The sequence below is a fragment of the Rana temporaria genome, chromosome 6 (genome assembly GCF_905171775.1).
Source record: "Rana temporaria chromosome 6, aRanTem1.1, whole genome shotgun sequence".
Lineage (NCBI taxonomy): Eukaryota > Metazoa > Chordata > Amphibia > Anura > Ranidae > Rana > Rana temporaria.
In genome coordinates this window covers 27,114,142-27,186,230 of record NC_053494.1, presented here as the reverse complement: position 1 = coordinate 27,186,230, position 72,089 = coordinate 27,114,142, and the positions used below count along the sequence as shown (strand labels likewise).

Genomic DNA, 72,089 nt, shown 5'->3' with positions numbered 1-72,089 from the left:
ATACAATAGCGCAGCAGGGAGGATTCCATGCATCAATGGCCAACTTATGACAGGGTTGATGCTAGAGGACTGGGTCAGAGCAACATCAAAACTGCAGCTCTTGTGGGATGTTCCCAATCCAGTCTTCTGGGGCTGCTGACATCACATCCAAGATGGGGACACCTAACAGCAGTCTTCAGGCTTTTGGATGTCTACACAAGGGAGGCTTTACAGGTAAATAACTGCATACAATATTCTAAATGAACATACAATCTTATGGGACAATTGTGGTTTTAATGAATGGTTTGGCAACAGGGTCTCTTTAACCACTTGCTGACCATGCGATAGCTGAATGCCAGCTACAGCACAGCGTCATATGACGTCCTCCCATGATTGTGCCCGCCAATCAGCGGCTCTTTACCAAGTTATCAGCTGTGTCCAATCACAGCTGATCACGATGTAAACACAAGCGTGTATTGGCATTCCTTTTCTCACGCTGACAGCGTGAGGAGAGCCGATAACCGGCTTGTGTGAAAGGGACATCTACTGACATCTATTATCAGTGCAGTCCCAACAGTGCCCACCAGTGCTGTCTGCCAGTGATTCCTTTCAGTGCCCCAATTAATGCTTGTTAGTGCCCATCAGAGCCTCCTCATTCCCGTCCATCCATGCTGCCAATCAGTGCTCATCAGTGCCTCCTCATCAGTGTCACCCATCAGTGCCACCTATCATGCCCTTCAATGCTGCCTATTAGTGCTACCTATCAGTGCCACCTAACAGTACAGCCTCATCAGTGCCTCCTTTTCAATGCCTATCAGTGCGTCCTCATCATTGCCTATCAGTGCAGCCTATCAGTGCCCATCAGTCGCCTTCCTCTCTTAAAATAGCATTTTTTTTACTTTTTTAACCATCATTATTTATATTTTCCCCTCTTCTTAAAGTGGAGGTTCACCCAAAAAATCTATTTCTAACATTAGATTGAGGCTAATTACTGGAGGCAGAATCGGGTGTTTTGTTTAAAATCAATGCAGTACTTATCGTTTTAGAGATAGATGTTCTCCGCCGCTTCCGGGTATGGGCTGCGGGACTGGGCCTTCCTATTTGATTGACAGCCTTCCGACCGTCGCATACAGCGCGTCACCAGTTTCCGAAAGTAGCCGAACGTCGGTGCACAGGCGCCGTATAGAGCTGCACCGACGTTCGGCAACTCGTGACGCGCTGTATGCGACCGTCGGAAGGCTGTCAATCAAATAGGAACGCCCAGTCCCGAAGTCCATACCCGGAAGCGGCGGAAAACATCTATCTCTAAGGCCTTGTACAGACGAGCAGACATGTCCGATGAAAACGGTCCGCGGACTGTTTCCATCGGACATGTCTGCTGGGAGGTTTTGGTCTGATGTGTGTACACACCATCAGACCAAAATCCCCGCGGAGAGAGAACGCGGTGACGTAGACGACACCGACGTTCTCTGAAACGGAAGGTCAATGCTTCCAAGCATGCGTCGAATCAATTCGACGCATGCGCGGGGTTTCGGGCCGCTGGTTATACGTCATAACCAGCGGACATGTCCGATGAGTCATACTGACCATCGGACATGTCCGACGCACATGGTTCCAGCGGACAAGTTTCTTAGCATGCTAAGAAACTTTTGTCCGCTGGAAACCTGTCCGCTCGGCCAGGAATGCGGTCCGCTAGGCCCTACACACGGTTGGACATGTCCGCGGGAAACTGGCCCGCGGACCAGTTTCAGCAGACATGTTCGGTCGTGTGTACGAGGCCTAAAACGGTAAGTACTGCATTGATTTTAAACAAAACACCCGATTCTGCCTCCAGTAATTAGCCTCAATCTAATGTTAAAAAAAAAAATTCGGGTGAACTCCCGCTTTAAATCATGGCTTAGATCAGAATGCCTTTTCTATTGCCCGCGGCTTTCTGCTATACCCATGCCACTCATCCCAGAAAGCCACGCATGCCTGCCGACTGCAGGTACCAGCAAGAGACAGTAAGCCCCATGATGATGCGCACAGGTGTATGTGTAATCTACTGCTCATGGAACAGTGTGCCTCATCGTAGGGCTTGCTGTCTCTTACTGGTACCGACAGCTAGCACTCTGAGCATACATGGCATCAAGAAACTGACTGCAGGAACCTAGAAGAGACAGCCAACCTGCTGATGATATCACAGGTGAAGATGGCGGTGCAGGACCAAATATATGATTGAGAGGGTGGGAGTGAGTGAAGTTCATCTTTAGGGTCCTTTCACACTAGCGGACCGTTCGTCCGCTCATTACAAGTCCGTTAACGGACTTGTAATGAATCCCTATGGGATCGCGTCCGTTAGCGGATGGAGCATCCGCTAGCGTCCGCGTCAGTCGGGATCCGCTTTTCCGAACGGAAGAAACACTATGTTTCTTCCGTTCGGCGGAACGGATCGGATGCAGACTGACAGGCGGTCCGTCTGCAGCCGATCCCCCATAGGGGAGAGCAGAGCAGAGACAGGGCGGTCTCTGCACTGTGTGCGGGGACCGCCCTATCCGCCGACAGCTCAGCGGGGATCCCCGCTGAGCTTTGGCAGACACACGGAGCGGACCCAGAAACGGTCTGGAGGCCCTTAAGGTCCAATTCGAATCCAATCCCTGTGCAAATGGCTAAGTATTACATCAGAATAAAAACAGGTTCAGGTGTCAATCCCAAAGACCAGACAGAGGTGGTAGTAAAAAAAGCAATCTACAAGGATCAAAGGTCACAAACACAGCAACATTTAACAAATAGTACACCAAAAAGCAATGATAATATGCAAAGTGAAACAATCCATAGCTACCGGTTTGATTCCATCTAGAAAATACAGGGAGGATTAATTAATGTGTTTACCAGAACTAGATAAACATGCATCAAGGCTACATGTAAGCCTTGAGGATGGGCCTAATTTAACAGAAAGGAAGGAACTGCCAGTGATATCAGTATACATTGGCAGTTTATGATGTAAATGCAAAAAAATAGTAAAAAAATCCACCAATGAACTTGTATTCCTGAGGTCAATGTCCTTGTGTGACCTCCGCTATTAGCAACCTATCTGCAGAAGTTAGATTTGGAGAATCAAAGGCCATTTGTAATGGGTAATCAATACAAATACCACAGGGAGTCAATCATATTAGACCAGAAAATAGAGCAGATAAGGGCCTGTCCTTCAAATGTAATGTAGCACCCTGGTGTTTAGGCAGGGTTGCTAAGTAAAGTTAAGTCTCGTACACAGGATTGGATTTTCCCGACGGGAATTGTGTGATGACAGGCTGTTGTCGGAAAATCCGACCGGTTGTATGCTCCATCGGACAATTGTGATTTTCCAGGGACAAATGTTAGATAGCAGGCTTTCAAATTTTTCTCGAACATTTGTCTGTTTTTACATTTTCCGATTGTGTGTACACAAGTACACAAGTACAAACACGCATTCTCGGAAGCAATGCTCACCAAACACAACATTAGCAGAAGGTGCCCACAGGGTGGTGCTAAAGAGCTGAAAAACCATGTTGTTTTATATTTTTTTTGGCCGACAATTCTTTGCCATTTGTAGATAAGTTCCTGGTCAATGCCCTTCGGACAAAAGTCCTACGCTTTGTCTGTGGAAAATCAGATCGTGTGCACCAGCAGTAGGTGCCCTGGTAATTGTTAGTAGATCCACTGATTCCTCTCTAGTTCTGGACTTGCTGCACCTTCTTTCTTCTGTCACTAGGTGGCGTGATGCTGGTGACATTAGATAGACAAGGGCTTAGCAAGGGCAGGTTATGAATGGATAGGGTGTCCCAGCCAATTGGCAGGGGTTTCTTTAAGCCCCTTGGCCTGCTGGGAGAGCCTATTTATTTGGGTGGATTCAGGTGATCTGGGTCTGTGCCACCTGGAAGGCTGTCTGGGTGGACGTGTGTTATGCTTCCCTGGGCTGCTAAAACAACATACAATATCCAAGCTCAAACTTACCGACCAATCAGCAACCAACCAAATTCACCTGTCTAACAGTATGCGTTAAAAACAGAGGTTTATTAGCATGCATTTGCAAATGCATGTGTAAGCTGCAGGCCCCGTCAAGGCTCTCTGTTTACTGCAGTCCTAACTCTAAAATTTAAAGTCTCCTCAGTGGAAGCACATGCATGCTGATGGATAAATAAAGGGCAGGTGACTGGAGGTAGCCCAGCCCTCCTTAAAGGGGCAGGAGCACACTAAACACCCAGCACATAGAGGCAAAGGTGCCAGTCCGTTGTCTGACCACAATGACATCAATACAAAAAACAAATGTTACTGCCCCTACCTATGACTGGTCTATACAGTAAGGAGCACTGGAAAAGGCGCGTATACATACAAAAACAACATAGAATATCCAAGCTCAAACTTACCGACCAATCAGCAACCAACCAAATTCACCTGTCTAACAGTATGCGTTAAAAACAGAGGTTTAGTTGCACGCATTTGCAAATGCATGTGTAAGCTGCAGGCCCCGTCAAGGCTCTCTGTGTACTGCCTTTTTCCCTGGGCTGCTAGGCTGGAATCCTGAGGCCTATCCCAGGGACACCTGGCTGCTAGGCTGTCTGAGGCCTATCCCGAAGTAGGAGAAGCAGCGCAGGGTTGCTACTGCAGGATTGGAGTCTGAGAGTAATGGTTCTGCCGGACGGGGAACCAGTTGCAATCGGAGGTGGAGGGGAAGCTGTCGCCACTAAGGGACCATCCACCTTATTATTATTATTATTACTACCCGAGACCACTACAAGTAAGCTGGAGCTAGTACCAGAGCAGACTTCTCACCAGCCGGGGACGGTGAAGAAGTTGGAAAACTTCACCAAGTGCCAAGCCAGGGAGCCAGCGGGTCAGCAGGGGTGACGCATGAAGAGTATCTGTGTGTGCCAAGCCAGGGACCCAGCGGGTCAGCAGGGGTGACGCATGAAGAGTATCTGTGTTATGGAAGTGGAAGAGCTCAAGGGACCCAGTGGCGATTGGGTCTAAGATTCTAATGAGAGACTGGGATCTCAGTGAATGAAGGTCTACAGTGAGAGACTGTAGAGTGTGAAGAGAACTATTCCGTGTTTCTAATAGTTAAGTACAACTACTGTTAGTGACTGTTACAAGATTGTTGCCGAAAAAATTGAGAACCAGCTCTCAAATATTTGCTGTCGGAAATTCTGACAAGAAAAGTCAGATGGAGCGTATACACCAGGCATGTCCAAAGTCCGGCCCGGGGGCCGCAATTGGCCCCCGGGCCGGACTTTGGACATGCCTGGTGTATACGCTCCATCTGACTTTTCTTGTCAGAATTTCCGACAGCAAAAATTTGAGAGCTGGTTCTCAATTTTTTCGACAAGAAACGTTATTTTCGAAAATTACGATCGTCTGTATGCAATTTCGACGCACAAAAAAAATATGCATGCTCGGAATCAAGTCGACGACCGCTTGGAAGCATTGAACTTAATTTTTCTAGGGTCGTCGTAGTGTCGTACGTCACCGCGTTCTTGACGGTTGGAATTTTGTGTGACCGTGTGTATGCAACACAAGTTTGAGCCAACATTCCGTCGGAAAAAAATCCACGGTTTTCTTGTCGGAATTTCCGATTGTGTGTACACAGCTATTTTTTCTAAGGCAGGTTAGTAAATAGAAATCATGGACCAGATCGCACCCTACGAGCATTGATCATCTTTCCATCTCCTCAGTTATCACAGATTTCCATGGAATATACGGGGTTAAATCCGCTCGCTCACTACTAGTGCTAAATTTGTCTCCCTCCTTCTCGGAGAGTCATTGTCTCACTTTATGGTGCCGATACCGCCCAGATTTCTAAGTAATCAACTACTGGGACTCACAACATGCTAATTATTCTTTAAAAATAGATCCTGCTCTTTCTTCACACATTTTCGGAGGGGAGGAAGAAAGCTGGAGATGATCTGCATTCCGTAGACACGGCAGAAGGAAAGACAATTAACCCCATCTGGCTCCTTAGCCAGCACATTATCATGCATGAACAATACATTATTTTAAAGGGTCACTCCATATTCCGGAAGGCGAAAGAACACCGTTCTTCTTTGCAGTTTAGCGTAATGATATCTCAACTTCAAGCTGCCAACAAAAGTGATTTTTTTTTAACGGCCCCTAGAAAATATTTTTTTTTCAACTGTTCTGCTATCTGCCTCCTCATTATATTGTCTTGTGGCTTCCCCCAGATGTCTGCACAAAGCTTGACGCCAAATTATAAGCATCCCCTGCAGTAGGAGTTACACCGTGTGAGATGCATTCAGTTTCTGCACACCTAAATGGAATGCTAGGCCTGTAACTCTTCTTATTGTGGCTGATCATGTGATGATCGTACAGCATTCTCCTTATGCCGCGTACACATGATCATTTTTCAGGCTCTAGAAAAAACAACGGGCTAGATTCAGGTAGCAGTTACGGCGGCGTATCTCCAGATACGCCGCCGTAATTTAAAATCTGCGCCGGCGTATCTTTACGCCGATTCTCCAAGGCAGATATGTCGAAAAAATAGGCTTCCTCCGCCGACGTAACTTGAATGCGGCGGCGTATAATTGTGTGCATTTTTACGCTTCCGTTGTTTTCGGCGTAGAATATGCAAATGACCTAGATACGCCGATTCACAAATGTACGTACGCCCGGCGCAATTTTTTTTCGTCGTTTACGTTAGGCTTTTTCGGCGATTTTTCGCCGATGGCACTTCCCTTGGCTGAATGCCATAACGTGGATTATCATGCACAGACACTTTTTCTACGGCGGCGGCGGTGAAAAAAAAAACTCAGTAAATTTTTCGCACCGTGCTCAGGGCCGGCGCTGGCTCCGTAAGACAAGTGCCCATGTTGCCTTGCGCTAGCGCCGGCCCTGATTGTAGGCCTTTGCTGCCAGCACACCCCATAAGCAAAGACAACATCAAGGTGAGGACATGACATATTGTGCGTTCCGTAACCAGAAATCCATTTGTGATCTGGTGCCTCATCGAGTGCTTTGTATCTGATGTATATCCCGCATTCTCCGGGTCTCATCCTGCGCAGTCTCTGCGGTGCATCTTATCAGCACTTTGCTTGCCATTCACAAAACACATTAGCTGGATTGCTTTGCTTCTCAGATTTGGTGGAATTGAATTCTTTTATGAGAGTCTGTATTCAGAAGGCAGAGGCTGCCTGCGCTGCACTGAGGAGTAATATGCCGGCTGCTCTATGGAGCGGTGAGCGCAGCCAGAGGCGAGGAGGGCAGGCGGAGGCATGATAACCGCATGAACGAGGCTCTTTTCCTCTTTCTCTGTGTGAAGTCTAGTGTATTCACATAACCTTATCGAGAAGGCAGATGTTTATTGGAGTCCAGCAGAGGTATATATATATACAGTTGTGCTCATAAGTTTACATACCCTGGCAGAATTTATGATTTCTTGACCATTTTTTAGAGAATATGAATGATAACACAAAAACATTTCTTTCACTCGTGGTTAGTGTTTGGCTAAAGCCATTTATTATAAATCAACTGTGTTTACTCTTGTTAGATCATAATGGCAACAGAAACTACCCAAATGACCCTGATCAAAATTTACATACCCTGGGGATTTTGGCCTGATAACACAAGTTGACACAAAGGGGTTTGAATGGCTATTAAAGGTAACCATCCTCACCTGTGATCTGTTTGCTTGTAATTACTGTGTGTATATAAAAGGTCAATTAGTTTCTGGACTCCTGACAGACCCTTACATCTTTCATCCAGTGCTGCACTGACATTTCTGGATTCTGAGTCAATGGGAAAGCAAATGAATTGTCAAAGGATCTGCTTGAAAAGGTAGTTGAAATGTATAAAACAGGAAAGGGATATAAAAGATACCCAAGGAATTGAGAATGCCAATCAGCAGTGTTCAAACTCTAATCAAGAAGTGGAAAATGAGGGGTTCTGTTGAAACCAAACCACGGTCAGGTAGACCAACTAAAATTTCAGCCACAACTGCCAGGAAAATTGTTCGGGATGCAAAGAAAGAAAAACCCACAAATAACTACAGGTGAAATACAGGACTCTCTGAAATCACGTGGTGTTGCTGTTTCAAGATGCACAATAAGGAGGCACTTGAAGAAAGATGGGTTGGATGGTCGAGTCGCCAGAAGAAAGACATTACTACACAAATGCCACAAAGTATCCCACTTACAATACGCCAAACAGCACAGAGACAAACCTTCTGGCACAAAGTCATTTGGAGTGATGAGACCAACTATAAATGCTACATTTGGAGAGGAGTCAACAAGGCCTATGATGAAAGGTACACCATTCCTACTGTGAAACACGTAGGTGGATCGCTGATGTGCCTCTGGCCGAGATTTGTCAAAGGCCACATGGACTGTGGAACAGAGAACATTTCATCTCTCATTTCCAACCACCATAAATACATGTAACATTGATGTGCCCAATATTCTCAATAATAAACCCTCTACACCCCTGGTGCCCAATGTGAGGCCAAGAGCCACATAAGGTGCTTTGGTGTTTGAAGTGTGGCCCCCCAGGCCTCAGCAGTCAATCGAGGTAGCATTACCACTTGCCTACTGGGTACTTTTTCCCCCCTTCTTGCTCAGGCCAATTTTCATCTTTCCTAACTGTCACACTTTGAATGACAATTGCGCGGTCATGCAACACTCTACCCATATGAAATTGTTATCATTTTTTCACATAAATAGAGATTTATTTTGGTGGTATTTAATCGCCACTGTTTTTTTTGCTAAACAAACAAAAAAATACAGAAACTTTGAAAAAACAACATTTTCATAGTTTGTCATAAAATTTAGCAAGTAGGTCATTTTTCTCTGTCACTGATGTGTGCTGATGAGGCTGCACTGATGGGCACTAATAGGCACTGGTAGGCAGCACTGGTAGGTGACACTGATGATGAGGCACTAATAGTGACACTGATGATGAGGCACTGATAGGTGACACTGATAGGTGACACTGGTGATGAGGCACTGATGGGCCCTGATAGGTGACACTGGTGATGAGGCACTGATGGGCCCTGATAGGTGACACTGGTGATGAGACACTGATAGGCACTGATAGTTGACACTGGTGGGCACTGATTAGCAGCACTGGTGGACACTATTGGGACCAATGTCCCTTTAACAGAAGCCATTGCCTTTCTTTTCTCTCCTTACACAGTGCGTGAGCCGATAACCGGCTTGTGTTTACTTCCATTGATCCGCTGTCATTGGCTGACAGCTGATCACGTGGTAAAGGGGCACTGTAATTGGCCCTTTATCCCGATCACAGAGCGCGCCGCCCACGCACGTGTGGGCAGCGCAAACTCTAAGCTTGGGTACCGCCATAATGTTTGACTTTAAAATTAAAATGACACCGCCTGGTCCCGGCATTGATATGTGCATACATGAGAAAGGTCCCCCCCTCTCATGCAGGGCGAGTAGCCCCGCCCACAGGGACACATCCCTTGGTGGCACAAACAACACCCTTCTGCTAGGAGCTTATAATATACACACAATGTTATCTGGTCCTACCCTGGATTTGAATATTGTGACAACGAGTAAATCATTTTATATGAGATGGCCTTCATTTTTATGATGGAGGCTGGGCAGGACTGAATCGGCAAGAGATAATGCAGATTAGTGGGTAGCCGGGGGCCAAAACAAATAATAGAACACAGACACAAAACCGAATCACTGGAAATGGTCTGAGTACCATTAAACTTTTATTTTAGTTCTGGCGGGTTAGATCCTCTGTCAGATTTATACTGCTGTCTGTGTCCCTAGTGGAGAGATTCACCACTAAAGTGTTACTAAACCCAGGGCTCTGCATTCACTATATCTGGTCTCCCACAGAACATGGAGATGTAATTATTTTAGTAAATATAAACTGCTAAATACCTTTTTTCATCAGCAGTATATAGCAGTCTTGTGACTTCGATCAGTGTCTGGTTAAATCTTGTAAGAGGAGTTTTCATTCTCCATTGACTGTCCTATAAGGCTGTAGGACCCTTGACCCTCTGTCTGGTCAGTGCTGATTGGCCCTGTGCTGATCACATGCACTCTCCTAAGAAAAAACGCTCTAGCAATACACACCAAACTGAGCATGTGCAGAGTGCTCCCAAGGCTCTGTATTGTCAGGTGATGGATTGGGGACAGTGGATTATAGAAAACAGGATCAAACAGCCTTTTTACACAATGCAGAGGTTTAACCGCTTAGGTTCCACAGTAAGTATAACAAGCATTCTTTACTGCATATACTGTACAGACTGTTTTTACTATTGTGGGGTTAGTAACACTTTAAGAGCCATTTCACACTGCTGCAGCGTGGTTTGACACCAGCACATGTAGGCAGGTGCAGTCTACTTTCTCCACTGAAGGTGGCGCTCTTCCACAACAAGGTTCCTCTATGTTTTTCTGGGTCACTGGGAAAATTATCCTATTGGATGCTGACGCCCCATGTGACTCTAGCAGCCATCTTGGGTCAGGCACAGCCCATTTAAGACACTGGCTCCCAGGTTTGTTGTGCATTTTGCAAGTTGGTAGAGTAGGGACTGGTATGGTGCCTGTCAGGGACAATACTAGTGGTAAGGGACAAGGTTCCTGACGAGGAGGGAAAGCGTAGTTTCTAACTGCTTGGACATCATCCCGCTTGGGCACAAGACAGCCAGGCCACACTCTGATCTCTTTACAGAAGCCATCCATCGGGTGATGCCCGCTCTCTTCACTTTACTGGGAACCGTGAGTGCACTCGGTTGGGCAGCCTTCGCACTGAGTTTGTTGTGAACTGTTTCTGTGCTATTTCAATACACGTTTTCCATTGCATCTGACTTAGGGTGCCCACGTGTCCCGGATTGCCCGGGACTGTCCCGCAATTGACATGTCTGTCCCAGGTCCCGGGCACCTTCATTCTGGGACAATACAATGTCCCGGAATGAAATAGAGGACCCAGCCACCCCCTACTAACTAATAACTACATTTCCGGAACTTTTTGCTAGCGCTGCCTTTCATCTTGCATCCAATGACAATTTATTCTCAGACAGTGAGGCCGGGAGCGAGGCCTGCGCCTCATGCAGCACTGCTGTCCCCACCCACCTTGGCACCTCCTCCTTCTCCAGAACCCAGCGGCAAGCAGCAGGGACTGGTGAGACCTTCACTCTCCAGATAGTGGCGTCACTCCTTTCCTTCTACACACGTGGCTCATGCAGAGGGAGTGACAGCAGCACTGCATCTGGTGGTAGGCTATGGGTGGCAAGCAGCACTGCATCTGGTGGTAAGTGGCACATTCACCTGACAAATAACCCACCGCCAAATTCCCCACCAACCCCAAGACTACATTTCCCCCGCCCCCCTTTTTTGGGGGGGGGGGGTGAGAGAGGGGTGTGTCCCTGAATGGCAGTTTTGAAATGTGGTCACCCTAACCTGACTGTGTGAATTATTGTCGTAGCACCACGCTGCACCCCACCTACACACACTGTGCATGCAGTTTTCATGCAGTTAACTCGCAGTTTCCCATACACTTTCTATTAGATCCGTGTTTATGTACGTTTTCTGAAAGCACAACAAAAGTCCTGCACGCTGCGTCTTTGGTGCACTTTCAGAAAACGCACCAAAAATGCACAATCCAATGGAAAGTCTATGGGATACTGTGGGTTTGCTGCACAAAAATCTGCAGGTACACCTATGCTACGGCCAAACCGCAGGGTGGCAATGTGAAACACTCCTTATTTGTCTTGTTGACCAATATCATTGGGACAAGCAATCGAAATTGGATGAAGCAAGGAGTAGACACTCGTTCTAGCGAGCGTCTAAGAGGTGATTTCCTCCTATTTCCTGTTGTGTCTTTAGGACAGGAATAAAACAAAAATATAGCTAAAATAGTGGATATACAGTATACACTATATAGCACAGGTAAATGATGATGAGAAAAGTCCAGTGACTGCTGAGAGACACCTGCTGGTGGAAACAGGAATTACAGATAGAGAGCCACAGGAGCACAGTGCCACCAGCAGGTAAAATGAAGGAACAGCAAGCTAATAGTAAATGTCTGCCAAAGATACTCTACACTGTAGTCTCCAGCATTTTCAGTAGACCAAGTGCATAGAGTCTACAGCATTTTCAGTAGACACATATTTAGAATTATTGTTCCTTGAAATATATATATATTTTTTTATAAAGGAAACTTGATTTACCGTCTATTTGTATTAAATATACATATTAGAAGATTTTCCGCTAGAAGAAGTTCTGTGATTTACTGCAAACTTTAATATAATTAATCAACTTCTGAGTAAGACCTCAGCATGCACTAGTGAATGTTAATGTACAATCACTGAGAGGCAGACTCTACGGGCTAGATTCACATAGAGATACGACGGTGTATCTCCTGATACACCGTCGTATCTCTGACTTAGGCCGGTCGTATCTATGCGACTGATTTATAGAATCAGTTACGCATAGATATGCCAAAGATCCGACAGGTGTAACTGTGTTACACCGTCGGATCTTAACTGCAATTTAAAAATGGCCGCGGGGGGGCGTTCTCGCTGATTTACGCTGAGAAATATGTAAATTAGCGAGATACGCCAATTCACGAACGTACGCGGGTCCGACGCAGTGTTGTTACAACGTTTACGTAGCGGTTTTCCCGGCGTATACTTACCCCTGCTTCTATGAGGCGCAGCCAATGTTAAGTATAGCCGTCGTTCCCGCGTATTTTTTTTTTTTTACGTTGTTTGCGTACGCCGATTCTCAAACGCGCTTTACGCGAGTTAGGCTCACGCCTGGGAGCAATGCACGCCGGGAAAATTCGCGGATGGCGCATGCGCATTTAAATTGGCGCGGTGACGCGCCTGATTTAAATGCTACACTCCCCCTAGCTGCGGAATTTGAATTCCGCCTGGGGATTTACGATCCGCCGCCGCAAGTTTGGAGGTAAGTGTTTAGTGAATTACCCACTTGCCTCTCAAACTTGCGGCAGCGGATCTTAAATCACATAGGTCAAGCGGATCTAAAGATTCGCTGGTCTATGTGAATCTAGCCCTACAAGTGTAATGAGAAAAGATGGCTGCCTCATGTATATGTGATATATACGCTGGTAAGATTCTTTGTGTTGCATCATCCTGCATTACTCAAAATGCATTGCATCATGCTGTGTTGCTCAGAAACGGGCAGGAACTATTTTTGCATAGGTTGAGGTGCTCTAACAGCCCATTCATTTATAATGAGCTGGCAAACACAATGCGCCCCTCCCATGAAGGCAAATGCGCGGGTTGCAGATATGGTGTGAATAACTTTCAGTAATGGTGTGAATAGGAACTTACATTTCTGTAGAACTTTAGAGCGGGTATTTTTATACTTAGGCTTGATTTGTGTTCTGTGTGCATGCAGTACACATGGTAACACACACGTGTAGATGTAACTACCATAGAGTCCATAGACTTTCCATTTGTCGTTCACATTAAACTGCCATGCATAGAGGTAAACACATTGGAAGAAATGGGATTTCTTTTTTGATATGTATGGCAGGCAGGCAGGCTACCACTGAGCTATAGGCTCCGTGATGGAATTTCTATTTGTCGTGTATTTTTTTGCAGTAAAACGTTTTCTGCATCAAAGCAAGCAACTGTGAATAGGCCCTTAGATTATCACTTTAACCACTTCAGTCCCGGAAGAATTACCTGCCAAATGACGGGTCCACTTTTTGCGATTCGGCACTGCGTTAGTTTAACTGACAATTGCGCGGTCGTGCGGCGCGGTACCAAACAAAATCTGCATCCTTTTTTTCGCCACAAATAGAGCTTTCTTTTGGTGGTATTTGATCACCTCCGCGGTTTTTATTTTTTGCGCTATAAACAAAAAAGAGCAACAATAAAAAAAAAAGCAATATTTTTTACTTTTTTCTATAATAAATATTCCCCCAAAAATATATAACAAAGCAAATTTCTTTCTCAGTTTAGGCCGATATGTTTTCTTCTACATATTTCTGGTAAAAAAAAATCGCAATAAGCGGTTTGATTGGTTTGTGCAAAAGTTATAGTTTTATGGAATTTTTACTATTATTTTTTTTATCAGTAATGGCGGCGATCAGCGAATTTTTATCGTGACTGCGACATAATGGCGGACACATCGGACACTTTTGACACTATTTTTCGACCATTGTCATTTATACAGCGATCAGTGCTATAAAAATGCACTGATACTGTGTAAATGACACTGGCAGGGAAGGGGGTTAAACACTAGGGGGCGATGAAGGGGTTAAGTGTGTCCTAGGGAGTGATTCTAACTGTGGGGGGGGGGGGGCTGGGCTACAAGTGACACGACAGCGATCACTGATACCGATGACAGGGAGCAGTATATCACTATACTGTCACTAGGCAGAACAGGAAAATGCCTTGTTTACATAGGCATCTCCCCGTTCTGCAACTCCATGACACGATCGCAGGACAGCGGTGCACCGGGTCCTGGGTCACGGTCACGCTTGCCCGCATGGCGGGAAATTCAAAGCAACATACAGGTACGTTGCTTTGCCCAGCCATGCGATTCTGCCGACGTATATCGGCGTTGGGTGGTCGGCAAGTGGTAAACAGAATCCTCAAAAAAAAAGTGTTATTTCTTTTTTATTACAGTGTTCTGGTCCCCAGAGGCCAAATTCTATGTAGTATTTTCTCCCATTTACCTATATGTTGTACAAGGCTAGTTACATGGACAGATGGGGTCTTTTTTCTCCCTATGGCCATCCTACAATGCAGCTAGTAAGGAGACGGCTGCTTTGCCAGTAAGTGGCTGTATTTCTCTTGCTGGCGCCTCTTGGGAAAGTACTTGGAGCCAGAGACAAACACCAGCTATCAGTGCAGCAATCTCCTTCCTAGCTTCGTTGTCGGACATCTGCAAGGGAAGTGGACATCCTATCCGACCACATAGCTAGCCTTCCACCTGATGTAGACTGATGGGACAAATAACTACATGTCCCAACACTGTAATAAAAAAAGAAAGAGACTTAAAGATACACCAATCCAGTGAGGCTTTACCATCTCCACCCTTTATACTGTATTACTAGAAGGTCTCAAATGGATGAAAACTGGCATCACTTGATTCCCTAAGCACACAAATCTTCCTTTCAGCCACTAGATGGTGCTGTGCAGACAGCAAATCTGTAAAATAAAAAAAGGAACACTATGTTCTAGATATGGAGTGGTTGCTGACAATAACATAGCTCCCTTATTTCATCTCCCTAGGAAAGCCATGGCTATTAGGCACCTTCTCTTTTTAGCGTGTATGACAGGGTGCAAGCCAACAGATGTGTCACAGGAACACATTACCCAAGAATGCAGCTGACATCTATGTGCTGCATTGCACTGCATTTTAAAAAAATGAGTGCATTATCTAGTAGAATTTTTTTTATTGAGATATAAAGAGCGAACAGATGTAAAATTACCACACAGGGGATATGAACATTAGAAACAATGCAGGATTTCATGCAAAAACTGTGCCGTAGAGTGTAGACTATTAACTAATTATGACCCTCCAACCGAGACCAGGGGCAACGCTGTATCCTGGCCTAGGCCAACAAGGCCCAGGCCTATTGATACAAAAAAATCACTGGCGCTCAATGGGAAATAACTAATATCCCATGAAATACTTAAAACCCTCGTATGGGCTGAGAACAGTCCGTGCTGCAGAGATCCGGATACCCTGAAGTACCACAAATACACAAATACACCAAAAAGGAAAACTCTGCGCTCCTGAAAGTTCACAAATTATAAATCCACTTAATGTTTGTGAAGAAAAAAACATACATTAACACCTTTTTTAACCATATAAAGGACTGGATCTTCCGAAAATTAAAGTGTTAATGTATGTTTTTTTCTTCACAAACATTAAGTGGATTTATAATTTGTGAACTTTCAGGAGCGCAGAGTTTTCCTTTTTGGTGTATTAAGGCCCAGGCCTAGGGCAGCACTTTTCAGGGGGGCAGCACGGAAATGTCCCTGCCAGGTTCGCTGTACACTGTTAGTGTTGCACCAGTCTTATGGGGCGGACTGGGCTGAGAGGCAAATTAGTCTAGCTCCCCCATAAAGTGGCTGCACTGCTTCCGGTATGCGGGCGGCCAGCATTCTGCAACTGTGGGGGGGGGGGGGGCTGCTTCTAATTTTGACTGTCCTATCATCCTGGACCACAAACCTTCCTCACTGTGCTATATGTTTTCTGCTGCATCATTGGCGTGGTTACATCTTCTTAGTCCTCTCTATAAAATTATCAGAAATGCCCGGAGAGCGGGCAGACCTCTTCCCCCGAGGGGGCAGAGCGCGACTGATTTAAGCCTGCCCAGGCCCCTGACCCTGGTACGCGGGACGCAGCGTGATCCCTTGTAGGGGCGTACGGTGTGCCAGGGGCTACGGGAACTGGGCGGTACTAATGTATCAGGAGGCACCCTGAATTGACGCTCACACTACCTGAGTTAACAATGTGCGCTGCACGCTCTTGAAGAGTACATTGAATATGTTTTTGTTTAGGGATAGGGGAGATTATCTCCCGACATGTATATGTGAGATGGAACTGTCGATTCATAAACATGTACCAATGTTAACTGACATGTTGTGCTTTTGAAAAATCTCAATAAAAACATTTAAACATAAAATTATCAGAAATTATCAGAAATTTGTGCTTAAATCTGATTTCTAAATTGCTGCATTTGTAAATTCCAAAAGCCAACATAAAGAAATAGTAGCGGTAAAAAAAGCACTTGTGGGTTTAACCAATCTTATTTTTTTTGTACATTTCTCCTTTAAGGGGCGTGGCAAGGGGTGTGTCCTATGCCTGCATACTTTTGCTGATTGGTGTCCCTCATTCCCATCTCAGAAAGTTGGGAGGTATGAGACAGGGGCTACAACCCTCCCTTACTCTATGCAAAATGAAAAAAAAAAAGTGTTGCTTATAGTTCTACTTCCAGATATACCCCCCGCCAGCATGCCCAAAGAGGGAAAACTCCTCTGATTGGCTGCTAGGGAAAGGATGGTTCTGTCAGAACCCCTATAGCGCCGACTGTCGCCCAGGGGTGGCAACGCACCCCTGGACACACAGACTGAACCAGGAGGCAGTTCTGAACTGGCAATGGCACAAACTAACAATTAGTGAATGGGAGCAACTAAGATCTCCCATTCCCCACTAACTTTAGCGTAACGCCCCAACTATTTAAAAGAGGGGGAGCGCTACACAGACAAAGAAAAAAAACATTTAGAATTGAAATGGAAGGAAAAGGTAAGTGACCCAACAATGCACTAGCTTAAAGGAACCTATTTAGAAAATAAAAAACAAACCTTTACAACCCCTTTTATGTGTGTATTGAGGATTTGGCAGATATACTATATTTTATCTGCACATAGTAAAGCCATACTTTTATTCATGGTGGCAGCCGCGTGCCTCTCTCCCTTCCCTGTGCTTTCAGCTGCATGTTAGATTAGGTTAATTAGTTAATAATTTAGAACACTGGATTAGGTTTATTTGTAAATAATTTACTATTGAACTAATTAATCTTGTAGGGATTAGGAGAAGCACCGCGCCGCTACGAATGTACACATCCGGTGCCAAATTACTGCAATGAAAAGATGGAGATGGTACTTTGGAGTAAATATGTCAATAATACTGATCATTATAAAAAAAGATTTCCTGCAGAACAGCCAGAATTGCACATTTATTTTGTTAATCACTTTTAATCACTTTTTATTTTTATTTTAACACTCTTTATTTTAAGATTTTTTTTAGATAAGAATGCTGAAGGAACCTACTGTATACAGACTATAGAGGAAGGGAAAAGCGATACTATGGTGAGTTAAAGGCGCTGCACACCCCAAATAATCGTAGATTTGGAAGAATACCCCAGGGTTTTTTTTGCAGCAAGAAATAGTAAGGTTATGTTATATCAAAAAAAGTTTTTTTTATTGAAAAAAAATACAAAAGAGAACATCTGTTAAAGTCAAAACATGAGCTCCGGAATTTGAATTATAAACATTAATACATCGTGATATACAAATGACATGTTTTTGACATGTGATGTTTTTTTCCTTGCCTCTAAACGTCCCTCCATGTTGGCCTACTGTAACAGACGTTGGGTGCCCCATGGAGAGTAGTAATGCAGCGCTCTAAGTGCACTGCGGCAAACAGTGGGTGTGGCCAAACTGCTTTTGCTGACATCATCGCCCTTCTCCCCAGTGATGCCGAACCTGCACACCAGACAGCCACCTGCAACTCCCAGACGGGAGCAGATTTGTGTGTGACATGGGGAGCTACAGCCTGGTCTGAATGTGTCCTGTTTTCAGGCAGACTGAAACCTTGCGAGGGAGCTCGCATGAAGGTGGAAAGCTTTTGCGAGGAGGAGCAGAGACAGCCGCCGAGGGACCCCAGAAGCAGGGCCAGATTAACATAGGGGCTATTGGAGCTGCAGTTTCAGGCCCTTTCCTCAAGATAGGCCCATTTGCCCAAAAAAAAAAAAAAAAAAGATCGACTTTGAGGATTGTAGCTCGGCGACCAGGGGTCACAGAGACCCCACATTTGGGAAGTATGTAGCTGAAGACCCACCCCATCACTGGTCAAAATATGGGGCACCTTTCATATATGGTTCCGGAGATATGGGGCTGCTTGTGTAGCCTGTCAGAAACGGCCAGTTTAAATACAAGCTGACACTCTCTGCAGACTGAGAGGATGAGATCACAGGGCTTATAATAATTATTTGTATATTACTTATGGTAATTAACCCCTTGCCACCCAGGCAGGGCTGTTTGAATGAATTAGGGGCCCCCAAGCAAAATGGACATGGAGGCCCCCCCCCCCCCCCAGTGTGCCCATCAATTGTCGCTACTGTGCCCCATCAAATGCTGTCAGTGTGCCCATCAATTGTCGCTATTGTGCCCCATCAGATGCTGCAAGTGTGCCCATCAATTGTCGCTACTGTGCCCCATCAGATGCTGCCAGTGTGCCCATCAATTGTCGCTACTGTGCCCCATCAAATGCTGCCAGTGTGCCCATCAATTGTCGCTACTGTGCCCCATCAAATGCTGCCAGTGTGCCAATCAATTCTCGCTACTGTGCCCCATCAAATGCTGCCAGTGTGCCCATCAATTGTTGCTACTGTGCCCCATCAAATGCTGCCAGTGTGCCCATCAATTGTCGCTACTGTGCCCCATCAGATGCTGCCAGTGTGCCAATCAATTCCCGCTACTGTGCCCCATCAGATGCTGCCAGTGGGTCCATCAATTCCCGCTACTGTGCCCCATAAAATGCTGCCAGTGTGCCCATCAATTGCCGCTACTGTTTTTCATTTGCTTTGCTCACCTTTTTATCTGGACTCTCTGTCACTCAGTCTGGTCTGGTGGGGCAAACTTCAGCGCCGGTCTTCTCTTCCTGGTTCCCTGGTACAGGCAGGCAGTCGGCCGGGCCGCTCGGGCGGGAGGAGGAGGAGCCTGGAGGAGGTCGCGTCGGAGATTTGCGGCCCTGGGCTGCAGCGGAGGTCCTCGGGAAGGAAACAGCTGGCTGAGTCGAGCCGTGGATCTAAGGCACTGGTCTGGCATTTCAGAATGCCGCCGCCCGCCGCGCTGACTCCGCCAAAAGGTCACTGACTGGACTGGAGGTCGGAGGGAGGACTCAGAGTCAGCGGTGAGTGCTGCTCTCTCTGCTGCTGCTGCTGCACACTGAGTGAGCACTCAGTGTGCACTTCCTGTCAGTCCGGCCGGGAACAGGACACTGAATCTCCTGTACCGCGCGGTACTCGGACGGACTGACAGGAGGAAAGAAGAGGAGCTCAGCCACGCTACAGCCTGGAAAGGGGAAGTTGGGGGCCCCAAGCAATTGTTTGCTTTGCCTGTCCTGTAGCGACGGGCCTGCTGTCAGCAATAAGTATGGGCACCCCCCTTAAATCCAGGGGGCAGATCCAGGGACAGACGTGGTCTGGGGACAGTGTCCTCCATCTGGGGACTGTCCCCGGAAACCAGGGACGTCTGGTCACCCTAAAGTAAACCCCTAGGGGAGTGTGTTTCACGTGGTGTGGACTCTGGTGCATGGTATATGCCTATCAATCAGCACCTGTGACACTGCGCTTTCCTTCCTCAGAAACTTTTCCATAGCATTAGTACTGTCCCTCACAGGTGAGGTACCTGTCCCTACTCTACCAATTCACCATAAGCAGCATCCAATTAGAGCCCTTCCCAGTGACAAGAAATCATAGAGGAACCACATTCATCCTGACCTCCTCCCCAGATGCAGTGCTGATGCAGGCAGCGCCACCTGCAGTGGAGAAAGTAGACTGCACCTGCCTACAAGTGTACTTCTTAAAGCATATGCAGAGACCTTTTCTTTCTCTTTTTATATTTCGCCAATCACAATAAAGCGTCTTTTATTCTTTTTTTTCAAGATGTGAGTGACAGCAAGGGGTGCGAGGTGGGCGTGTTTGGGAACACCTCTCCAACATCACGTAAAAGTTCCCAGCTCCTCAGATGACCAACACATGGACTGGTACACTACAACAAAGTCTGGATAAAAATGAAATACTGAACAGGTAGGCCATGTTTGCTGCACACATTTCAACACTTAATATTCCTTTTTTATTGCCGTGAGGATTTCAACAACTTCAAAACTGTTCTCTTCAAAGAGCCCTCCGCAGTTTATGCCCGGGGCAAACTCTCTTCTTGCCTTTTGGCAATAACAAGTTTTTCTTCTGGCACAGTTTATACAATGTCAGTAGATTACAAAGGTAAGTCAGGGTGCAGAAATCAAACTCACGTGGATGCCAAAAGTGCGAAGATCGAGCTCAGGCTAGAAAATATAGGAAGCATCTGTTTGGCTAGTAAAAAGTATTTAAAAGTGAGAAGGATCATGGAAGCCCTTTCAAGACACATTAAGTGGTCGTATGACCAAAAATTAAGACATTGGTCATATGACCTCTGCTGAAAAGCAGGATCAGCCAGTCAGTGGCTCTGTCTAAACCCTGCACCTCTTCCTAGATTTAGTTTTAGGATCTCACAGCAGATTATACAGCCCTTGGCTTTTCTGATTTCTAACCACTTAAGGAACGGACCAATATGCTGCTAAATGACCCAAGGGGTTTTTACAATTCGGCACTGCGTCGCTTTAACTGACAATTGCGCGGTCGTGCGACGTGGCTCCCAAACAAAATTGACGTCCTTTTTCCCCACAAATAGAGCTTTCTTTTGGTGGTATTTGATCACCTCTGCGTTTTTTTTTTTTGTGCTATAAACAAAAATAGTGCGACAATTTTGAAAAAAATTCAATATTTTTTACTTTTTGCTATAATAAATATCCCCCAAAAATATATAAAAAAACAAATTTTTTCCTCAGTTTAGGCCAATACGTATTCTTCTACCTATTTTTGGTAAGAAAAATCGCAATAAGCATTTATCGGTTGGTTTGCGCAAAATTTATAGCGTTTACAAAATAGGGGATAGTTTTATTGCATTTTTAGAATTTTTTTTTTTTACTACTTATGGCGGCGATCAGCGTTTTAGTTTTTTTCGTGACTGCGACATTATGGTGGACACTTCGGACAATTTTGACACATTTTTGGGACCATTGTCATTTTCACAGCAAAAAATGCATTTAAATTGCATTGTTTATTGTGAAAATGACAGTTGCAGTTTGGGAGTTAACCACAGGGGGCGCTGTAGGAGTTAGGGTTCACCTAGTGTGTGTTTACAACTGTAGGGGGGTGTGGCTGTAGGTCTGACGTCATCGATCGAGTCTCCCTATAAAAGGGATCACTCGATCGATGCAGCCGCCACAGTGAAGCACGGGGAAGCCGTGTTTACATACGGCTCTCCCCGTTCTTCAGCTCCGGGGACCAATCCGCACGTCACTCGCTCCGAGTGACGTGCGGATGCAATCCCCCCCATTACTCCATACGAGTGGCTTTGTTGCTGGATACGTCCGGCCGGCGTTACAGGCCAAATGCTGTTTTTATCAACCCAAATGTGAGTTGTATACCTGTTACATTTTTGTTTTAAATAAATCACCCAGATTTTATGCTATGTGGAGCTCTGTTTTGTCTTTTATACCCATCGTTGAGCATGGCATGGTTCTAGCGCCAGTGGAGGATTTACTGCTGATCTAAAATCTATGGTTGAGAGATATGCTGATAGTGGTCCGGCAGGACCTTGATTTCTGGTAAGCAGCTGCATGATTGGTGGTGGATTCACGTCTGGTGCCTAACAACATAATTTCTGCAGTTTACACGGGTGTCTTCCCTGCTATTTGGACTTACCACTTATTTTTCATTTATTCATTTTGGACTTCACGGACTTCACTTACCACTTCTGTGGTTTAATTTTTATTAGTATTATTGTGGCCGCGGTGTTTTTTTGCACAGTAACTTGTGGCATTTACCACTGGGTTTTTTACATACTATTTCCTAGCAGGGCCAGGTGGCTTTGGGCCCCCTGACTCTACGCGATTTACATAATTGTTTATATCTTAGAGTGTTAATTTAGATGTTTAGCACATGCACTTGGGCAGATGCCTAAATTGTTTGTTTGATATAAATTTATGATTTGGTTTAGCGCAATTATCCTTCTTTACCCATTTTATTTATTTTGTTTCGAAAAAAAAAATACATTCGTCCGAAAATCAGAATTAATTAAGGTCCAATTTGTCATTGTCCGTCAAAAGGTTCTAAGAAGATTCGAAGAAGCAGCTAAACTGTATGACACTGCAATCGTACATTTCCGCCCACAAGCTATAGTAGAATTCTAATGTTGTATGACTAGTAATAATTATATTTAACCACTTCCTTACTGGGCACGTATACCCCTTCCTGACCAGGTGAAATTTCAGATTCTGGCACTGCGTCGCTTTAATTGACAATTGCGCGGTCGTGTGACGTGGCACCCAAACAAAATTGGCGTCCTTTTTTTCCCACAAATAGAGCTTTCTTTTGGTGGTATTTGATCACCTCTGCGGTTTTTATTTCTTGCGCAACAACTAAAAAAAGACCTGAAATTTTTGAAGAAAAATACGTTTTTATTTTTTTCAGTTAATTTTATTTGTAAATAAGTACGTTTTTTCAATATTTTTTACTTGTTACTATAATAAATAGCCCATTTAAAAAAAAAAAAAAAAACATTTTTTTCTCAGTTTAGGCCGATACGTATTATTCTACATATTTTTGGGGAAAAAAAATCGCAATAAGCGACTGGTTTGCGCAAAAGTTATAGCGCTTACAAAATAGGGGACAGAATTATTATAAATTTTTATTATTATTTTTTTTACTAGTAATGGCGGCGATCTGCGATTTTTATTGGGACTGCGACGTTATGGCGGACACATCGGACACTTTTGACACATTTTTGGCGCCATTCACATTTATACTGCGATCAGTGCTATAAAAATGCACCGATTACTGTATAAATGTGACTGGCAGTGAAGGGGTTAACACTAGGGGGGCATGGAAGGGGTTAAATGTATTCCCTGGGTGTGTTCTAACTGTGGGGGGAGGGGGGTGACTGGGGGAGGTGACCGATGCTGTGTCCCTATGTACAAGGGACACAGATCGGTCTCCTCTCTCCAATGACAGGATATGGATCTCTGTGTTTACACACAGAGATCCATGTCCTTGTCCCTGTAACCGCCGATTGCGAGTGCCTGGCGGACATCGCGGCCGCCAGGCACGCGCATCGGTATCTCAGGAATGCGGCGGGCACGCGCGCGCCGCCGGCGGTGCTTGCGCGCCCTCTAGTGGCCTGGAAGAGCGGAGGACGCATATATGCGCCCTGTCAGAGATTTAGAACCACCCTGCAGCCGCACATATTCGTACGGCCGTCGGGAAGTGGTTAATAATGATTATTACTTGTCAACCAACATTAGAATTGTTCTATAGCCTATGGGCGGAGCATTTGACCAGAAATGTCCATTTGTAGCGATCGTATGTTTTTAGCTACTTCGTCGAATCTTCATGTCTGTATAATGTCAAATCTTTTCTCTCTATCAAATCTTTTCTCTCTATGTCAAATCTTTTCTCTCTATGTCAAATCTTTTCTCTCTATGTCAAATCTTTTCTCTCTATGTCAAATCTTTTCTCTCTATGTCAAATCTTTTCTCTCTATCAAATCTTTTCTCTCTATGTCAAATCTTTTCTCTCTATGTCAAATCTTTTCTCTCTATGTCAAATCTTTTCTCTCTATGTCAAATCTTTTCTCTCTATCAAATCTTTTCTCTCTATGTCAAATCTTTTCTCTCTATCAAATCTTTTCTCTCTATGTCAAATCTTTTCTCTCTATGTCAAATCTTTTCTCTCTATCAAATCTTTTCTCTCTATGTCAAATCTTTTCTCTCTATCAAATCTTTTCTCTCTATGTCAAATCTTTTCTCTCTATGTCAAATCTTTTTCTCTCTATGTCAAATAATCTTGGACTAATAGAGTTAGGTTAGGCACATTCGACCGCAGGTTCGATAGACACAGAGCGCTATTGTCACCGTCACGTCGAATCTTCTATCTATATCGAACTGTTGTCACAACGAAATTAAAAATTAGTTTTTAATTGAATAGTGTTAAAAACATTATACATAGACATATATAAAAAACATTATATTGTTGAATGGCCACAAAGACTTGGATAACACCTCCAGGATGTACAAAGTATAGTGTAAACTCAATTATCATCCATAACGTAAAACAACAAAGATCATAAATGAATACAAAAGACACTCTGGTGAGGCACAACATCCACCCCCTATGACCACCACGGGACAAGAAGCAAAACACTAGACATGTGCATTAATTTTCGTCCGAATTTCTGGGATTTTTTTTAATGATGAAGTTGGAAAAATTTCATTTTTTTGGACATGTTGAAAATTTCATTTTTTTCATGCCGAAAAACGACTGTGTGTACGCGGCATTACTCGCAATGGAAACTGCTGAGGGAAACATCAGCTGCAGTGCCGACATTGCAGGATGGGTAAATGTCTTATTATTAAAAGTCAGCAGCTGCAGTATGTGCAGCTGCTGGCTTTTAATTTTTGCAGTGGCGGGCGGACCTCCGCTTTAAGAATACATACGGTATTTGAAAACAAATTCCTTTATCTTACGTAAACCAGAGTTTAGTGTCGCTTTAAGATGACCTGCCAGTTGGAAGCCGATCTCTATATGTTGTCACTACAAGGCAGTCTGGAGCGCTGAACGGTTTCGTGAATCCAAGAGGGGGATTTCACATTTAACTTCCTATCCAATTTTTCCATCAAGGTAATGAGCTGCAGAGATCAGAGAGGCAAAGCTAAGCGCTGATAGGATTATAAAGCCGCAGTGCTGCGTCGTACTCTTTGTTCTCTGAACGCGCGGCGTGCTAGTGAGATCCTTTGCTGGGTTCCTAAGCAAGAACAGATGACATATTATAATCAGAAAAGTTGTCAAGTTCCTAAAGATAATTGCTGCATTCTTTTATGTTGTTCTGCTCCATTTCTGCAGTGTACAGCAGATTGTTTTTTGCTGGATAATGTGATATCACAGTGAGGCAGACATCCCAACTGGCAAGGACTGTTCATGCCAACTCCAACATCTGTCGTTGGTGGCATTTTACACCCTCTAAAAGGGATAGGCTTATGGAAGAGAGGGCACAGGGTATGCTTGGCAAAAGTGTATTACATTTTCAGAGGAAGGGAGACTAACTTATCATACTAGTCTCTAGGTTACATGGGGCGTACTATATTAAAGGTCATAAACTGACATGTTCGCTTTGTGGCTACCATGTGAACTATGTTAATCTAATGACCCCTGCAACTGTCCCCCTAACCACTTTAATACCGCATACTTCCACCCCCTTACTGCCCAGGCAAAGATGGAAGCTGTCTCCAGCAATGACATTGCATTGTTTTGAGGTAAGTTTCACATAATGTGCTAGTATGGGATGCATACTAGCACATTATGCCTTTGCCTTTCAGGTAAGGAAAAAAAATGTGCAGCAGTTTAAAACCGGTTTAAAGTGGTTCTAAAGGCATTCTATGCATTAAAGGAGTTGTAAAGGAAAACATTTTTTTTCATAATAAGCATCCTTTACCTGCAGACATTCCTCTTTTCACTTCCTCATTGTTCGTTTTTGCTCAGAAGTTGCTCTATTTCTTCTCTGTTCTGTTCACTTCCTGCTTGTCTGATTGTTACTCACCACCGTGATAGGAGGCTTTACTGCGGTGGTCAGTGACGTGCTCACCCCCTCCTGGGAACTACATCTGTGCGGCAGGATGCTCTCTACGTGAAAGGCCCCTTTCAGACTGGGGCGGTAGCGGTATAACGGCGCTAAAAATAGCGGCGCTAAAAATAGCGGCGCTATACCGCCGGGATTGCCGCGGGAATCAGCCGCTATCGGTGCGGTATTAACCCCTGCTAGCGGCCGATAAAGGGTTAATACCGCCCGCAATGCGCCTCTATAGACGGCGCATTGTAGGTGGTATTGCCGCCGTTTCCCATTGTTTTCAATGGGAAGGAGCGGTGAAGGAGCGGTATACATGCCGCTCCTCTCACCGCTCCAAAGATGCTGCTGACAGGAGATTTTTTTGTCTCCCGCCAGCGCATCGCCTCAGTGTGAAAGCCCTCGGGCTTTCACATTGAGTCTGCAATGAAGGAGTTTTTCAGGCGGGATAGCAGCGCTATTTTTAGCGCTGTACCGCCTGAAAAACTCCTCAATGTGAAAGGGGTCTTAGAGACTTCAAGGAGGTGTGAATTACTGGGCGTGCCGCAATGCATACTGGGAAATGTTGTTCTTACATGAACGAGCGCCGCAAACCAGGAAGTGAATGAGAGAACAGAAACTAGAACGCCGGAGGTGATATAGATGAAGGAATTTAATAGGTATTTACTCGTTTTTTAACAGAATCATTACACTACTCTGTCTGTCTACCTTGCAGACATTAATTTTAGCCAAAAAATGTTTTTCCTTTACAACTCCTTTAAGGTAAAATAACCTTCTGTGTGCAGCGTCCCCCCCCTAATCCGAGATAGCAAGAAATTGTGCTGCAAGTTTGAAAATGACTTGCTAAGCTATTGCTAGACTTGCCAAGCTTCACAAGTTTGTCACACAATTGCAGCAAATCTGTATTGCATTACTCTAGTGATGGTGAACCTTGGCACCCCAGATGTTTAGGAACTACATTTCCCATGATGCTCATCTGCGCTGCAGAGCATCATGGTAAATGTAGTTACAAAACATCTGGGGTACCAAGGTTCACCATCACTGCTCCAGATCAACTTTCTTTGGAAACATTCTGCAAGTCTGCTGCAAGTTCAGGTTCAGTTATGTTGTGCAATAGTCATCCCACCACAGGGGTCACTGTGGCTGAATTTTTATGCTGTAGACCTGCAGAGCTCTTGCGACTTACCACTGCAACTTTGCTCTTGCTAGAGGCTTGCCAGGCAAATTTGCTACAAATTGGAAAAGTGTCAACTAGAATTTGTGCTTCAAGTGCTCTGCAAATGTACAACTTGCCAGTGAAAATGTTCTGCAAGTTAACAGACTAAAAATTCAACACTGCCACACATTTGTGACAAGTTATCCTTGCTATCTGGGATACTTATCTGAGCTCCCTCTCGATCCAACAATGTGTACAGAGCATCAGCTCTCTGGGGACTCCCCTTCCTCTTTGGCTGAGACACTGACTCCTGCTGCTGTCAATCACAGACAGTGAGCCAATGAGGAGAGAGAGAGAGGGGGCAGGGATGAGCAGAGGCTCCATATCTGAATCCCAGATAGCAAGGATAACTTGACACAAATTTGTGGCAGTGTTAAATTGTAAGTCTGTTAACTTGCTGCACATTTTCACTATCAAGTTGTACACTTGCAGAGCACTTGAAGCACAAGTTGACACTTTTCGAATTTGTAACAAATTTGTATAGCAAGTCTCTAGCAAGAGCAAAGTTGCAGTGGTGAGTCTACAGCAAGAGCTCTGCAAGTCTACAGCGTGAAAATTCAGCCACAGTGACCCCCTGTGGTGGGATGTCATTTTGGTGTCATCTATGAAAGTGTGCATGATGGATTATTATGATTGGCTGATGATGGCACTGTGCAGTCATAGCAGCGGTAACATCAACTGGAGCAAACCTGCAGCCAATCAGATGCTGGAATTTAAATTAATATTTTGTGTTTTTATGATCATGCCCATTAGTCTAGGCATACTCCGTCTCAGCGGTGATGGACAAGAACACAAATATAATTTTTTTTTTTTTTTTAAATGGGCATATATTCAAGTGTGTAAAATGTACAAAGGTACTGACACAACACATTGACAGTGATCTGAATTTGAATCTGACTTATTCCTATAGTTTTACCACGTCTCCCTCTGCTGGCAGCCGTTTGATATTCATCACCAGAAAAGGCCGGGAATATTTTCTCTACTTGCTCTGTAAAAATCACTAATCAGTCATGTGTAAAGAAATACAGAGCTGTATGGAGAGAAGCTGTTATCCTTATTCCTACTCATAATCCCTAAAGAGTAAGGAGTTTAAACTTCACTGGCTGCCTGCTTATTGCATGTCAGTCATTGATGATGAAGTTAAGGCAGCATTAAAGCGGAGGTCCACCTATTTTTTTTTTAATTAAAAGCCAGCAGCTACAAATACTGCAACTTACCTGTCCAGGCGCCCGCAATGTCGGCAGTTGAAGCCGATCAATTGCTCGTCTCTCGGCTGCCCACGCCGCCATCCTCGGTGATGGAATTAGGAAGTGAAGCCTTGCGGCATCACAGCCTGGTTCCCTACTGCACATGCGCGAGTCGTGCTGCATGTCCTTACTGGTCCCTTCGCTTTGGTATGCGAGTGCTTTGGATTACAAGCATTCTCCAAGAGCGGATTATGCTCGTAATCCAAGGTTCCACTGTACTAATGAAACATGCACCAACATTTTCTACAGAAGCCCCTTATGGCTGTTTTTGACCACCGTTCCGATCACTTATAAGTATCATTTTATGGATACACTTCCACTTTTGATACTGTTTGTCTTGGTTTCTGTCGCGGAACATACCACCTCAGCTGCCGGAGATGATCCCTCCAAGGGGGGCTCACTGTTTGCAGCATTATGTCACCCATATTATCAACACTTTGTAAGTTATATAGGGGAGACCCTTTACCATTTTTGTTCTTGATAATACATTTTTTACCATGTTAGATTATTTAGGAATCCATATGTTCTCTTGCAGATTACATGACATGCTTGCTCCTGAAAAGTGGCTCTTGATGATGATGCCATGCTCCATTTATACCATGCAGTTCCAGTATTTTATATGCAATCCTATGTATTATATGTTCCAGGAATTCTACATAAATTATTTTACAATTATGCCATTTTTATATTTTATAATTATGTATATACATCAGAGAAGAGAGGGATCACAGAAATTATAGCTTGCCTGGTATTATTTTGTAGTATGTGTATGAATTTTATTAAATGTGTATTATTATTATGTACTAATATTTTGTACTTTGATACAGTTAAATATAGAGACTATATATACAATTATATGCATCAATAAATATTACTTTATAACAATCATTTATCCAATTGCAACTGCATACTTTATATAAAGTTCAATTTTCTTTTCTCCTTTTTGTTCATAAAATAACGCAGTGCTGAATAGCAAAAATGCCCTGGTCATAAAGGGGGTAAAACCTTACAGTACTTAAGTAGTTAAAAACAAAATTTAACAACAAGTCAAAACCTCCAAGGGTAAAATCATATTCTCTTGAATATTGAATCTTTGATTCAGTGTCCCGTGTCCGAAAAAGGACAAACTAGGAAGTAGATCATGGAAATTTTCACATTTCTTTCAAATATTGACTCAACATGGGTAGAAGGTAAGAGAGGAGAGGAGGAACAGAAATAAAAGAAGGAGGGATGGGGTAAAGTATGGGGTCTACATAAGGTTGACAAGCCAAACCCGAACACTTTAGCAGCACAGGGCTAATTTTTTTTCGTAGTACAGTGGAACCTCGGATTACAAGCATAATCCGTTCCAGGAGAATGCTCGTAATTCAAAGTACTCGCATATCAAAGCGAGTTTCCCCATAGAAGTCAATGAATTGTTCCGCATTGACTTCAATGGCATGCACTACTGCATGTGGCCAGAGGTGGGGGGTGCTGGAGAGCCTCGGAAACACCTGGAAAGGCCCGAGGACAGCTCGGCTGAACTCGGAAAACCACGGAAAGGCTTCCGGAACAGAGTATTTCCAAGGTTTTCCAAGCATTTCCAATTGGCTTCCCCACACCTCAGGCCAAACGTGGTACTGCACACTGCTTTGGCTTGAATCCTGCTCGTTTTGTGAGACAACACTCACAAACCGAGTCAGGATTTTTAAAAATACAGTGCTTGTATTTCAAAATGCTCGATAACCGCGGTACTTGCAATCTGAGGTTCCACTGTATACACTATAGCATTATAAAAGAGACCCAGGACATCTTTGGGTGCCCCAAGGAGAGTAGTAACTATGCGCGCTGTGCTGAACAGTCTTTGAATGATGTCGTCGTCAAGTTGGTAACTCCCTGCGGTTACTATGCAGCAGGGCAGCCACTCATAGTAGTGGCAACTACTACAGTGAATATGCATCTTCCACGGGGATCCCACAGGTATGGCAAATGTACAGTATAAATATGCAGTGAAATACATCTCTGGAATTCAGCTTTATTGGTTTGGAATCTACTAGCTTACACAATATCTTATACTGATTCTTGAAACCAATCATTGGAGGTTATGTATTAATAGAAATATAGCTTACATGAAATAACTGACTTGGTGCAGTTTATCGTTTTAGCTTTTTGCTCATATCTTACCATCCCGGCTACCGTATCTAATAACATTCCACAATGGCTGAGGTGCTGAACTCTACCTACATTTGAAAAGTAGGAACTCTACCTGAACATCTGTCAGGTTTTATTTTTGTCCCCTAACACTCCACTCCTGTCCTGATGACCAGAACATCTGTACAGAAAGTGAGGAAACATTTTACATCTCTCACTAGAACAGGGTGTGAATCAGCTGCAGGCACTGCTTGGGTATTCTGACAGCCGACACCGGTGGTTGTCAGAATACGATAGCCGGGCCAGGGAGATTCCTCCATCTACACTGTTTGTGAAGATATTTATTTTTTATTATTATTTTGCTTCTGCATCCTTGCCTTGATATGCGAATCACAATATGTGCGCACATCGCTCACATGTGCAGACATGCCATTAGTCTATAGCAGTGGTCATCAACCCTGTCCTCAGGGCCCACTAACAGGTCAGGTTTGCAAGATAACTGAAATACATCACAGGTGATATAATTTGCTCCTCCTTGCAGTATTCTAGTCTGCATCTCCCCAAGGTAATACAAAAAACCTGGCCTGTTATTGGGCCCTGAGGACAGGGTTGATGACTATTAGTCTATAGGACTTGCCAGAGAAAAACCTTCCGGCACATGAGCAGAAAGCAGCAGATCTCACCCAGTATATGGAACCTTGAAGAGAAGCATGGCCAGAGCTTTTTTTCTCGAAAAATAGGTGCAGGAACTCAATCACGCCTCCCCCATCCCCGTCCATTACACCCCCCCCAAACCACATCAAATAGTGGGTGTGGTCAAATTTCACTAACAGTGGGAGGGTCTTAATAGGGTCATTAAATACCATGCGTGAATTATGTAAAGGGTGCAGAGTTCAGGGAGGGGGTTACACACAGACTGCAGAATTCAGGGTGTGCTATGTAAATAGTACAGAGTTCAGGAGTGTGCTACACACAGAGTGCAGAATTCAGCCTTCTTCCACAGCTGCTTACCTCTGAATCCCCCATCCACATCTCACGTTTACCCCTCTTCAGCTCTGACCTCTGCATGTCACCTGAAAGCATAGAAGCTGGACTTTTGTGTTTTCAAGTAATAGTGGTCAGCAGGGAGCAGAGGGCCTGAGCCAGAGGTGGTGGAACTGAGTTCCACCAAGTTCCAGCTGAAAAAAAGCCCTGAGCGTGGTGTGTCTTCACATGTGTCAGGGGTTTAACGTAAGTTTCCACATGTCCGGACATGCCATGAAACTCTGCCAGGTCTGTAGGGCCTGCATGGGATATACGTCTGAGATGGTGGCACCAGAACAGAGGAGGAATGAAGCTCTCTGGGCTGACAGAAAGCCAAGGCTGAACTCCATGGACTAGTACGTATTGTTCTTTTTTATTATTATTATTATTATTATTACTATTATTTACATACAGGAACAAGTTAAGAGACTAGAAAAGCAATTTTAGGTAGCTTGGTTGAAGTTTCTCTTTATGAAAAGAAAACCACACAGTGGTCAAGTGACACGGAGAAATTGTTGTTTGTGACTTCCAAGCCAAGTGTTCCACAATCAATTGTTTTGTAGTACCAGGCTTGGCTCAGTAGGTGTGGACATTTAGTAATCCCAGGTTTCCCTGGGACCACGATAGACTAAGGCATTGATCAGAGTACTCATACTGGGCAGTGCATGAAAGAGCCATCAGCAGTCCTCTTCGTAGCTGTGTGGTAAGAGAGCTGTTGCTTCTACGCTATCGCTGCTTAGGTTCTGGCATTGATTTGATGGTGAATAAGGTGGGTTCATGGAGCAATTTGCTGGGCCCTCCCTCCAGGTTTCTGTGGCCAGCTGGCAAAGTTCTTGAGTCTGATTCCAGGTCTGGAAATCTGTGGTGGCAATTGGTGGAACTGTGACATCTGCTTTAGGCCCAGCAAGAACACCACAGGCGGAAGGAAGGCTCTTCACATGACGTCATTTCAGGAAAAGGCGAATTTTTTGGTCTCCGAGCAGAAGCCTTCAGGAAAGAGAAAAGTGACAGTTGTATAGTTTGTTTTAATGTAAATAAAAACATTTAATGCATGACGAAAGGATTATCAGAGCACTATGGGTTATCTAAAGAGTAGTAGTCTGCTTTCAGGCTTTTTCTCTGATTGAAACCCTAAAAGGAGCTGTATGGATGGGGAGATCTCACTGATCTGACTCACTGACTTGTGTGGATGTCTTAGGCCTTGTACACACGACCGAACATGTCTGCTGAAACTGGTCCGCAGACCAGTTTCAGTGGACAGATCCGACCGTGTGTACAGCCTAGCAGACAGGTTTCCAGCAGACAAAAGTTTTAAAGCTTGCTTTCAAACTTGTCGGCTGGAAACCCGTCCGTCCGACATGTCCGCTGGTTAGTACACCTAACCAGCGGACAGAAATCTCCCGCATGCGTCGAATGGATTCGACGCATGCGTGGAAGTATTTTACTTCCTGGTTTGGTGACATGGCGGCGTCAAAGTGACCGCCACGTCACCGCGCTGTCTGTCCGCGGGGATTTCGGTTTGATGGTGTGTACAGCCATCAGACCAAAATCTCCCAGCGGACATGTCCGATGAAAACGGTCCGCGGACCGTTTTCATCGGACATGTTCTATCGTGTGTACAGGGCCTTAAAGCTCCACTTGGTGGCTAGATATTAGAATGCATAAACCTTCTATGGGATATTTCATATTTATGTGCCTAAACCATAATTTTACAAAATAATTTTTAGTCCGATTCTTCTCCCTCACTCTACTACCCCGAAAAAAACACATTGGGCTGAATTCAGATAGAATGGTCTATCTGTCCGCCCGGCGTAACTAATCTCAGATACGTTATGCCGCCGTAATTTAGGGTGCAAGTTCTGTATTCAGAAACAACTTGCGCCCTTAGTTACGGCGGCGTAACGTAACTGTGGCGGCGTAAGCCCGCCTAATTCAAATGGTGATGTTGTGGGCGTGTATTATTTAAATTTAGTATGACCCCGCGTTTTTGAAGTTTTTTTTGAAAGGCCCAGTGTGCATTGCTCCAAAGTACGCCACAAGGAGGTATTGGATTCGACGTGAACGTAAATGACGTCCAGCCCTATTCGCGAACGACTTACGCAAACGACGTAAAATTTTCAAAACTCGGCGCGGGAACGACGTTCATACTTAACATTAGCTACGCCTCATATAGCAGGGGTAATTCTACGCCGAAAAAAACCTAATGTAAACTACGTAAAAAAAATGCGCCGGCGGGACGTACGTTTCTGAATCGGCGTAAATACCCAATTAGCATATTCCTTGCGTAACTATACGGAAGCGCCACCTAGCGGCCAGCGTGAATATGCAGCCTAAGATACGACGGTGTAAGACACTTACACCAGACGGATCTTAGGGAAATCTATGCGTAACTGATTCTCTGAATCAGGCGCATAGATACGACCACGCACACTCAGAGATATGACGGCGTATCTCCGTTCTGAATCCAGCCCATTGACTTTACTATTATGTTTTATTTGTTTTTTGTGTAACCTACACGCAGAAGCTTTTTATCTCTATATGCATATTAGTAATTCACAGGGGCTGTCACTTTTGATTTACTAAAACTGGAGAGTGCAAAATCTGGTGCAGCTCTGCATGGCAGCCAATCCGCTTCTAACTTCAGCTTATCTGTTAACTTTTGAAATTAAAACCTGATTCCATGCACAGCTGCACCAGATTTTGCACTCTCCAGTTTAGTAAATCACCCTGATTGTTTTGGGACATCAGTGCACATTGAGTTGCACGCTTTATTTTCAATAGGCCACATCCATGTGTTCGTAAATAAGCAAAAGAATCTAAAAAGAACCAGTAATCAAAGGAGAACTATGGTAACAAGATTTCCCTGTTACTGTCCCAATGATGCAAGGCGCTAGCCAAATATTACGTCCCCCAGATTGTATCTATTACTAAAATATCACTTTTGGGGTAGACTGATCCTTGCAGTCCTGTAGATACAGTGCATCCGGAAAGTATTCACAGCACTTCACATTTTACACATTTTGGTATGTTACAGCCCTATTCCAAAATAGATTGAATTCATTACTTTCCTCAAAATTCTACAAACAGTACCCCATAATAACATGAAAGAAGTTTGTTTGAAATCTGCAAATTTATTAAAAATAAAAAACGAAAAAATCCCATGTACATAAGTATTCACCGCCTTTGCCATGACACACACAATTGAGCTCAGATGCATCCTGTTTCCACTGATTGTTCTTGAGATGTTTCTAAAAATTGATTGGAGTGCACCTGTAGTAAATTCAGGTGATTGGACATGATTTGGAAAGGCACACACCTGTCTATATAAGTTCCCACAGTTAACAGTGCATGTCAGAGCACAAACCAAGCCACGAAGTCCAAGGAATTGTCTGTAGACCTCCGAGATAGAATTGTATCGAGGCACAGATCTGGGGAAGGGTACAGAAAAATGTTTGCAGCATCTAAGGCCCCAATGAGCACAGTGGCCTCCATCATCCATAAATGGAAGAAGTTTGGAACCACCAGGACTCTTCCTGGAGCTGGCCGCCTGGCCAAACTGAGCAAGGGAGAAGGGCGTTAGGCAGGGAGGTGACCAAGAACCCGATGGTCACTCTGACAGATCCAGCATTTCTCTGTGGAGAGAGGAGAACCTTCCAGAAGAACAACCATCTCTGCAGCACTCCACCAATCAGGCCTGTATGGTAGAGTGGCCAGATAGAAGCCACTCTTGAGTAAAAGGAAAATGACAGCTCGCCTGGAGTCAGCCTAAAGGCACCTGAAGGACTCTCAGACCATGAGAAACAAAATTCTCTGGTCTGATGAAACAAAAATTGAACTATTTGGCCTGAATGGCAAGTGTCGTGTCTGGAGGAAACCAGGCACTGATCATCACTTGGCCAATACCATCCCTACAGTGAAGCATGGTGGTGACAGCATCGTGCTGTGGGGATGTTTTTTAGCGGCAGGAACTGGGAGACTAGTAAGTATCAGAGGAAAGATGAATGCAATAATGTACAGAGACATCCTTGATGAAAACCTGCTCCAGAGCGCTCTGGACCTCAGACTGGGGCGAAGGTTCATCTTCCAACAGGGCAACGACTCTAAGCACACAGCTTATAATTTTTAATATATTTGAAAAGATTTCAAACAAACTTGTTTCACATTGTCATTATGCGGTATTGTTTGTAGAATTTTTAGGAAAATAATGAATTTAATCTATTTTGGAATAAGGCTGCAACATAACACAATGTGGAAAAAGTGAAAAGCTGTGAATACTTTCCGGATGCGCTGAATTTTAATAGAAACACACAAAGAATAAAATTGTATTCTTACCTTATAATACCGCCAACTAGCAGACCTCCAATCATAGGTCCCACCCAGTATATCCACTGATAGGCCCAGTAATTTGCTACTACAGCAGGACCAAAGGCTCTGGCAGGGTTCATACATGCTCCAGATATGCTTCCTCTGTAAAAGTGCAAGAAGAGAGTGTAAAATATCTGCCAGGTGCAGCAAAGGGTAAAATATAAAGAAATATCAAGTACAGCTGAACCTCGGATTACGAGCATAATCCGTTCCAGGAGTATGCTCGTAATCCAAAGTACTTGCATATCAAAGCGAGTTTTCCCATTGAAGTCAATGGAAACGAAAATAATTTGTTCCGCATTTACTTTAATGGGATGCAATGCCGAATGCAGCCAGAGGTGGGGGGCGCCAGAGAGCGCCGAAAACGGACAAAAAGGCCAGAGGACACTTCATTTCCTGCGCCCCCGTACCTCAGGCCAAATTAGGTACTGCACTCCAAAATTCGACTTTTCTCTGCTCCTGCGCCCCGTACCTCAGGCCAAATAAGGTACTGCAGGCCTATTTTCGGCTCTGCTCGGCTTCTACGCCCCCGTACCTCAGGCCAAATGAGGCACTGCAGGCCTATTTTGCTTGAATTCTGCAGGTCTTGTGAGTCAACACTTGCAAACCGAATGCTATAACACTCAGCACTAAAGCCTGCAGTGGAGGAAGCAGGCAGCAATGTTTATTAAGATATTAAACTCAATTTAAAAATGCCATTTCACCATTTTAAGACAGTAAATGTTTCTAAATAAGTGTATGTTTCTCTTACCCCGCCAAGATGTCTGTTGCCACAGTGAAGCCAATACAGAAGGGAGCCAGGGGAGTAGTGGTCTTCTTATTAATGGCCCCCATGCAGACAGCCAACACCAAGAAGAATGTCATGATTATTTCCGCTCCAATGGCACGGGCAACCTGGGAATCAGTGGTCACCACATTGAAAGCTGCACCAGCTGATCTCTCATAAAATTCTACTTGAGTCAGGGCCTGAAAACAACGAAGATTGGTGAGTACTTTACATTTTATGAACGTACAACAAATAGTAACACCTTTCAGTTATGTATCCCAAGCAACAAACACAGCAGCCTGTTTTGTGTGGCAAGCCTAACAAGATTGTGTTCTCTTTCGAACATAACTCCAGTTGAAAAAAAAAATCTGTAAAAAATTGATGCCCTAGTTTCTGGTTGCACAGTTCACCTTCTCTCTGAAGTTGTCCCCCACAGAATAATCTGTCTACCAGGGCCAGTCTTCTGATTAGCATCATTCAACCCACTTTATGTGAGTGCATGGTGCCAGTGGGCATGGGACAGTAGACTTTAAAATTACACTTAAAAAATACACTAAAATCTTCATAATCCTATATTCTACTTTCCTTCTCATAAAAATATTGTATTTACAGAAATTTGTGAAGTTTTGAAGTGACTGTGGCCCCCTTACCCTGGCCAGCGCTGCTCCAATCATTCCACCAGTCAGCTGGCAGACCCAGTATGGCACTACTAGGACAAGGTTGAGTCCTCCAATTATCCAGGCGCCCAGGGATACGGCTGGGTTGAAGTGGCCCCCACTGAAACAATACAAAATAGATTAATACAGTTTGCATGGCACTAATAAATCCATTATAGATACCTCCATATTTACAAATCCTTATGTAATTATATTAGCTACTTCCCATTGCTCACCTACAGACCCCCGCTAGCTCAATGACCATTGACGCTATTATCCATTTACCATCTTTCTACCTGGCCACTGAAGCCTTATTTATAACTCAAGCTCCTACATAATGCCATGTGATTACTTGACTTCCTCTTCGTTGCAACCCCACCCTTAAAGTCTATGGTTATATTTTGAATCCAGGATGTGTTAAAGTGGAGTTCCACCTAAAATTGGAACTTCCGCTTAACCCACTCCTCGCCCCCTTACATGCCATTTGGCATGTAATTTTTTTGGGGGGGGGGAGTGGGGGCTTCAGGAGAAGGGGACTTCCTGTCCCACTTCCTCCTTCCGCCGAGGGGCTGGTAAGGCAATTAGCTTAACCGCCTTATTGCAGCCCCTCCCTGTAGGCGAGCGCCTGTCCAATCGGACGGCGCCGTGCCGCTCGCGGCGGACGGTGTCCGCCGCTCGCTCGCGGAAACTGCTGCTCTCTCTGCTAGTGCAGGATGACTGGTCTTGTCTCCTCCCCCTCCTGTAGTTTTCTACAGACAGCCTGTAATGGGTGGAGCCTGCTGGGATCCTCCTCCAGCTCCCACAAGTAATATCTGGGTTTGCAAAGGCATTTGGTGCACAAGTGGATTGATATCTTTTGTGGCTATTGAAGAATATATTTAAATGAGAGTTGTGCCTGGAGTTCAGCTGTAATTCAATGCCAAATGTCTAGTAATCTCAAAAGAGATGTTAATTTTTTTTAGAGTTATGAGCATGTGTTTTGGCCACATGTATGTATTAAAGGAAGCCAGCACTTCTCACACTGGCTATAAATAAAATAGATTTTATAATCTTATAATAATACGGTAATAATAAAAAGATACTGTCTACATACAGTCCATAAATGACAATGTGTGACATTTATCATGGTGGGTATCCTTATGTGGGCACCATGCCTACATAATGCGTGTTAAAATGGCCTCCGTAAGAAGGCTTTGTGACAGGGTGACAATGCAAGAGCACAATTAAGAGGCAAGAAAAAAGTGTCCCAACAAGGACCTTCATAACAGATTTTTTTTAATGGAAGCTGCAGATTTAAAAAATATGGCTTTGAAATTACATTAGTTAGTTAAAGCTCTAATGATTGAAACTACATTTACTTTAAAATTGAGCTATCAAGTGCAGGCAAGAAGAGGTCCCACTTTATTCTTTTTCCTGAGTGCCCTGGAGCCCCATTGAGCATGATACACTCATAAAAATATAATTTGAAACTCTGGTTAGAGGGTGGTGGTGGACGCAAGGCTGAGTTTTGAAACTGTAGCTGGAAGCAACCGATTTCAGACAGAATGCCTCAGGTTTGGGGGACCCGGAGGCACCCAGTAAGATAAAACAGATATAGGGGGGCGGGGGGGGGGGGTATCGGCAATGACTGATGAGCTCATTATGCCTCAGCTCATCTCTAGCTCTTCACTGCCAGTAAAGTCACTCTGTAAAAAAGATGCTGCAACCGCCACTAAAAATGTTGGTATCCTAGGTTCAGGTCTGTGTAGACCACTGGTGACCTTTGCAAAAACAAGAAGAACAACTGGGAGGGCTAAACCTATAAACCTAGAGGTCAACCTACTTTCTGGATTATGTGGATAGAGTAAGCATGCAGCGAATCTATCATTTTTTTTCTTTACCCAATCGAAACCTACGCGTGAATTGCCTTTTGCTGGAAACACATCCTTTAAACCCTCCAGCCTCCTCCATCCAGCTTAGTCAGGCGTATGTGTTTGTATACGCAGAGTAAATGACTAGATAGTAGATTTTGACAATGGGAAAGCAATATTATCACTTCTTATCTAAGGCATGGCTCACCAGCATAACTATTTGTTTTTCTGCCCTTAAATGCCAGTTAATGGTTAGAGCAGATGTATGCCAGTTAATGGTTACAACACAGACACCTCCCAAGCACAAAGGACGCAATTGACATGAAATTGATTTTGCGAACAAGTGCCATATAAACAAAATAATAAAGCAATTCTGCAAAGATACAGCGACAACAGACACTCGCAGGAGCAAGGTGCAGAGTGTAGCAACCAATTTGAATTCACCCTTTAAAGTTTTCCACGGATTGGTTTAAATTTGATTGGTTGCTGCTGCCCTCTTGATATAATAATATAGGCTTTGGGAGCAGTGTAATGCAGAACCATGCAGGATTTTGATGTACAGGTATTTCCATTTAATTAATTTATTGTAGCAATAAAAGTATTATTGATTTGCGATTCCTTTAAATTCTCCTGCCAAGGTAGGAGAATGGTTAGTGCATTTTCAAAGCATCTTAATTTTCTACTGTGAACACCATGCAAAGCTAGTATGTTGTCCCTATGTCTGTGTGGGTTGTTTTCAACAATAAGCTTGTAGGTTAATTGGAGAGAGCACCCAAAAAAACCCAGATGGAAAAGGACAGAGTTGTAAATTATGGCAGGAAATTCTCACTGTTGGAGTATATAAGTAATATAAGAAGCCAGGGGATAACCAGGCTCCTTCATAAGTTGACTCTCCCTGCAGGGCTCTTCCAGAGGTTGACTCACTCCAACTTTTGGCACTTTCAGAGGCTGATACTCTTAACCAGGCTCTTCCAGAGGCTAACTCGCTCTACTAGGCTCCTTAGAGGGCTGACCCAACCCATCAAGCTCTTCCAGAGGCTAAATCACTTCACAAGGTTCTTCTAGGGGCTCAGTCACCCCACCATGCTCCTCCAGAGGCTGACTCACTCAACCAGGCTCTTCCAGAGGCTATTTCGCTCTACTAGGCTCCTTACGGTGCTGAACCAACCCATCAGGCTCTTCCAGAGGCTGAATCACTCCATAAGGTTCTTCCAAGGGCTCAGTCACCCCACCATGCTCTTCCAGAGGCTGACTCACTCAACCAGGCTCTTCCAGAGGCTAAATCACTCAATCAGGCTCTTCCAGGGGTTGATCCAACCCACCAGGCTCTTTCAGGGGCTGAATCACTTCACCAGACTCTTTCAAGGGGTGGACTCAACTCCCCAGGTTCTTCCAGAGACTGACTATCCCTACTTGGCTTTTCTAGGGGCTGAATCACCGCAACAGGCTCTTCCATGGGTGACTCACTCCTCCAGGCTCTCCCAGAGATTGACTACCTCCACCAGGCTAATCCAGGAAATGACCCACCCCATCAGGCTTTTCCAGAAGCTGACTACCCCACAGGGTTCTTCCATTTACTAAAATTAAATCTTTGGTTGAGCTAACCCTTCAAAATTTTAACCCCAAAAATTTCCAAAAATTTACTTTAACACATAGACATATTTGAGCCTTAGATTAATGACACAATCTAGTGCATGTTAGCAGTATGCCATCAACATTTGGAATCCAAGACTGTTACTTCATTGATGTTTGGGAGGCCAGAATGCTAGCTGCATTGAGACAAGGACAGTGATGCTTATTCACTAAAACATTGCAAAATACATAATCCCTTAGTAAACAATCCACTCTCACTTTTCTTAACTCAGTCGGTGTAAGCTAAATTATAATTGGACTATGGGGAATGCAATGGCACACAATGAAATATTGCACAAGACTTAATTTGCTAAGGAATAAGGCACTTTGAACTTATTATTTACTCAAATACAAATAAAAAGTACGTCCACATCTTAAAGGTTACCTTCATTTGCTTAATTGTTTTGGCTCTGTTTTACATTTGATAACCCTTGTCCAACTGCATGGAAAAATGATAAGCTTTCAGTCATAGAAGCATTTCTGTTCTTGTGACCGTTGTACTGGGTTATCAGCATTGCAGCCATTGGAACCCACATCTACAGATATACAGATCGATCACACTACCCTAGTCACACTTGAATAAGGATCCCTTTACAAACGCTATGGCTATGTTTCCTTTTATCTTGATGTAGAACAATTGAAAGTTACTGCTACTAAGGTGAGCAGTGTAATTTAAAGAGCCTGTACATTTCAAATTAAGAGAGATGGCTATATATTACCACAAAAAGTCTTGTGACCCCTCTTAGTAGGTTGTTCAGCCTTCTTCCTTTCAGTTCATGGCCAAATGTACCCTTAAGATTCTTGAAGTTGCCAGACACGGCAAAAGACAAATGGTAAACATACTAGTTTTGTCAAGTGTTGTACTGTTCCTAGGTATCCCTGTCTCCTGCATGGTTTACCATGCCAGTACCAGTTGAGCCTGCCCTTCCTACAACAGATACAGATGGGAAGTCATCAGGCAAAAAAACTTACAATACTGTCAAATCTCTGTATAACATGCATTTGCGGTCAAACAGTGACTGTCCTCTTTTACTTCATCCTCAAAATGTGTCAAGATGAAATGAGCGAAGCATTCCACATGTCTATGTAAATTTCCCTCACCTTGAATAGATTTCCTCTTACTTTCTTCTGTGTCTATAGGACATAAAGTGAAGGAAAATTCCTTGAATGGGACACAGATGGTGAAAAAAGACCTGACAGCTGTTTTAACCCAAATTTTTTTTAAACTGTTTAAATAGTGTATTTAAAAGCCCATGATGTCTATCTTACTATATTTATCAGGTCAACATGACAGACAAGGGGAGGGATGACAACAGTGTGAGCCAATGGATGCCCTTTTGCACAATGCTTTCAGTCTAACAATGTCAGTCAGCTGACAGGAGTGAGTATTAAAGTAATGACCTCATCGGGGTAGTGGGGCTTCTTTCAATAATCAGGCAGGGGTTGTGGCAGTATTTAAACTGTATTGCCTAACTACAGCATAGAAAAGTGATGTTACTGACTTTATTATGACCTCTGGTAGGGGATCCTGGATCACAAAACTGACAGAACCAAATTTCAATTGCATATGTGAATTTCAACTATGTTTTTTAGCACTTTCCCTGTAGTCAGCTTTAAGAATATAAAGTAATAAGACAGAAATGTACCTGATTCCCCCCAGGATGGCAATAGTGAGCCCTAGGGCCAATCCATGGGCTAGAGCTGGTTGCAGGCTTCCGGATAGGTTGTTCATGATGACAGACATGCAGCCAATAAATACAAAGAGCATGGTGCCTATGAGCTCCGCTATGCATGGTTGTACGTAAACTTCGTACCAGTGTTGCTTTGGCTGCTTTTTGGGGTTGTACTCTTCCATGTCTTTAAAGGATACCTGGCCCAGTTCTGTGTCCCCCATATCTACAAAGAGAATATAACATTTTTATTCAAAGTTTATGTAACATTTTTAACTTTGAACCTTTATAATCCTTTTATACAATATGTATGTTGCAGTCATCAGAAATAAGCAAATAGAAGTGTGTTGATTAACTTCCTACAGTAATTTGACAGGTTTATTATGGAATAAAGAACAACAATATATGTGTAAGATTAACTTTTATAACTGTATACATAACCTGGTTTATAGCTGTTTCTTGTACACTAAAAATGAGCTTGGGTATCAACCAGGTGAACACAGCTCATACTGTAAAACTATATCCAAAAAGTTCCTGCACTGTCTACAATCCAGCCATGATATATTACCAATTTCAGAAAGGTAATCCTTGAAAGATTGAAAGTACATGTAAACCCTAAATGAACGACATTTAGTTTGCTAAAGTTTTGTGAATTATAAACCATTGTAATTTCTAATAAAATACTTTTTACCCTTTTTAATCTTTCTTGCATGCCCATGCTGCTGATCTCCTGCAGCCAATTCCTGTCTACATGAATGCACCCCAGCATTGGATGCATGGCTTTTCTCAGGGCAGGTGATATCCCCTGAGGAAGTCACGTGGTATCGTGACAATATGTGTAGGGCGGAGCCGGGTGACGTAATTGCCAGATACCAGAAGTTACACAGGAGCTGATGCCTGGATGTCATTTACTTTACATATGCATGTTTTAAGGCCTCGTACACACGACCGAGGAACTCGACGGGCGAAACACATAGTTTTGCACGTCGAGTTCCTTGTGAGGCTGTCGAGGAACTCGGCGAGCCAATTTTCTCCTTTCCCGTCAAGGAAAAACAGAACATGCTCTCTTTTTGGCTCGATGAGTTCCTCGACAGTTTCCTCGTCGAAAAATGTACACACGACCATTTTCCTCGGCAAAAAAAAAAAAAACAGCAAGTTTCTTGCTGGTTTTTGCCGAGAAACTCGGTCATGTGTACGAGGCTTCTCTACTATTTTGTAAGTGCAATATATTTTTGGATAAAACATTAAGGTTTTAAAGTACTAAGTGCTTTTCTGAGCTTCTTTGGAGAGAAACGAAGTGGGAGATCCGAGCCCATACACATTGAAAATTTGTACTACTGCTTATCATCTTATTCTGAGTGTACAACTTGGCTCACCATCACAAGAATGGAATATGATAAACCCTTTAAAGGCAAAGTGCCTTTGACCTGATTTTTGAGCCGGTCCACGGTGGAAGGTAAGAGCAATTTATGAAATTTATGAAAGGTGGTGGGATGCTCTCTTATGCACGGTGAAGACATCTGGATATATTAGCTGCGAGTCGAGGTAATGCCAAAGAGCTAAATTTTGGTCTCATCTGACCACAGCACTTTCTCCCAATCCTCTGAATCATTTAGATGTTCATGGGCAAACTTTAGATGGGCCTGTACATGTGCCTTCTTGAGGAGGGGCACCTTGCAGGCGATGCAGGATTTCAATCCATGGCGACATATTGTGTTACTGCTACACCAGAAAGTGACAATTGCGCTCCACCGAGCTATACCCAGAAGTGTTCGGCATCACACAGACGGCTGGCGGTATCGGTAACTACATCTCTCGTGTATTGAGCATCTATGCATTCGCACTTCTGCTGGCATTGAATTTTTACTTTGTACGTATATATTGAGAGAGGGGGGCACACAGGGAAACATTAAAATTTTAAACAGTATCACGCTATGGAGTGCACTTTGTTATTGTTTGCATGAGCCCAAGTGGATCCCATCTCTATACACCGCGCAAGGAGGTTCAAATAAGGAGAGAAGGAAGGTTGCTGGTTTTTGAAGGCAAATTATACTTATCCTTGTGGTAAGTGCATCCCTGAGAGGGGCTTCCTGTGTTCACGTGGTGGTACATTGGTGATTAGTGGACTGTGAAAAGGACCTTTTTTTTACACCGCTATTATTAACGAACTACACTCCTTTGAGCACCTCTCCTCATTTTATCTGCATTATCTTCCTTTATGATGAATACTACATAAAGAAGTTTGTTCACTTCAACGAGAACAAAAGCGCTGCTACAATATTGATTGGACTTATTTGCTCTTTATTTATTGTTGTTTTTATATACCTTTTCAATTTAAGTGGCTGCTATCATTTATACACCTATACATGATTTAGGGTGTTTTACCTATCATTACTTATATTAATATATTTGTTTATCACTCGCACTTTTAACCCCCTGAGCGCTGAGCTGTGCTGAGAGAAGAGGGCAGACTTAGCAGTGGTTTTATAACACGTAATTTGTTGATATTCTGTCTATATCATTTAAAATACACCTTTGCCAGCGATTATAGACCCATTTCTTTGTACGTGGGCAAATTTAAAAAATATGCAGGGGGTCAAATATGTTCCCCACTGTATATTCTGATGCACATTGTTTTATTTATCACAAATAAGCATTTGCACAGTAAATATTTTATGGTTTTCACTAAATAGGTAATGAATAGTGGGTATGCTCATCATCAATTCTTATTGTATTTAGGTAATTGATTGTGGGAACACAAATAGGTGGTAGCAGCAACTGGATATGATTGCTTTATTGCACATTGGTTGTCCAACATAGCAGATAGTGTGGCAGTTAAAACTATAATTTTGCCTATGTATTATGTGTTGAACTGGCCACTAATAGTCCCCTTCAGAAACCTGTGTGGCAGAGTGACAACATAGTGTAGATCAGTCGTGTCCAAAATCCGGCCCGCGGGCCAATTGCGGCCCGCTTTCCGGTTTAATGTGGCCCCCCTGGTAATTTGGATATATATCTTTTTTGGCCCCCAGGGGGGCCACAATCTGTTGTCGCTGTAATCTGTTGGCGCTCGTCCTGCCCCCTCCCTGTCCCCTCCGAGGCTGCAGAAGGCCATCGATCAGGCTGCATTCATGGCAATGTTAAGGCTACATTCTTGTTGGGCAGTGTATTAATGTTTGGACGGACACACTTGAACCGAATTTTAATGGTTCAAAGAATGTCAGGCACAATGGTCGGCCCTCACGCATATTCACTTCATCAAATCTGGCCCTCTTTGAAAAACGTTTGGACACCCCTGGTGTAGATGATAAATTGGTAGAAAGGGGCACAGCACTGTCGCTCTATAACAGACTTCCATGGTGGGATCACTGGGTCCTGCCATGGACATGGCTTGCCTAGTGATCCTGCCAAGGAGGTTTTTGCTCATGGTGCAAATTGAAAAAAAAAAATACTTTTACGATTAACATGTATAATCTTTTATGAGGTTTTAGCGAATGGGTTTACATATACTTTATTTTTTCAGCAGGTGAAATACATCTAAACACAACCTTACACTTTAATTAAAAATTTCCATTATCCTTTACAAAGACAAGGCTACCTAATCAGTGAATTCATTGAACCTAATTAAAAATGTGCATGCCATCCTAAATTTGACACAAATGGCAAAGCTGGCAGATCATTCACCTGCTGGGATATTTTGGGAATTTTTCCAACAAAACTTTTATTACACAATGGCCAACCTTAGCTATCATAGAAATCATAGATTTACTTATTGAATATTGCTTCTTCCTATTATCTGAGCCTAAGAAAAGATAAGCAACATTCCAAAACTCACTTTTCCAACTTTTTTAACCTGAAAAAGTTACACTGTATAAAATTGCTTAGTGATTACATTACTCAAGCTTCAAAGATACTGCCAAGTATGACATGATAGAACGAAGATTAATTTTATAGCCTTTTGGCTAGATTCTGACATTATTTTATCAGTATTTTTCTCTTTGCTTTTCTGAAGAATTGTGGCCCATTTTAAAGCCTGCCCGAGCACTTAAGAAATTCTCAGGATGATTAATATCCCTGTAACTGACACTTCAGATTCTCTATCTCTTTAAAAAAAAAACAGACAGGTCCACTTTTGTACAGTTGGTGGAGGTGGATTTTGGATGTCTGACGTTTTGGTAAAACAGAACAAAAATAATAATACAGCAGTGTCTGGGGGGCATATGTCTGGGTGGGGGGCTAAGCTGGCCAATTATTTAAGACCGAAGTTTCCAGAAAACAGCAGTAGAAGTGACTGTTCCTACATTACAGCAAAACTCCAGTTAAAATTTACTTTTAAGTTTTGGATGGAGTATGGATTGATTTGATTATCTGTTGGGTTTTTATGCCCCAGTTGGGGAGATTAGATGTCTCCTCAATTTCGCGACAGAGTATATTTTCCAAGTGACGGAAAATCCAAACTTTAATAGCTGCTGCTGGTAAAATGGCCACGTTGGCAAAATTCCCATCTACTCCTGGAACAATAACAATAACATTTTAAATTTTTTATATACACACACAATGTGTCCCAATGTGACCATAGGTAGCCTTCTCAGACAACAATCATGACATGTTTGGTCAAAAGATCTGTATTTGGCCATAGATGACAGTGACCAAATTTGGCCACTCTTTTGGCCTTGACCGAAACTTTTTGTTTTTTTATGGCCATGGGTGCCCCAGATGCTGGTCATCAACCACCATGGGGGGAAAAAGAGCAATTGCAAAGATTAGAAGGCCTGTCCCCATTGTTATTGCCCCTCATAAGCTGTAGCTGTTTTGAGCCCTCTATCATGTGGAATAGACTCCCTGCAAAGGTGGTTCTGGTCAGCCCCGTAGATTGCTTTAAGAAAGGCCTGGATTCTTTCCTAAATGTACATAATATAACTGGGTACTGACATTTATAGGTAAAGTTGATCCAGGAAAAATCTGAATGCCTCTCGGGGGATCAGGAAGGAATCTCAGGGGGTATAGAATTGGGTATATGGGATTGTATGATATTATATATATATATATATATATATTTTTTTTTTTTTTTTGAGGTTCAACTGGATGGATTTTTTCAACCTGACTAACTTTGTAACCATGCCTCCTGCTCACGCCTTCCTCCAATCACCATATAAATAAATTTGCTAGCTTGGAAGATCTTAGCATGCAAGTTTAAGGAGTTCTCCTCAATACTCAACAGACGTTTGCCATAAATACAACTCTCTAAAATGCAAAGCTTAGCTAAATTTTATTATTGTTTTGGATACAGTAGGAAAAGTGTCAACATCTTAATCGGGTTATTTGCTGATGTGTTTGTCCCACTGGGGAGATTTCTCTTCACTTCCTGTTCTGAAGACACAAATGTCCACAACATTCATCCCCCTTGGATTATTTCTCTCCACCATTTGCTCTGGTGGCAACTCCAATTTTTTGGATTACCCCCTACTTTCTGTCTTGGTGAAAAGGTTTTCCTGGACAAAGAGAGGCACAGAATGGGGACACAGACGAAAAAAAAAAAAAAAGAAAGAAATTGACAGGGGGTCAAATTCCTACCCAATGTATCCAAAAAAAGTGCCTTTACATACAATTTAAACAACTGAAACAGACAGTGTCTACATTATTCATGTATAATAGCAGACTGGGCCCCTGGGGTTCTGCCTCCATCTTTAATATAGGATGCATACAATTATCTATATTACATTAACCATGACCATAAGCTTCCACTATACTTTCCAAATAGCCACAATTATCTCCCCCCCAGTCTAATGGCTCCTATTTAAATGCAATCACTAGTTAAGACTTCAAAGACCCAGAGATGATTCTGCTGTACAGTCTGGAATGCAGTGCTTTATAAATGTGTATATATAGAAATACCGGTGAAAGATTTACATCAGAACTGTAGCAAAATTATTCAATGCAAAAGAGTTCATCTCAGCTTCTTAAAATAAAATTTTGGCGCATTTGGACTTATCTGCTTTAAAGGTGCTAGTTAAACCAGAACTGACTTTATGACTAGATAGATAAATAGATAGATAGATAGATAGATGGATAGTTAGGTAGTTGAGCTCCCAGATTCATCATTCTGATGAACTTGTTATGACAGAGCCTTATGAGGGCCATACACAAGGCAATCCTTAGGCAATGTACTGTAGGTACCCATGATATGCTTCTTGCTCTGCAGAAATAATCAATATTCAGCATTGCTTTTTTATTGAGATATCTATGACAAACCCAACTCGCCATACTGTTGCAAAATGGGGACAGCAACAGGAGAGTTGACACTCCATGCAGGAGGAAAGCTCCAATAGGATCAATAAGATGTCAGTATTAAGCTAGCCAAACATGGGTCATGAATCCTGAATCCCCCATCCACACACTTGATGGTATAGATTTACCATACAAATTCCCCCCCCCCCCCCCACCAGAAAACTCCAATCAGCACTCTCCACCATTGGCTGAGAGCACTGATCAGGAGTTTGTCTGCTGCTGGTTTTCCAGCATGCTCGTCTGACAGAAGCCGGCCGTTTGGTGGTGGCATACACACTAGCCGAATGTCAGACTTATTTTTTTTAACTGGCCCATGTCTTCCAACATTCGGACCTTAGTGAAAGAGACAGTACGTGGGTCTAACAGTGCTATGCAGAGGAAGCTAGTTTGTTATTGCTAAGGGCTGCAGTATCTGTGTCACATGCAAGGCAGCCAATTAACCAGGATACAGCTGACATGGCAAAGGTGGTGACCACTGGTAATAGAGGGGGTTAAGTGCTTGGCACCGACACTAGCAGCCGGTTCATTAGTCGTTGGGACCAGATTTGCAGCACAGAGTATCCAGGGACCCAGCCTGGAGTCACAGGAGAAAGAAGTATGAGATACTTTGGAAGAATAAGAGCAAACACAGTGGTCAGAGAAAGAGGAAAAACATTTGCTGTATCCCATAGGAACCATGGGACTGGTCCCTGGGAGAGAAATGACGCTAATGCTGGATTAATGGAGATCAGTACAGGCTCTGCGGCACCAGTCTCTGAATACTGTGCAGCTGGGAAATGGTGTCCTTTAACAGTGTGTCTGAAGTGTCCAAGTGTCATCAATGTGAATGCAGTCAGTCACAGGGTACATCGAGGTAACAGTGCAGTTGCAGCTCATATCTAACTTTGGGAGATATGCTTTAATGTTGACTGTCACATGACTGCAGCTCCCTGCCTTGAGTTTAGGCATTAGTGGGTGCAGTTCCACTTGTCCCCACTAAGACACCCAAGCCTCACCCACACACTAGTAGAATTTTGTTAAAAAATGTTAGTTTTCATAATGTTCATTCTATTTACTAATCGTTCGTGGGATCAAAACAGTGATTGTTTTTGCCTGTAATGTTGAGAAAGTTCAAAGGAGCAGGAAGTAAATTTTTTCTCAAATGAACAACTTTTTAACTTTTTCCTTTGGGAAATTCTATTTGTTCAAAAATAGAATGTTTAAAGCAAACCACATTTTGAAGTACTTTTGAATAACATTCATTATATCATTATCAAATATACTGGAAGATTCTTCATATGAATGCATTCAAAAACCTACCATTTTATGGTCAGTATTGGTGTTTTAGTTGGAAAAGAACAAGAAAGGGAAGGAAGGAGTAAAGGAGAGGGAACAAAGTATAGAAGGAAAGGGAGAGGGGGAGATTGGGAGAGGGAGAAGGATAGGTAGAGAGAGAGGAGAGGGGAAGGGGGAGACGGATAGAGAGAGAGAGGAGGAGAGGGGGAGAAGGATAGGGGGGAGAGAGAGAGGAGGAGAAGGGGAGATGGATAGAGAGAGAGAGAGAGAGAGAGAGAGATGGAGAGGAGAATTATAGGGGGAGAGAGAGCGGAGAAGAATAGAGGGGGAATGTAGAAGAGAATGATACGGGGAGAGAGAGAGGGAAAAGGCTAGGGGGAGAGGGAGAGATAGGGAGAAGAAAAGGGGGAGACGGAGAGGAGAAGGATAGGTGGAGAGAGAGAGGGAGAGGGAGAGACGGAGAATGGGAGAAGGATAGAGGGAGAGAGAGGGGGAGACGGAGAAAGGGAGAAGGATAGGGGGAGAGGGTGGGGGGAGTCGAAGATAGGAAAATGGAGAGGAGAAGGATAGGGGGAGACGGAGAGGAGAAGGATAAGAGGAGAGAGGGGGGAAGGGAGAGGAAAAGGATATTGTGAGAGAGAGAGAGGGAGACGGAGAGAGGGAGAAGGCTAGGGGGAGAGGGAGAGAGAGGGAGAGAGGGAGAAGAAAAGGGGTTGGGGGTGACAGAGGGGAGAAGGATAGGTGGAGAGAGAGGGAGAGGGGGAGACGGAGAATGAAAGAAGGATAGGGGGAGAGGGAGGGAGAGGGGGAGACGGAGAGAGGGAGAAGGATACGGGGAGAGGGAGAGGGGTTGATGGAGAGAGGCATAAGGGGAGAGGGGGAGAGGGAGAGAGGGTGAAGGATAGCGGGAGAGGGGGAGAGAGAGAAGGAGATGGGGAGAGGAAGAGGGGGAGACAGACAGAGGGAGGATAATAGGGGAGAGGGAGAGGGGGGGAGAGAGGGAGAGGAAAAGAAAGATAGTTGTCTTAAAAAACGAACCTTTATAGAATTTTTAGCAAATCAATCCTTTTTCTACAGAGCAATGAATCTGTGAAACTGACATTTTTCCTCTGTTGTACAATCAATCTTTTCCCGTGTCTGTTGTTCAGCTTTATCTTAACGGAACGATCGCACGCAATTTTCAATGACATTGATATATTCATAAAATGCTCCTTTTTTTTTAAATTACAGTAATGCTGCATACACACAGTCGGAATTTCCAACAACAAATGTTCGATCGGAGCTTGTTGTCGGAAACTCCGACCTTGTGTAGGCTCCATTGGACATTTGCTGTCAGAATTTCCAACAACGAAAATTTGAGAGCTGGTTCTAAAATTTTCTGACAACAAAACTTGTCAGCAAAACTTCTTGACGTTCGCAATTTCCAACAACATTTGTGTGACCGTGTGTTTGCAAGACAAGTTCGAGCCAACATCCATCGGTAAAAAATCCACGGTTTTGTTGTCGGAATGTTCGACATAACGTCTTTATGTGGCATTACAGTTACTATCCCCAGACAGACTGGCAGTTCCACAGAATTTTGTATGAGTAATAAACACAAAACTTTTGTACCTTTAAAATATTCAAAATTCAGTGGTGGCAGATACTAATACAAAACAGTGTCAAGTAAATGCACATCTTTATTTTGTGGATAATTGTTCCATCATCTTAAGATGAAAAACAGACTGGAGAAAAGATTGATTGTACTACAGAAAACAGAGATGAAAAAATGACATTTTCACAGATCAATCGTTTGGTGGGAATTATTCTATTGAATAAAAAAGGATTTGCTAAAAACTCAGATAATCCTTGTTAGATAAATGAACAATCGTCTATAAATGTTAGTTTATTTAGGCCACTATCTTATATTTGTATGTACGGTAACTGTAACAATCATGAAGGTAAAGCCATTAAAAATCCACTATGTTTACATAAAGCAAATCTAGAAAAGATTAAAACACACTCACTGTATTAAAAGAAACTAGTTATGTATAAAATAAAATAAAAAAGACACAGATTAAAGTATATAATAAATGATAATGGGAGTAATAAAAGGAACAAAAATTCAATTAAAAAAATAATTTTGTACAAGTCTGAACTGTTTCATTCTATGCTTAGTGAACATTTACTACAGCATGTTGTAATGTTGTAAGACGAGCGTATTTTATTATACTCACTGAGATCCAGCAGCAGTCAATGATAGTCTGTTAGTATAAGTCTACACCATTTACTGGTGTCTCTGAGTCAAGAGGTTGAGAAAGACACACTTCAGATTACGGCGTCCTCCCAAGTACTGTACTTTGTTTAAAGAAAATTCAATAAAAATGCATCAGTTGATTTACATCGGCCAATCACGTCTCTGGAAAGGTGCTCTTATCTCAATATGTCTCAAGTCAATAATCTTTTGGCTGCCAAGCAGGTGAATGAAGGGCCCTCCCTCCAGTAACACTGAGGATACAAGAGGAGCAATGGAGATGTGCTACTAAGTACGATTTGCTATAGGCTCTGCAGACTTTGTCACACAGGGCAGACGTTTAGGCAGGTATTTTGAATTAAAAAGCAAGTAATGGCAGAAAAACTATCATTTATTTTTATGGTACTTTGCCAAAAACATTATATGGCAAAGATAACAGACAAATAATCAAGCATTTCTTCTAAGCGATGTTTAGAGAAATAACTAAAAGCTATAGGCTCTTAGTAAACTATTTCAACTGGGTCAGATATACCGTTTGCAGAAATGTTTAACTTAAAAAAATAGTGCAATGTTCATTACAAAACCATAGGCATTGATATGAAGTTGGCCTCCCTTTGCTGTTATAACGGCCTTCGCTCTTCTGGGAAAGCTTTCAAGAAGGTTTCAGAGTTTTCCTGGGGGAATTTGTGCCAATTCCCCAAAGTGCATTCAGAAGGTCAGGCACTGATGTTGGATGATAATCCATCGGCATTCCAATGCATCCTATGTTTATGGGTTAAGGTCAGGGGTCTACGCAGGCCACTTGAGTTTCTCCACACCGAGCTCATTAAACTACTTTCTAGCACTGGCTTTGTGCACAGTGGTATAGTCATGCTGGGGCAGAAAAGGGCCTTCACCAAACTGTTGTTACAAGATTGGAAGTTCAAAGATGTCCAGTACTGTATGTCTGTTTATTAGAGCATTAACAGTATTCCTCATTGGAAAGATCTAAACTCAGTATTTGGAGGGGTGTCTAAATACCTTTGGGCATGTAAGTAAGTAAAAAGTAATCAGTGCAACTTTCTAAATTAAGAATATTAATTCTTAACTCCGTGATGAAGTCAAGTGTGGTGACGTAACGCGTAACAGAGCGGACCGGACGTGACGTAAGAGGTGTCTACAAAGCCGTATTTGCACTTTATCTGCGTTTATTATCACTTTTAAATGTAAGAACCCATTTGTCCTTTCAAATAAATACACTTTGTTTTACGTTTTTCACTATGGGAGGCTTTTTCTTTGTCCTTATATAAAATCTGGAATCTCGAGATCATTACATGATTAAGAGTTCGGAAAGCTGTCACCGCCATTTGAAGTCTTTAACCTGGTATAACACCACCTGGAATCGCAACTTCTTTGGAGATCAGGAGCTGTACATCTGCCCCCATTTTAGGAGATCGATAAGGCTGATTATACTTCTTACTGAGGTAAGAGTTCTGTGAGCATTAATCTATTGTGATAAAGATTGAACACAGAAGAATTGTTTTTCACATCGTATAGAAGAATTGTTTTTCACATTAATTAGAAGAATTGTTTTTACACAAAATTGGAAATTGTGGACTTTGAATATTTATCACATTTGTCTATATATTTTTTTTTTAATATTGAGATTTAGAAAGTTGCGCTGATCACTTTTTACTTATATTGATTTTTTGTGCACTGTGTACACTTTTAGGTCTAGCGTCAGTTTTCATTACATTTATTTATTTTAGTTATCGGTTCACTTGGTAGCGCGAAGGACTATACCTTTCATTTTACATTTGGGCTTGTGTTTGATTTATTTGTGTAAATAAGGTTAGCCTTTAATACAGTATTCCAAGCTACTATACCTTTAGTGCCGGTTCACACTACCGCGCCACGGGATCTGACTTGTGTCGCCCCAAGTCGCGCGACATGAGTAATTTTATTGAAGTGGATGAGAGTCATCTTAATATACACTACTGAAGTTGCTCTGACTTCAGAAAAGGTTCCTGTACTACTTCAAGGCGACTTCTAGGCAACTTGTACCCATTGATTTTAATGGAATTTGCCTCTAAGTCGGATTTCCGTCTTAACTGAAGCAACTTTACAGGAAGAGAAAATAGTTTACTCAGGCGAACCCCTCCCTCCCACAGAGCCGATTATTCTGTGATTGGCCACAGCCAAAGTCGCCTGTCCTAGGGGCAACTTTTAGTCGGGTTGCCCCTGTGTGAACTGGCACTTAGGTTCTAATTGCTGTTCGCTGAATATTCTGGGCGATATGGAACCCAGAGAATCCTGTAAAGGCAATGTCTAGAGTCCTTTTTCTAGCACGTAAATTACTCTTGGTCTACCGGAAATCTTCACAACCTCCCTCCTTGAAGGAGCTGATTCGTTCCATGGGAGATACCCTCTATTTGAAAAAATATATCTACCAGAAAAGGGGTGCCCTGGTAAATTTGAGAAATTATAGGCACCTTGGCTTGATACCCCAGGACGTAGTCCTTTGGAGCTGGTTCAAATGCGGCTTTTACATTACCCTACTGGCTGATATTACCTGTGGCTTCTCTGTTACTGCGGTATCTGTAAGATTACCGGTTTGCCTTTATGTAACTAAATATTTGATGGCGATTCTTTTGGTGTTGTATCTCAGTTTCGTCATTTGAATGCACTTTTCAGATATTTATTTGTAAAAAAAATTAAAACCATTTATCACTTTCCTTCCAGTTCACAATTATGTACCACTTTGTGTTGGTCTATCACTTAAAATCCCAATAAAATACATTTACGTTTTTGGTTGTAACATGACAAAATATAGAAAATCTGAATACTTTTTCAAGGCATTCCTATGCAAGTAAAGCTGATTTCTACATTGCTCAAGATCTCAGTGCCTCATCGTATCACATAACCAACCAGCTCAGCTCTTGCCAACCCCTGAGGGTGAACCCCCATGTCCATAGTACTTCTCTCTCCTAGAATAGTTTATTTTTAGAGTTTGTTGATAATTAAAGCCACACTTCAATCAATCGTAAAAACGTTAAATATTCCTCTTGAGATGTATTTGTACAGCCATAGAAAAGAGGAAATAACAAACATTTACCAAATCAGCACCTGTTATCCCATCTGTAAGGTTAATTCCTGCCCAGGGCCGTCATATGACATACTGGATTTTGAGTGGAGATATTTTCTTGCAGCGATTCCCTGCACCATAAAAACAATCATAGTGGCAGCCGATTGATTGTTTTTACCGTCTCGCCTGTACGATCAGTGAGCCGGAGAAGGAACCCCCCTGCGGCGGAAGTTTACCATAGAGAATACAGAGGATTTGACATCACGTCCAGCCCAGCAGATGTAAACACTGCCGTGTACTCGGCTGAAAATAAAGATGTCATACAAATGAATAAAAATAATAATATCAAGTCAATTAAATTATTAACCACTTCAGCCCGGGAAGAATTTACCCCTTGACCAGAGCAATTTTTGCGATTCGGCACTGTGTCGCTTTAACTGACAATTGCGTGGTCGTGCCACGTGGTACCCAAACAAAATTGACATCCTTTTTTTTCCCACAAATAGAGCTTTCTGTTGGTGGTATTTGATCACATCTGCGGTTTTTATTTTTTGCGCTATAAACAAAAAAAGAGCGCTAATTTTGAAAAATAAGCAATATTTTTTACTTTTTGAAATAATAAATATGCCCAAAAATATATAAAAAACAAATTTATTTTTCAGTTTAGGTCAATATGTATTCTTCTACATATTTTTGGTAAAAAAAAAATCGCAATACGCGTATATTGATTGGTTTGCGCAAAAGTTATAGCTTCTGCAAAATAGGGGATAGTTTTATGGCATTTTAAAAAAAAAAAAAACATTATTTATTAGTAATGGCGGCGAACAGCGATTTTTATCATGGCTGCAACATTATGGCGGACACATCGGACACTTTTGACACTATTTTGGGACCATTGTCATTTATACAGCGATCAGTGCTATAAAAATGCACCGATTCCTGTGAAAATGACACTGGCAGGGAAGGGGTTAACCACTAGGGGGCGAGGAAGAGGTTAGGTGTGTCCTAGGGAGTGATTCTAACTGTGGGGGGGGGATGGGCTACATGTGACATGACATTGATCACTGCTCCCGATGACAGGGAGCAGTAGATCACTGTCCTGGTACTAGGCAGAACAGGGAAATACCTTGTTTACATAGGCATCTGCCCATTCTGCAGCTCCGTAACATGATCGCAGGACACTGGCAAACATCGAGTCCACGGGTCCCGCGAGCACGGGCACGGAGCACACAGCGGGCGGGCGGGCGTGCGCGCACCCGCACGGCGGGAAATTCAAAGCAACGTACATATACGTTGCTTTGCCCAGCCGTCCCATTCTGCCGACGTATATCTTCGCTAGACGGTTGGCAAGTGGTTAAAGCAGTATTAAACCCAAAAATTTAAGATATTTCAGCTTAACAATCATTAGATGTGGTGGCTGCATAAGTTTCCTTTTATTTAGGCTTGTTTCTCTCTGTTTTCACCCGATGATCTGGCCAGTAACATACCTCCTGTATTAGAGTGCCCCCCCCACTGGCTTAAGGAGAACAGGGGGCACCTTTATACAGCAGCATTGTCAGTCTGCAGGGAGGGGAGTGCCTTATGTACTAGTACATAGTAGTACACTAACAAATTGAAGCTAAACTCCAGCTACAGTAACACTTCATATTAAGTTACAGCAACATGTTTTTTCTTTTTGGTATCAAGGTTTTACTTCAAGGAAAGAAAGCCTAAAAAAAGAAAACCATCACATTTACAAATTGGTAACCTGCACTATAATAAATGTTTGGATTTAATACCACTTTAACTTTTACAAATGAAAAAATATAAAAATAAATGAAAATTAACCAAAACAAATCGTAGTTCTCCATTAATATTACCATGCCTAGCTGAGTTTCCAGTTTGGATGCGTTTGGCACAGTAATGGGAATCTAGTCATTGAAGTTCTCGATATATATAACCTCAAAGTGACCTGCTTGATAAATGTGTTTACCATAAAAGAACTTGCGGAGTATGCAGCTTTTCATTGCAGGTTATTCAATGTACTATAAACATGAAGTAACGCTGATGAGTGCAGAATTTACACATCATATCTCCTGTATTATTAATAAGGTAGTTTGCATATCCTTCTGCCAATGTTTATGAAGCAGTGGTGCATGCTGGGGATGTTTTTCGCCATATAGCATGAATTAAATGGGGTGAAGATAATGTATTGTGCAGTGCAGTATTAACAGACAGGCTCACACTTCTTCAAAATATTACCCCAAAGCCCATCCAACCTAACTGGTTTTGTAATGTGTTTTAACTGGGATACTATAGGCCTTGTACACGGAAGCATTTTTTTTTTAACCACTTCCATACAGGGCACGTATACACCTTCCCAAGCCAATTTTCAGCTTTCAGCACTGTCGCAATTTGAATGGCAATTGCGCGGTCATGCTACACTGTACCCAAACAAAATTGGCGTCCTTTTTTACCCACAAATAGAGCTTTCTTTTGGTGGTATTTGATCACCTCTGCGATTTTTTTTTTTGCGCAACAACTAAAAAAAGACCGAAAATTTTGAAAAAAATTACGTTTTTATTTTTTTCTGTAATTTTTTTGTAAATAAGTACGTTTTCTCTTTCAATTACGGGCACTGATATGGTGGCACTGATGGGCACAGATGAGATGGCACTGATGGACATCAACAAGGTAGTACTGACGGGCACAGATGAGGTGGCACTGATTGGCGGCGCTGGTATGCGGCACTGATGGGCACACATAGGCGGCACTGATGGGCACACATAGGCGGCACTGATGGGCACTCATGGGCGGCACTGATGGGCACTCATGGGCGGCACTGATGGGCACTCATGGGCGGCACAGATGGGCACTCATGGGCGGCACTGGGCACTCATAGGCGGCACAGATGGGCACTCATGGGCGGCACAGATGGGCACTCATGGGCGGCACAGATGGGCACTGTGGGGTGGCACAGATGGGCACTGTGGGGTGGCACTGATGGGCACTGTGGGGCATCACTGATGGACACTGTGGGGCGGCACTGATTTACTTGTTGCCAGTCAGTGCCCATTTGTGGGCACTGATTGGCATCTTTTTTTTGCATCTTTTTTTTTTTGCATCTTTTTTTTTTTTTTTTTAGACTTTTATTATTTTTTTTGGCGCTTTTTTTTCTCCATTTTTTTTTGTTTTGCCCTTCCCTGGTGGGCATCCCTGGTGGTCCATGTGGCGATCCGAGGGGGGGCTGCGCTGATAAACAATCAGCGCGAACCCCCCCTGTCAGGAGAGCCGCCGATCGGCTCTCCTCTACTCGCGTCTGTCAGACGCGAGTGAGGAAGAGCCATCGACGGCTCTTCCTGTTTACATCGTGATCAGCCGTGGTTGGACACGGCTGATCACGTGGTAAAGAGTCTCCGTGACAGACTCTTTACCGAGATCGGTGTTGCGGGGTGTCAGACTGACACCCCGCAACAACGATCGCCGCGATGCGCGCCCCCGGGGGCGCGCAGCGGCTGAGAATCCTGAGGACGTCATATGACGTCCAGTCAGGATTCTACAACCACTTTGCCGACGTCAATTTGTCATTGGCGGGCGGCAAGTGGTTAACAATCCTGGCCACAAGTCTGTACAGTTTTACTACTTTTGGAAAGAGTGGGAAAGGGTTAGCTATCTTGGCTGTTTTTACTGCTTTCTGGGCTTCCTTTAGGAAGATTTACCCTCACTTCCTGTCCTGCTGTCTTACTGGACAGGAAGTGAGGCAAAATCTGCAATAGGAAAAGTAGCAGATGTGCCAGCCTTCCCCTACTCTACTAGGTTGCTGTCCTAGGTAGGTGCTGTCCTGACCAGGAAGGTGAGAGTTAATTAAAATCCCGGTTTCTTCGTCTTTTTGGTGGGTTCTTGTCTGAGTCTGGCCCACTTGTCATGTGTCACACAAATTGGGTCAGTAATCCGGCTGAGAGAGGTCCCTGGGGAAGAGGTAAGCAAACCGAAGTGTTCCTGCACAACTGTGGGTTGTGAGACCCGTAAGGGATCAAGACGGAGATGAGACCCGGAGTAACAGAAACATGGCATGCATAGCTGTTCATATGTAGAGACTTTTAATTTGGGGTTAACCCTGAAGACACCAATACTGGAGTATGTTGAAGGACTATGATTGCTGGAAGACACTTTTGCAGGTATGCCGGGGCAGCAGACAAGCCTGTAGTTGGGAGTAAGGACATAGGAATAATATTGCATATATCTGTTGGACTGTAAATGTATATTTTGCACCTTTCTAAGTAAAATATTGAAAGATTGTCCATGCCTGGTCTGAAGTAATTAAAGAGGTGTGTCGCAAGTAAATGTCATACATACAGTTAATAAGTGGTTCTTAACACATTGGGTTATGAAGACATCAGTGTAAGGACTTGATCTAGTGTGACGACACATGTGGTTACCTACAGTAATGGAAGTGTAGCAAGCAGCCTGTTGATAGCCTGTCGATAACGTGTACCTGTTATAGATGGCACTGCCTCTAGCAGTGAGGGAGATGTTGTCGGCCATCTTTCCAGTCTGTTTCCCAGAGCAACCAGGGCAGATTGAACCGCAGAGGTTCTCCATCCTGTACAGAGGTACAGAAGTTCAAGAGTCAAGTAAAGTGCACGTGTGGAGCCCTAGCAGAGTGTACGGTGGGGGCCACTTTGCTCTGTCAAAATTGATGGCAAACTATCAGCCCATCCCCACATGCCAAGGTCCTAGGAGTAGTCCGGGACTCTGAACTCTCCTTTAAGCCTCACGTCCAATCACTGTCCAAATCTTGCCTCCTCAACCTCTGCAACATCTCCAAAATACGCCCCTTTCTAACCAATGACACAACAAAACTCTTAATTCACTCCCTGGTCATCTCTCGCCATGATTAATGCAACTCCCTCCTCATTGGCTTACCTCTGCATACTCTATCCCCCCTTAAGTCCATCATGAATGCTGCTGCCAGACTCATCGACCTTACCAACCGCTCTGTCTCTGCTACTCCTCTTTGTCAATCCCTCCACTGGCTTCCGCTCACCCAACAAATTAAATTCAAAATACTAACAACTACCTACAAAGCCATCCACAACTCTGCCCCCAGCTACATCACTGACCTAGTCTCTAAATACCAACCTAATCATTCTCTTTGTTCTTCTCAAGACCTCCTGCTCTCTAGCTCTCTCATCACCTGGCCCCATGCTCGTCTCCAGGACTTTTCCAGAGCCTATCCAAGCCTTTGGAACTCCTTACCCCAATCTGTCCATCTATCTCCTTCTCTATTAGCTTTTAGAGGATTCCTGAAAAGAAAAACCCTCCGCTTCAGAGAAGCCTATCCTACCCACACCTAACAACTGTATTTTCATTTTGTCCATCTGATCATCCCCCACAGTTACTACCCTTTGTTCCACTTGACTCTCCCTTCTAGACTGTAAGTTCTAATGAGGAGAGCTGATCCCTCCTGTATTGAATTGTATTGTAACTGTACTGTCTTCCCTGATGTTGTAAAGCGCTGCACAAACTGTTGGCGCTATATAAATCCTGTATAATAATAATAATAATAATTAGTGGAAAACGCTGGACAAGTCGATGTGGACTTCGGTTCAGCATGTCCCTCTGAAATGCAAGTTAATGTAAAGGTGTGCATTGTCATGGGGAACCGATAACTAACTGAAAAACAGTTGCAGTGCCAGTGTACATGGTGTATGTTCATCTCCAAGTGTAGAGGTCCATCTTAAGGTTCCCCACCACAGCCTTGTCCCAGGGGATTGGTAAAGATGGCACAAAGTAAAGGTATCACATGTGTGTAGTAAAGTGACCCTGTACAAAATGCGTAACGTAGCCCAGAAGAACCCACCCTAGGACAGAGGTAGGCCTCGGTCCACAGAGGACATGGCAATCGCACTGTCACCCGGAACCTTCCTTCTACATACTAAAGAAAATAAACAACATTTCTGCCAATGTTGCCATCAGAGAATTCCCCTCACTTCCTTCTGGTAAAATCATGCCACTCGACCCATGACCATTTCACAACTTATTAGCTCTGACTTAGACAGTTCTCAGCTTTGGCTGGCTGCCCCACTCCTGCCACCATATCTTTGGGACTTTGTGGCCAGTTCAGGTGACTTTCAGCTGTTGGATCCTGATCATTCCAGATCAGATAAAATTTTGGATGGAATCCCTGAAAATGCAATAGAATTCTAACATGCTTGACATTCCTCCCGATTTCACAACTTCCATATTCACATTCCTTTGGATTTCATATTGCTGAGTCTATAGATTTGGTTTGTATAATTTTTTTAATTATGAGACCATAAAAGAAAGGTGCTGACACCTTGTGTGATGTTTATGATCACTATTCTATTTCACAACCGATGCAGAGAACCAACTGCAGGTGGAAAATTACACACAGTTATCAGACTGCGTAGTGAGCCAAGGAGACAAAAATAAGTATTATTGATGTATTACTGAAGTGATTGTGCGCAGTCATGATTACTAAATAACACATGCATACCTACATATCTGGTGTAACAGTACATTCTTTTTTGATTTGGCATGATTTTTCTTCTGCTGCATTGGTTTGTGTCTTCCCTGGCTGTAGAGTATGTTGGGTTGTTAGCAATTCAATTACTTCCTTAAAGTGGTTGTAAACCCTTTAGAACCACTTTAACCTACAGGTAAGCCTAGATTAAGGCTTACCTGTAGGCGCTTGAAATATCTCCTAAACCTCCACGGTTTAGGAGATATTTACTAAAATCACAGGCGCCAATGTCTATGGCGCATGAGCCATAGACAACGGCGCAGACGCACTTCAGCAACGGCAATTGTGGGAGTGACGTCATCGCGGCTCCGGCCAATTACAGCGCCGGAGCCGCGATACCCATAAGTAACCCCCAGGAAAGATGTCGGCAGCCCGAGCGGTGTACGAGGACGGCTGCGGGGGCTTCGATTGGAGGTGAGTATTACATAATGAGCTAGTATGCTATGCAGGGCCGTCTTAATAGCATCATGGGCCCCTGGGCAAAGTAATGCTCTGGGGCCCCTACAATGATGACAGTGCAGGTAAACAGACATCAAGTAGGTAGGAGGCAGACTGCCTCCCCTGTGTATCTATCACTCTCAGTGCCATCATGGGGCCCCCAATTTCGGGGCAGTGTGGGCTCAAGGACCAGCTGCTTTGGGAAATGTTCAGGGGGCCTCCATGCAGCTGGGGCCCCTGGGAAGTGCCCAGGTGTGCCCTCTCATTAAGACAGCCCTGATGCTATGCATTATGCCTTTGTCTTGCATGTTTTTTTTTCCTTGTTTTTTTTTATTTACTTCCTCTTTAAAGAAAACCTATAATGTGAGAGAAAGAAAAAAGTATTTGATCCCCTGCTGATTTTCTATGTTTGCCCACTGACAAAGACATGAACAGTCTAGAATTTTAATGGTAGGTTTATTTTAACAATGAGAGACAGAATAACAACAAAATAAATCCAGAAAAACACATTTCAAAAAAGTTATAAATTGATTTGCATTTTAACAAATTAAATAATTATTTGATCTCCTATTGATCAGCAAGATTTCTGGCTTCCAGGTGTCTTCTTACAGGTAAGATTAGGAGCACTTAAAGGGAGTGCTCCTAATCTCAGCTTGTTACCTGTATACAAGACACCTGTCCTGAGAAGCAATCAATCAAATACTTTTTTCCCTCACTGTATATCTATCAGAGGAAGAAAGTTGGTACTCACAGGTGATAGCAGTCATCATCAGATGGCCTTAAGCAATCCCATTTGGTTTCCAATGACCCTCCATACCCAGGAAACACACATAATATTCATATCACTCATGTTCCTGGAAATGGTAGGTTGAAGGTTGGTGCTGTAGGAGCTACCAGCTGGAGACCAGTAAAATCTAAGCTTATATCAACTTTTGCCAGTCAACAGGTGAGACTGAGTGGCCCAAATCTACCTTCCAGGTCTGTGTGTATGGGGGGAGGTCGGGATTGGAAACCATATGTATGAGAGAGTAACGTTTAGAGACCACGTGTGTAGAGGGGTCGGCCTGAAGGTCTGGAGGGAACATCTCTAATCAGAGAAGAGTCTGAACGAAGGACTTGGGCCAGTCATCTGTGATCCTCCTTTGTCCAAGGTCCAAAAATCTCCCTCTGTATTGCTGGTTGAAATGCCGGAGTCCCAAACAGAGGCATGGGTCCCTTTAGTAGGGATACGGTCTTGGAGGTATTATTTCGGGTCCATATCTGTACAGTTTGTCGGGTGAGATCGCCAAGGGGTAACCCTCCATTCAGGAATTCAGCAGACGTCCACGGCAAAGCAGGGAGATCTATATAATTTTGGTTTTATGTTGATGTGAATTAAAGGTTAGCAGAGAAGTTCCCTGTGGATGATTTACTAGTGAAGCATCTCCAGAATCAATGGTCTTCCAAAGGTTTTAGTATCTTAGGTGATTGGGGGAAACACCATATCCTGATTTTATTGGTAGACAGCGTTTAAATATACAAATATGCATTTAGAAAGTCTGCCCAATTTTACAGCTTTGGTTACTTGATTAAAGTGCCTACTAGAAGCTGGAAGCCATGGGAGATCTGCACTACATGCGGTGTAATGCAGTTTGTTTTGCTGTGCCTGAAACAATGAAAAGGCGACCATGTTTTTTTTAAGTAAACATTTTCCTCTAAACATTTTGTTAATAGCAGATGTGAGAAATTTGGGAGTTTGGTGTGTTTAGGTCTGTCATTTCATAGGACGACTGCCAGGTGTATTTATCTTTTCAGTTCTAATTACATGATTCTAACCCTTATCGTCATCTGTAAAAAAAAAATATGTTATTGAGTGGTTTTTGCTAATAGGGCAGGAGAATACTTGGTGCTAAGTGTATAAACACTGTATATATGAGTACCTGTCAAAGTGCTCTACTACATATTTCACATTCCAAGGACTGTTGTTAGGCAATCAAATTATGAAGACACTCATGTCCCATCATCTCCAAAGGAAAAAGCCACATATAAATTAAAAAATAACCCCTACCTTGCGTTAGTTTCAGCTCAAGGGCAAAGCCCCAAAGGAAGATACCTTAGGCACCAAGCTAAGGAGGATCTCGTCATTCTGTCCCGCACACTCACATCAAGTTGTAAGAAGTTGGTAATGTCCAGGAACTGGGACGCCAAATGTTAAATCTAAAGTGGAGGTTCACCCGAAAAGTAAATTTTTAACCTTAGATTGATGCTCATTTTGTCAAGGGGAATCGGGTAGTTTTTTTCAAATCGAAGCAGTACTTACCGTTTTAGAGAGCGATCTTCTCCGCCGCTTCCGGGTATGGGCTGCGGGACTGGGCGTTCCTATTTGATTGACAGGCTTCCGACAGGCTTCCGACGGTCGCATCTATCGCGTCACGATTTTCCGAAAGTAGCCGAACGTCGGTGTGCAGGCGCCGTATAGACCCGCACCAACGTTTCGGCTTCTTTAGGCTACTTGTGACGCGATGTATACGACCGCCGGAAGCCTGTCGGAAGCCTGTCAATCAAATAGGAACGCTCAGTCCCGAAGACCATACCCGGAAGCGGCGGAGAAGATCACTCTCTAAAACGGTAAGTACAGCTTCGATTTAAAAAAAAATATCCGATTCCCCTTGACAAAATGAGCATCAATTCAGCGCCAAATTCAAATGTCTTGGAGGGGGGCGTGTTTAATGGTAATGAGGCTTGACCCCCCGTTTTTGACGTTTTTTTTTTAATGCGCATGCGCCAGGCGACTACATTTCCCAGTGTGCATTGCGGCTAAGTACGCCGCACGGGCCTATTGATTTCGACGTGGACGTAAACGACGTAAATCCCGATTCGCGGACGACTTACGCAAACGACGTAAAAATTTCGAATTTCGCGGCGGGAACGGCGGCCATACTTAACATTACTATTCCACTAGGGCCTAGCTCTAACTTTACATGGCCTATCTCTTACGCAAACTGCGTAAAAGTACTGCGTCGGCCAGGCATACGTTCGTGAATTGGCGTATTCCCTCATTTACATATTTTACGCCGACCGCAATGGAAGCGCCACCTAGCGGCCATCCAAAATATTGCAATCTAAGATAGGACGGCGCATGCCGTCGTATCTTAGATATGTTTAAGCGTATCTCTGTTTGAGCATACGCTTAAATATAAGTCGGCGTAGATTCTGAGTTAGGTCGACTTATCTACTGTTAAGTCGGCCTAACTCTACCTGAATCTACCTATATGTTTAGACAATTTTTCTGGGGTTGGTAGAGTGGGAAGGTGTTGAAGTTGTTGGTAGTTTTTTATTTCTGCATTTGACCCTTGTTGGGAAGTTTTGCCTATATAAAAAAATATAGGTACAGTTGGGGGTACAGTTGGGGGTACAGGAAAGCACAATCAGCAGTAAACATATTTTCAGAAGCCCAAACCCTTCCATGAAAAACATTTTCAGTAGTTTCAACCCTTCGTCACCTAAAGGATGTTTTATTTTTTGTCTTTTTTTTAGGCCTGTTACTGATTAAAATTTTTGTGTTCGATTAATCGATTTTTTTTTTAATTGATTAATCGACTAATTTCGACTAATTATAACGCACATACAGATCCAACTACTTTTAGCTGATCTCCTTGCATTGCAACTTTGCATTAGTCAGTGGTAAATGTGGTATACACTATATACAATCACCCGACACTAGTTAGTTTCCACAATTCATGACTTAACTTCACAGTTCACACAAATACGTTTTAAATTCAAACTGTAGCACTGACGCAAGTAATTTTTTCTTATTAAACTTTAAGAAAAATGTAGAAAGTTAGTTTAACTTTAATTATAAAACGTATCTAGTATATTGACTGTCAGTCACTTTATAGTAGGCAAGTAGGCATCACTTTAGCCAGTCACGCAGACATACCAGAGTGTTTTCATTTTCTGGAAGCAGACACGATCGCATTTTATTGACAATATACCCTGAAGAACTGAACAGTCTTTCGCACAGAACAGATGTTGCCGATACACAAAGAATTGTCTGTACAAAACTGCTTAGGACAGGAAAACGATGTTTATTTTTGCCCCCTTCCCCTAATGGAGCCTGATGCATCCTCCTGCTCCACAGATGCAAAGGTACCTCAATCCAATAGGTGCAGTTTGCTCGCATCCAGCAGGGTAAGTCTCACTGTCCAGGCTGTCCGGTGACGTCAAGAATTTTGATCGATCAAAAAAATTAAAGATTAATCGAGGAATTAATCTTTAAAGTGGAGTTCCACCCATTTTTTTATGTTTGTCTGTGCTGCATGCTCTAATCTCATAGTGTTCAGAATGGACAATTTTTATTTAATTTGTTGCTTGTAAATACCTTTATTTTGTAGTCCTTCATTACTTCCTCCTCCTTATTTGCCTAGGCTATTTGCAAGGGTTTCTGGGATAGGCATCATGTTTCCCAGTAGTCCTTGCAAACCTGACTGAAACCTATTACATTGCTTGTGCACTGAGCATGTGCGAGATATGCAAAGCTGAAATCCAGGAAGTCATACAGTCTGGCTTCATGATGCCCACACTTAAGATGGTCACGGTCTATTTCTAGATTATAAACTATTTAAATGCTGTAACAACCTAACAAAACGGACCTTAGTTTACAGACTAACTTTACTAGAATACATTAAGCTTGTGTATTACAGGGGTATTTATATTTAAAAAGTGAAATTGTGGGTGGAACTCCCCTTTAATTTCCCCAGCCCTACTTTTTTTTTTTAGAGAGGATCTTGCTTTACATTACATGGTCAACACATTAGAAAGTCTGGACTGAATTATAAGTTCGGCATTTTCAGTGCCACGTAAACATGGAGTGGTCAGAGCTTATCTTTACATAGCAGAATATAAATGCGATAATTATTTTTATACATTTTCTTTTTTTTAAGGAAAACCTGTTCTGAGATAAATATGCAGGCTGACATTGCTGTCCTCCTCCTGAATATGCTATCTGCCCATCTGTATTTGGCTTCAATTCTTTCTCAGTCACTGACCAGGCAAAGTTGTAAACCTGAGGTCAGCATGATAGCCAGGAGAGGAGCATTTTCAGAAAGAGATAAGCAATGGTGGGCTACATATTCCCTCACAACAGATTTTCTTGCAACTTGTATTGCAACAACAATCTAGGCTGGTAAGACATGCTGGGATTTTTAGCTCCTTAACAGTGGAAGAGCTGTGAGCCTTGCCTATTGTGGCACAGGGGAGGTTAATCATTTTCCACTTTATACTACAGTTAAACATGTCACTTTAATTGTTGTGAATCTTTTTAGAAACAATGGCAGCACTGTAGTGGCAGGCAACTGTATAACAGGGCTGCCCCCCCCCCCCCCCCCCCCGCTGTATAGATAAGTGCCTCCCATTACATACAGTATAATAATTCACTGAGAATTGAAAAATAATTTAATCTTTAGGCCACTGTGGATGCCAGCAATCAGCTAAAAGGCCGGTTCATCAGCCTGCTATGAAATCCTCACTTGTTATGTTGAGTAATGTCAGACACGCTTCCTTGGGCAAGATGTAACCCCGTTCATTCCTATGAGTTGTGTCATCAGCTGAGGTCTTATCTAGGAAAAGTATAGCTTCCCATTGTCTTCAGTTTGGAAGGACTCTCCCTCTTTTAGAACCAGATCCCTTTGACCCTCTTTCTCTCTGTCGTCTCTTTTTGGTCCGATGTATAGACCTCTTTAAAAATGTATTATTGAAACACCAAAAGTGTTATATTACAATAAACGTTTTCACCCAACCTCTAAATTTACATCTAAAGCCATCAGACAAATCCGTGGATTTTTGTCCGAAGGGGTGGTTTTTCAGCTCTTTACTGCCACCCTTTGGGCAACTTCTGCTATTGTTGTCTGATGTTTAGCATTGGTTTGGAGCATGCGTGTTTGTACTTTGGATTTTAGTCCGACTGATTTGTGTACACGCGATCGGATGATCCAACGGAACACATTTGTTTTCGGACAATTTGAGAGCATGCACAGCCAACATTTGTTGTTGGAAATTCTGACAACAATTGTCCGATGGAGCATACAGACGGTCGGATTATCCAACAAAACGTGTCTGTCGGACAATTGTTGTCAGAATATCCGATCGTGTGTACGAAGCTTAAGAGTGACCTAACTTAAACCCAACTTCCATTTTCATCTCTGCAACTGCATTCAAAACTGAGGAGAAGTTCTGTGTGTGTGTGGGGCTTACGGCGCCAAAGCGGGAACACTGTGGGACTGCACTCGCTAATGCCTGTAATACAGACAGGAGACATGGTCTTGTGAAATCAGCATTAAGGGGGTACTCTGGACTTAGAAGCAAGCAGTACACTTGCACCATTGAATCGTAATCTGTGGCCATACTTCTTACGCTGTTAATACTAAGCACTACGGGCCGGATTCAAATAGCCCGGCGTAAATTTGTGTGGGCGTAGCGTATCTCAGATACGCTACGCCGCAGTAACTTAGTGAGGCAGGTTCTGTATTCAGAAAGAACCTGCGCCCTAAGTTAAGGCGGCGTAGCGTATGTGGTCCGGCGTAAGCCCGCGGAATTCAAATTATCCATGTAGTGGGCGTGTTGTATGGCAATGAAGGCTGACCCCATGTTATTGACGTTTTTGACTAACGGCGCATGCACCGTCCGTGAACGTAACCCAGTGTGCATGCTCCAAATTAACCTGCAAAAAGCCAATGCTTTCGACGTGAACGTAAATTACGCACAGCCCTATTCGCGAACGACTTACGCAAACAACGTAATCGACGGAAAATTGGACGCTGGCCCGACGTCCATACTTAACATAGGATACGCCTCATATAGCAGTGGTAACTTTACGCCGGAAAAAGCCTAACGTAAACACGGACGACTTACGCAAACGACGTAAACATTTTAAAATTTGACGCGGTTCCGACATATATACTTAACATTGGCTGCGCCATCTTTTTGGTGGTTTATCTTTACTCCTGAAAACGCCTTACGTAAACGGCGTATCTCTACTGCGACGGGCAAGCGTACGCTCGTGAATAGGCGTATCTCGCTGATTTACGCATTCTAGGCGTAAATCAGTGTACACGCCCCTAGCGGCCAGCGTAAACAGACAGCTAAGATACGACGGCGCGGCGGTCGTCTCTTAGCTACATTTAAGCGTATCTCAATTTGAGAATACACTTAAATATACGACGGCGCAGATTCTGAGTTACGACGGCCTATCTACTGATACGCCGTCGTATCTCTACGTGAATCTGGCTGTTTACATTTTGCGCAAACTAATCAATATACACTTATTGTGATTTGATTTTTACAAAAAATATGTAGCAGACAACATATTGGCCTAAATTGATGAAGAAATTTGATTTTCGCAGTTCTTTTATTGGACGTGTTTTATAGCAGAAAGTAAAAAATATTGTTGTTGTTTTTTCAAAATTGTTTATAGTGCAGAAAAAAATAAAAAACACAGAGGTGATCAAATACTACCAAAAGAAAGCTCTATTTGTGGGGAAAAAAGGAGATATATTTTATTTGGGTACAGCGTTGCAAGACAGTGTAATTGTCAGTTAAAGTAACGCAGTATCACAAAAATGGCCTGGTCATTAAGGGGGGTAAATCTTCCGGGGGACAAGTGGTTAAAGTATCAGGTATATTTAAAGCCAAAACTTTTTTTAATTTTGGATAGAGTAGAGGAGGATAAAAACCTGCGTCATATGTGAGAATTTCCTTAATTTCCTGTCCTGTAGACTCAACTTATTTCCAAAGTAAAGGAATCACTGCTGTTATATATTTGTATACTTTAAGAAACCAAACTGCCTTTTATTGGGAATTGGTTGTAAATTGACAACTGGTAATCATCACTATGTAATCTGCTGATCTAAACTTTTCTCAGGGTGTGGGTCACTAGCCGTACTGCCATTCACTTAAGATGTACCACCCTGATTTCTTATCTTAATTTACATAGTCAAAATTATTAATAAGTTACCAGTACATTTCTTTCATAAGTTGCAATTTAAGATCATTCTTGGTATTTTAAGACTGAAATGTACAATCATGTGCTATTTAAAGTATATTTCTAGCCAAGATGTTTTATTTTGGTGTTGGATAGAGAAATAGTTAGAATATCTGTCACGCAGGGGCGGACTGACCATTGAGGCACTCGAGCACTGCCCGAGGGCCCCATGCCACTAGGGGGCCCCATCAGGGTTGCCAGGCTCAGTAAAACCAGGGACAGTATGTAAAAATCTGTGTTTTTTTTACATCTGTCCCTGATATGTCCAAAACCGACATGCTTTTGTTGTTAAAATCCCGAGATTTTAGCTGCCCCGCCTCTGCACTGCCTCCTGGCGTGGTGGCCAGCTGTAAGCCCCGGGCCCCATAATCTTCTATTGCCCGGGGGCCCCATGAGTTGTCAGTCCGCCCCTGCTGTCACGTTTCCTTTTCTGCCTTTGTCAGCAAAGTAAAACGAAGAAAAGCTGAAAGGACAGGTAGTGAAAAGAAAGGAAAGGTTCTGCCTTACTTCCTGTTCCAGAGATGCAACAGGAAGTCAGAGTAAGTCCCTTCAAATTGAGATGAGATCCGCTATCGTGTACCTTGCGGCTGAGCCTGATGTGCAGAGGGAAGCCCTTTCGTACAGCCCCGGCTCGGAGACCACTGATGTTGCAACAGTGGCCATGAGAGCGCAGTGAGGTATGAGTGCCTGTGTAGTCTTCTGCTGGAAGTAGTGCATCCCCAGAGTGGACAGGATAGCTGGAATAGCAGGGAACAGCAGACCCCGGGCTTGTGGGCAACATGCAGCAATAGACAGCGGCTGATAACAGGTGCAGGAAGACTGGTGGCCCCGAGTAGAAGATGTTCCGGCGGGAGCTATAGCAGGTGTACGCAGGGCAGATGAGAAACTGGATGTGTGGTCAGACAAGCCAGGTCAGCAACAGACAGTCTGGTACAGGCATAGGCGAGGAATAGCTAGAGTACAGGCAGAGATTGGCAACACAAGATCAGGCAGATGGGCAGAAGGCAGAGCAAAGTCCAGAGACAAACCAAGGTCAGGGCAGGTAGGCTTCAAGGAAAGTCTCAGGCTGGATACACACCTATGTGAATTGGATGCAAGTTTCTCGCATCCAATTCGCATGGTAGGAGATTGAGACTCTCTATGGCTCTTTATGGAGCCGGTTCACATCTCTCCGCTGCGGCTCTGGTGCAAATTTGCACATGGGTTATGTGCGTCTTTTGGTCCGTTTCAGGTCTGAATTCAACCCAAAAATTCAAGCTGAAATCTAACCTGAAACGGTGAACGGGGACGCACCGGACACCTGCTGTGAGCCGCATGCGGAAATAGTGTAAACCCAGCCTCAAGCTGGGTCAAAGACAGAAGTCAGTAGAAACATGATAGTAGGAACGTGAGTACAGCTTCAGATCAGACAGCAATGGACTAGCGCAGCTGCTGCATTTATATAGGCTATTTGGCACCATTGTCAATAGTAAATGCTCACGCGCATGCTTATAGGCGTGCACATCTTCCTATTTGCCTTTAGCTGCCCAAGCAGATCTCTGAAATCCACTTTTAGTTGT

At 43.3% G+C, this 72,089-nt stretch overlaps 1 protein-coding gene across 1 annotated transcript; it reads right to left on the bottom strand.

The window, feature by feature from the left end:
* Positions 1 to 32,104: 32,104 nt before the first annotated feature.
* On the bottom strand, positions 32,105 to 52,721 carry AQP8 (aquaporin 8). Its single transcript, XM_040356511.1, has 6 exons — positions 52,469 to 52,721; positions 42,666 to 42,915; positions 37,532 to 37,658; positions 36,867 to 37,081; positions 36,083 to 36,217; positions 32,105 to 32,737 (listed from the first exon to the last, which is right to left on the bottom strand). Exons 2-6 carry the CDS (start codon positions 42,911 to 42,913, stop codon positions 32,695 to 32,697), a joined length of 768 nt encoding a protein of 255 aa, XP_040212445.1. The 5' UTR covers positions 42,914 to 42,915; positions 52,469 to 52,721; the 3' UTR covers positions 32,105 to 32,694.
* Positions 52,722 to 72,089: the final 19,368 nt, after the last annotated feature.

Excerpts from the sequence above, each read along its gene's own strand:
- AQP8 (XM_040356511.1), bottom strand. The coding sequence starts at position 42,913 with ATGGGGGACACAGAACTGGGCCAGGTATCCTTTAAAGACATGGAAGAG. Across the intron at positions 37,659-42,665 it reads GCCATCCTGGGGGGAATCAG|TGGGGGCCACTTCAACCCAG; the intron begins GTACATTTCTGT and ends GTATTGTTTCAG. Across the intron at positions 36,218-36,866 it reads GCAACAGACATCTTGGCGGG|AGGAAGCATATCTGGAGCAT; the intron begins GTAAGAGAAACA and ends GCACTTTTACAG.